The sequence below is a fragment of the Schistocerca americana genome, chromosome 11 (assembly GCF_021461395.2).
Source record: "Schistocerca americana isolate TAMUIC-IGC-003095 chromosome 11, iqSchAmer2.1, whole genome shotgun sequence".
In the NCBI taxonomy this organism is placed as follows: Eukaryota; Metazoa; Arthropoda; class Insecta; order Orthoptera; family Acrididae; genus Schistocerca; species Schistocerca americana.
Window position 1 is genome coordinate 99,319,019 of NC_060129.1, and position 72,089 is coordinate 99,391,107.

The 72,089-nt window shown below is 44.9% G+C and overlaps 1 protein-coding gene across 1 annotated transcript; it reads left to right on the plus strand.

The window, feature by feature from the left end:
• Positions 1-21,373: 21,373 nt before the first annotated feature.
• On the plus strand, positions 21,374-53,805 carry LOC124554004 (ankyrin repeat and protein kinase domain-containing protein 1-like). The gene is made up of 4 exons (XM_047128023.1): positions 21,374-21,445; positions 29,475-30,051; positions 39,938-40,012; positions 53,151-53,805. Exons 2-4 carry the CDS (start codon positions 29,486-29,488, stop codon positions 53,728-53,730), a joined length of 1,221 nt encoding a protein of 406 aa, XP_046983979.1. The 5' UTR covers positions 21,374-21,445; positions 29,475-29,485; the 3' UTR covers positions 53,731-53,805.
• Positions 53,806-72,089: the final 18,284 nt, after the last annotated feature.

Genomic DNA, 72,089 nt, shown 5'->3' on the forward strand with positions numbered 1-72,089 from the left:
TGGGGTAGTGAAACTCCACATCAAACATCGCAACGTGTTCATGATAGCCCTAAACTGAACGTTTTTTGTGCATTGAACAAGAACGAAGTGCACGCCCCTCTTTTTTTTCCGTGATAGAACCATCAACGGGATAGTGTACCTGGATATGTTACACTAATTTTTGATACCACAGAACGAAATGTTTACTTCACGTAAGATGGTGCACAACCTTACCAAATCGCTGACGTCCGGGATTTTCTCATTGACTGCTTTCCAGGTCAATGGTGGCCGCCACATTCCCCAGACCTGATACTGCTCTTTTTGGTGGTAAATCATAGAGTGTATCCTGTTTGTACCTCCTGTGTCCGCTTCTCTACCTAAGAGCAAGAATTTACGCCGCAACTGAGCAAGCTACGCCTGCAATGCTGCAGCGAGTTTAGGAATAAAATGACTTCCAGTGGGATGTGTGCAGGATAACCCACGGAAGCCACATACAACATCTTCAGTTTAAGATTTCAAAAAAACTTGATGTGTTTCCCTACAAAATAACACTAAACCCAGCTCTGTATCTCCTTTCAATAAATTTATATGAATTTTTAAAATTGTAAAGTCTTTTTTGAAACACCATGTAAGTAGGCTGTTTAGGTTTTTATGTTGGTAACGCCACGTAGCGCTCTGTATGGAAATCACTGGCTGTGCTGAGTGCAATCTGTGGCTGGTTGGACTCATTGTCGGAATAATCGCTTTGTAGTGTTGGGCAGTTGGCTGTGAACAGCGCGTAGCATTGCACAGTTGGAGGGGAGCCGCCAGCAGTTGTGGATGTGGGGAGAGAGATGGCAGAATTTTGAGAGCGGACGATCTGGACGTGTGTCCGTCAGAAAAAGGAAATTTGTAAGACTGGATCTCATGAACTGATATATATATATATATATATATATATATATATATATATATATATATATATATATATATATATAATGACTTTTGAACAGTATTAAGGTAAATACATTGTTTGTTCTGTATCACCATCTTTCATTTGCTAACTATGCCTATCAGTAGTTAGTGCCTTCAGTAGCTAGGATCTTTTATTTAGCTGAAAGTATTGGCGCGCGCTGTATTGCAGTAGTTTGAGTAACGAAGATTTTTGTAAGCAAAGTGATTCGTGAAAGGTATAGGTTATTGTCAGTCAGGGCCATTCTTTTGTAGGGCTTATTGAAAGCCAGATTGCGTTGCGCTAAATAAATAAATAAATTGAGTGTCAGTTTAGTCTCGATCAGAATAAGTAAAGAGAAAAATGTCTGAGCACGTTCAGTTTTGCTCAGCTGCTTGAAATAACGTAAGAGGTTTACCAGTACAGTAATTCATAATTTTTCTAGGGGGACGTTTCAAGCATGTCGATCCTTTAGTATTTGAAGGGTACTGGAGAATTTAAATAGTGTAATGGATAGGTTGAAGATGGATATATTGGGAATTGTTAAAACACAAAAACGTGCAGAACAGGAGTTTTGGACAGGTCACAACAAAGTTTTCAAGACAAAATCAGCGATGGGTAAAGGAGGAGTACGTCCACTAACGATTAAGAAAACAGAAATGCGTGTACGCTACTATGAACAGCATAATGAAAGCATTAACGTAGCAAAGACAGACACAATTTACACAGCATTATAACAGTACCATTTTATGTATGCCAACTAGCTCCACAGATGAAGACGAGATTGACAGAATGTATGATCAGACAAAGAGAGTTATGCAGATATTTAAATTGGATAAAAATGAAACTGTGATGACTGACTGGGATTCAATAGGAGCAAAAGGAAAAGAAAGAAATATAATAGGACATGACCGTAGGAAATGAATGAAAGAGGAAGCTGCCTGCTAGAGTTATTTAATCATTGCCAACACTTGCTTTACGAATCATTTAGCATTGTAAGGGGGCTGGGAACACTGGCAAGCTCGCTGACAATGTCACTGAACTCAGATGTAGCGATTGTGTCGGATTAGAACAAACGAGACAGCTAAATTTGAGAGTTTACCTATACTCTGCTTTAAGCAGTTTCTCCTCATCTTTAATTTACTGAAACTCCGTTGACATGATACAGCAGTCGCTGAAACTGTCACAAATAGTCTCAAAGCTATTTCGATGTTTGGCAACTGTCAACACATGGTTTGGAAAAAAAGAGACTTCAGAATTGGCGAATGGGAAGCTGTGTCACCTCTTTGCACTGGAATTTGAAAGCCCATATTTTGTTAACTGGCTCAGCTGTATCGATATTTTTGCTACATTTGGAACAAAACTCTAGTGCATGTTATTCAAAATACTTACTGGGTCGCTATCTGAGACGCTCAAAAACTGATAAGCTGTTTATAACTGAGGTTCCTTACCAACTAAAGGTATCTGTGGAGGCTCCCGCAACTTTAAAGCCGGCTGGAGTGGCCGTGCGGTTCTAGGCGCTACAGTCTGGAGCCGAGCGAACGCTACGGTCGTAGGCTCGAATCCTGCATCGGGCATGGATGTGTGTGATGTCCTTAGGTTAGTTAGGTTTAATTAGTTCTAAGTTCTAGGTGACTGATGACCTCAGAAGTTAGGTCGCATAGTGCTCAGAGCCATTTGAGCAATTTGATCCAACTTCAAATGTGTGAGACGACAGCAGTAAACAAAACATTTCAGGAAGCGCCCATTATCTTGGCCATCCAAGTATCTGAAGCACTTCTAAGAACTTCCCTCATGTCACATGATAACGAGTACAAATCAGCCACACCATGGATACCTGTCATAAGCTCTTTGCTTTTGAAATGTTTAGTACTAGGCTCATGTGTTCAGTTAATTACACTGAAAGAGCTGAATGAGGCGCAGTTTTAAAAGAAATGAAAATGAAACAAAAAAGGAGAATGTATATCATGGAATCAGAAAATACATTTAGTAAAGGTTTTAGTATTGGTATGAAGATATTAGGTTTCCTACACATACTTGGAAGAAACGGGAGAACGAGTAACAAGGAGACATGTGGGCACAGTGGGAGTTATGGTGGGGATCTCTTCACGAGAAGTGATAGCGTAAGAAAAGACACCGCCCGTTTACAGCTTTTGGCACCTGCAGCCGGTACATCATTACGGAGGTGTGAGGCGGGTGGTATCATTACAACCACGTCAAAGTGTCGGGCTGCTCAATTTTTATGTTGGAGAGGAATTGGTTCAAATGGCTCTGAGCACTATGGGACTTAACTTCTGAGGTCATCAGTCCCCTAGAACTTAGAACTACTTAAACCTAACTAACCTAAGGACATCACACACATCGATGCCCGACGCAGGTTTCGAACGTGCGACCGTAGCGGTCGCGTGGTTCCAGACTGTTGCGCCTAGAACCGCACGGCCACACCGGCCGGAGGAGAGGAATTCGCGTAATTATTAACTCTGAATAGCGAAAGATGTAAGTAAAATTACTTATTTAAATAAGAAAACTTAGTTTTGTCCCAAACTGCTCAGGTAGTTAACACTTACGTACTATAATGGAAAAGAAATGCGAATGGCGTACATTACACTGATAGTATCGCATCACAGATTTCATTTAGCTTTAAAAGCCATCATCCTTCACGAAATTTAGGGTAGACATTTCACAAATCAACCTGCCGCTTTGCTTTGATTTAATGTTAAACATATATAGTTTTTGATTTCGCTACGAAAAATATGCTGATTCGTAAAAGAAACTGGTGCAGGCATGCGTGTTCAAATACAGAGATATGTAAACGGGCAGAACACGGCGTTGCGGTCGGCAACGCCTGTATAAGACTTGTGTCTGGCGCAGTTGTTAGATCGGTTACTGCTGCTACAATGACAGACTATCAAGATTTTCACGAGTATACCGTGAATATCATGAACCCTGTAAAGCATCAAATCTCCGACATCGCTGAGGCCGGAAAAAGATTCTGCAGAACTGAAGAATCGTTCAACGTGACAGAAGTGCAACATTTCCGAAAATTGCTGCAGATTTCAACGCTGAGCCATCGACAAGTGTCAGAGTGCTTCTTGTCTGGTCACCTTCACCCATTCACGTCCATTGTGCCTGCTGGCGGTCTCGTGGAATTCCAGCAGGACAATGCGATAACCTCTCCCCGCCCCCCTCCACCCCCCCCCCACACACACTTACATACACACACACACACACACACACACACACACACACACACACACACACACACACATACGTCCAGAACTGCTACAGAGTGGCTCCAGGAACTCTCTTCTGAGCTTAAACACTTCCTCTGGCCACCAAACTCCCCAGACATGAACATTATTGAGCATATCTGGGATGCCTTGCAACGTGCTGTTCAATGTCGACCCCCTCGTACTCTTACGGATTTATGGACAGCCCTGCAGGACTCACGGTGTCAGTTCCCTCCAGCACTGCTTCAGTCATTAGTCGACTCCATGCCATGTCATGTTGCGGCACTTCTGCATTCTCGCGGGGTCCTACACGATATTAGGCACCGGTACCAGTTTCTTTGGTTCTTGAGTCTAGTATCAAAGTGACCACTGTCTTAGTTGCCGCTGAAGTAGAGGATGGTGAGGTTTCACTTCTGTGTAGCACTGTCTAAAGATTTTCAGTGTAGTAGTAGTGGTAGTAGTAATAGGCTTCTGACCTACTCGAAGCTCCCGGGCCGATGTCCCATGATTCCTCCAGATGCTCCTGCCTTGTGCTGCCTTTTGCCAGTTATTTATTCCCAATCTTTCGCGTATGCAGTCAATTTCATTGCGCCAAGCACTCTTGGGTCTCCCCCTTGGTCTTTTGCCATATGGCTTCTCCCTGAGTGTTCTTAACAGAATTTGGTCTTCTATCATTCTCATCAGATGTCCAGCCCACTGCAGTGTTCTAGCATTTATTAAACTTCCTACCATTGGTTGTAGTGATAGCTCATGCAACAAAAAAAAAACGGCTGAAATGGCTCTAAGCACTATGGGACTTAACATCTGAGGTCATCAGTCCCTAGAACTTACAACTACTTAAACCTAAATAACCTAAGGACATCACACACATCCATGCCCGAGGCAGGATTCGAACCTGCGACCGTAGCGGTCGCGTGGTTCCAGACTGAAGCACCTACAACCGCTCGGCCACCCCGGCCGGCATAGCTCATGCACTTCTATGTTGTATCTTCTCTTCCAGCATTGTCATTCACGGTCATAATGTGGACCAAAGATTTTTCTATAAACTTTATTGTCAAACATTTGTAAATGCTGGTGTTCTGTTTTCGTTATACTCCATGTTTCTGCACCATAGATTAGAACTACCGCAATGATTATATTATACAACTTTATTTTAATTTTCCTAGTCAGCAGTTTGGATCCTACAAGATTTTGTGTTGCATAATAGGCTCGGTTAGCATTTTTCAGTCTCACTTTTATTTTTACCTGTCTCTGATTTTGTTCGTCTATCACTGATCCCAGAAATCTGAACAGTTCAACACGCTCGAATTTGTGTTCACCAACTAATAAATGTATTTAGTGTGCTATGATAATACTAATTGTACTGGCGAAGCTTGAACACCTTTTCAATATTTGCGTCTCATTCAGTAAACAAATTCCAGCGCAAAGTTCTCTTGAACCTCACCATAATTACTTTCCAGCTTCAGGAGGATCTGCCTATGTGTCTGAGTGTAAGAAGTGTTCATACCAGCGGGCTCGACCTGAAAGTATTACGTGGCTCAAGCGCTACTTCCGAAATTTCACACGTGCAACTCCTTAACACGACTAATTGTCTGTTTGGAAACAGAACTGTAGATATCACACTCGCGTTAACGTTAAGGGATAAACGAGCAAGTAATTTATATGACTCGAAGATCCTTTACGACTGCGAGAGGCAGTTTGTTTCTGACTCGTGATATAGAAACTCTGACAGAACGTGGAACATTAGAGTCACAAAGGAGTTATTTACTTCTCATTTAGAATTGCGGAGAGTAGAATCTCAGTGGAACTGTAAATAGCTGCATTTTTGTCAGCTGCCATCTTGAATCCCGAATGCAATTTACACTACTGGCCATTAAAATAGCTACACCAAGAAGAAATTCCGATCACAAATGGGTATTCATTGGACAAATATATTGTGCTAGAACTGACATGTGATTACATTTTCACGATATTTGGGTGCATTGATCCTGAGAAATCAGTACCCAGAACAACCACCTCTGGCCGTAATAACGGCCTTGATACGCCTGGACATTGAGTCAAACAGACCTCGGATGGCGTGTACAGGTACAGCTGCCCATGCAGCATCAACGTGATACCACAGTTCATCAAGAGTAGTGACTGGCGTATTGTGATGAGCCAGTTACTCGGCCACCATTGACCGGACGTTTTCAATTGGTGAGAGATCTGGAGAATGTGCTGGCCAGGGCAGCAGTCCAACATCTTCTGTATCCAGAAAGGCCCGTACTGGACTTGCAACAAGCGGTCGTGCATTATGCTGCTGAAATGTAGGGTTTCGCAGGGATCGAATCAAGGGTAGAGCCACTGGTTGCAACACATCTGAAGTGTAACGTCCACTGTTCAAAGTGCCGTCAATGTGAACAAGAGGTGACAGACGTGTAACCAATGGCACCCGATACCATCACACCGGGTGATACGCCAGTATGGCGATGATGAATACAGGCTTGCAATGTGGGTTCACCGCGAAGCCGCCAAACACGGATGCGACCATCATGGTGCTGTAACCAGAACCAGGATTCATCCGAAAAAATGGCGTTTTGCCATTCGCGCACCCAGGTTCGTCGTTGAGTACACCATCGCAGGCACTCCTATCTGCGATGCAGCATCAAGGGTAAGCGCAGCCACGGTCTCCGAGCTGATAGTCCTTGCTGCTGCAAACGTCGTCGAACTGTTCGTGCACATGGTTGTTGTCTTGCAAACGTCCCCATCTGTTGACTCAGCACGATCCGTTACAGCCATGCGGATAAGATGCCTGTCATCTATGCTGTTAGTGATTCGAGCCCGTTGGGATCCAGCACGGCGTTCCGTATTACTATCCTGAACCCACCGATTCCATATTCTGCTAAAAGTCATTGGATCTCGACTAACGCGAGGAGCAATGTCGCGATTGAATAAACCACAATCGTGATAGGCTACAATCCGACTTTTATCAAGTCGGAAACGTGATGGTACGCATTTCTCCTCCTTACACGAGGCATCACAATAATGTTTCACCAGGCAACGCCGGTCAACTGCTGTTTGTGTATGAGAAATTGGTTGGAAACTTCCCTCATGTCAGCGTCAGCACGTTGTAGGTGTCGCCACCGGCGCCAACCCTGTGTGAATGCTCTGAAAAGCTAATCATTTGCATATCACAGCATCGTCCTCGTGTCGGTTAAATTTCGCGTCCGTAGCACGTCATTGCCGTGGTGTAGCAATTTTAATGGCCAGTAGTGTAGTGAATTGCTCTCACACAAGAGAAAGATCTATACTATGATGCAGCTAGGAAAATCGTTTGCGGCAAATTATAATTTCATGAATGGAAAAGCTGCGTTCAATTCTCTGGTTACTTTAACTTCTCCCTTTCTTGTGGCTCGGAACACTATGGTATGTCGTAACTCGTAGGCAGCTCTGTATCCTGGTAAATCAGTAGAGCCTGCACCATGGTCATTTATTCTGTATTTCAAGACATTAAATTCTGGATTTTAGCGAAGCTGATACACAACCTGCAGAGTGAGTACGTCATGGCACCCAAGACGGCTTGCCCAAGCGTACAATTGTGCCTCTGATTATTCCAAGAATTTTCAGAGACGACGGTCGCTGTAATTGTGCAGAGCCACAGAAATTTTATTCCATGTGGAGTAATTAAATTTGTACCTGAAACAGTGGGAGATAATAGTGTGAAAATACCGGGTGGTTATAATTAAACTTTCCCTGTTTAACACCTCATAATACTCAAACTCATTACCGTGCATGTACAAAACTTGGTAGCATTAATGTCCAGAGTATGGTGTGCGTGATTTCCAGGCGTCACAGCACCACCGTCCAGTTCCAACTGTTGCCACCAGGTGCCGTGATCAGTCACTGTGATTCATAGTCTTACACACCTGACCAGTTGCAGTGCACTTGTCCATATGTCAACAGGAGCTTGGACGAAAGGAGCAGCGCATTATTGGTGAAGCTCTGTTACCAAAACAACAGCAGCTGCACTTCCAGAATATCGCCGACTGAAAGGATTACGGAAGGGCCCTCTTCCTCCACGTGCTGTGTGGAGCACGATGCAGAAGTTGGAATCAAGTGGAGAACTGGGCGTCGCTCCAGTTAGAGGCCGACGACCGGTTGTACCACAGCTGGTTGATGGAATCGCTGTTGTTATGGCCGACAACGCTGCGTGCAATTCCCTTCTTCCAGTATGCATGATGCAAGATGCTTCGAACGGTTGTGAAACGGTTTCCGTACAAGATCTATGTAGCATATTGCATCACAGGAAGCATAACGACGTCTTGACTTTGCTGTCCACTTTCTAACAAAGATTGAAGTTCACCGAGAGATGGCCCTGGGCCACCCTGCGGACTGAGGAAGCTCATTTTTCTGTAATGGGTGAGCTGAACACACAGGGTTGCCGAGTGTGGGGATCTTCACCTCCAGTCACTGAGCACGAACTTCCTCTTTATGTCTAACGTGTCACCATATGGTGTGGCTTCAGGGCTACTTTCATCACTGGCCCATTCTATTTTGAACAGGTTGTCGCTCAAGGACCAAAGAAGTGCAACGTGACTGGCCGGCACTACTGTGATACGCTTCGCCAGCACCTCATAACTGCCCTACAGGAGAAAGATGCATTGAACACTTCAGTTTTCATGCAAGATGTGTTCCCACCACACATCACTCGTGAAGTTCAACTGCTTCTCCGAAACACATTTGGAAACGATCGATTTATCACCCGATCGTTTCCAAATGCCTGGATGGTAAGATCACCTGATGTCACTACCTTTGATTTCTGGTTGTGGGGCTACGTGAAAGACAGGGTTTACCAGGGGAACATTCACACATCTCGGAGGTTCGAGTCCTTCCTCGGGTATGGGTGTGTGTGTTGTCCTTAGCATCAGTTAGTCTAAGTTGGGTTAAGTAGTGTGAAAGACTAGAGACCGATGACCTCAGCAGTTTGGTCTTTTAGGAATTCACGCACAAACATTCACACATGTTGATCTGAAGCGCAGCATATCAAGAGAGTAGGCAGCATATCCACAGACATGCTTCGTTCCACTGGGCAGAATGCAATCCTGGGCTTTCACAATCTTCTGGACGCTGGTGGGCGCCATATTGAATCCCTTTTGTAGCAGTAACGGTACCAGTTGGTAATTCCGAGATGCACCGTAGCCGCACATTAAAAGTGTTTCAGTTGAATTGATTCAGTATTATTTCACTTCCCCATGTCCTTGACATTGATGCTGCCAAGTTTGATACTCGCACGGTAATTAGTTTCTATGTTATAACGTGTTAAATTGGGAAAGTTCAATTGCAACCATCCGGTACTGCGGAAGCGACATCACTCGCCCAAATGTTTCCATTCGAGTAACTAGATATTATTCAATTAGCTCTGAGCACTATGGGACTTAACTGCTGAGGTCATCAGTCCCCTAGAACTTAGAACTACTTAAACCTAACTAACCTAAGGACATCACACACATCCATGCCCGAGGCAGGATTCGAACCTGCGACCGTAGCGGTCGCGCGGTTCCAGACTGAAGCGCCTAGAACCGCTCGGCCCCTCCGGCCGGCAGATATTATTCAGTCATAATAATGTATTACTTCAACTTTCACAGTGGGAATATTCCAAGGATTCTGTTCACCACAAAAAATGAACTACTTCATACTACTCTAGAGCCGTAGCATTGCAATAACACAGCTATAAATTTTAGAAATGTCAAATTTAGAATATGAAAAGTTTTGCATTATACAGGATGATTCAAAGAGACTTCTACAGATTTACATGGCACGTGCAGCATACACCAAGGATCAGTAATTCCATACGAACCGGGGCCCGCAAAGACCATCCGGGGCTACTAAATGGCGTTGCAGTTATTCGGTCACATGCTACAAACTGACTCCCACTATAGGAGGTGCTCAAAGTTTTGCCCAGATGCATCGAGACACGCCTGACGTCGACGGTGCATTGAACGGCGCACCCTCTCGAAGATGCCTGGTGTTACTCAGACATCCTTCCGCCGCAACAATCCTGCCCACTAGGTCCTCCGGCGTTGTAACAGGTGCTTCGTACACCAGGTCTTTCAGATACCCCAACAGGAATATATCGACTTGGATCCGGTGATCGTGGTGGCCATGCGACTGGCTCCCCACGTCCCGTCCAGGGGCAGGGTAGGCTGTACTTGTTCACAGAAATGCAGGGGGGGCGGGGCGGGTCAGTCGTGCTGAAATCGAATGTGGCGACGAAGTGAGATGCGAACCATACTACATTTCACGCAGCTAGTCGTTTCTTCCATTGGCTTTTCCTCACACATCTACATTTACATAGGGACTCCGCAAGCACCCGTACGGTGCGTGGCGGAGGGTACCTGTACCACTACTAGTTATTTCCTGTCCTGTTCACTCGCAAATAGGACGAGAGCAAAACGACTGTCCCCCTCCGTATGAGCCCTAATATCTCGTACCTGATCTTCGTGATCCATACCACCAAAGTACGTTGGCGGCAGTCAATGTCAAATTACGGTTAGTTCAAATGGCTCTGAGCACTATGGGACTTAACATCTGTGGTCATCAGTCACCTAGAACTTAGAACTACTTAAACCTAACTAACCTAAGGACATCACACACATCCATGCCCGAGGCAGGATTCGAACCTGCGACCGTTGCAGTTCCACGGTTCCGGACTGCAGTGCCTAGAACCACACGGCCACCACGGCCGGTCAAATAACAGTTCTCTAAAATTTCTCGCCGTATCATTCCTTTGCTTTAGGGATGAGTTTATGTGGTGGCTTCCCCGCAGAGTCTCCAAAACACTTCCTTTTCACAGGTGCAACTGTATTTACAGATTTCTTACCTTTTGTATGTATTAGCTGTGTTTTGTAAGGGCTGATCGTCAGCTCACAGGCTCCTTGACTGGGTCTTGAAGGGTGGAAAACAGTGTACTACGAAAAAAAATTGTATCTCCGTTTGCTGTCTTTTTAAGTATTTTCTTAATTATTTTCAGTGTAACTCTCAATTTCTGGCTTAGGTACGCATTACAGGAGACATCGTTAATCTGCTCCCTGAGCCTTATTTAGTTGTACCGGTACAGTTAAACACAGCTCACTCGAGCAGCATTTCTGTTGCAATATTGTAATGCAAAATGATTACTGGGTTACTGACTTAGGATAAGAACACACTGGCGACTTCATCATTTTATTTCTGCAAATTATGTTGCTCTAATAATTATAATAATGGTGTGTGACGAGGGCCTCCCGGCTCACTTGAGCAGCATTTCTGTTGCAATATTGTAATGCAAAATGATTACTGGGTTACTGACTTAGGATAAGAACACACTGGCGACTTCATCATTTTATTTCTGCAAATTATGTTGCTCTAATAATTATAATAATGGCGTGTGACGAGGGCCTCCCGTCGGGTAGACCGCTCGCCTTGTGCAAGTCTTTCGATTTGACGCCACTTCGGCGACTTGAGCGTCGATGGGGGTGAAATGATGATGATGATTAAGACAACACAACACCCAGTCCCTGAGCGGATAAAATCTCCGACCCATCCGGGAATCGAACCTGGGCCCTTATGATTGACAGTCTGTCGCGCTGACCACTCAGCTACAGGGGGCGGACGCTCTGATTATTGTGAACACACTTTAAGGCTCATTATACGAGCATGTTTCTTGTGGTGGAGACTTTAACGGTACATTATACACGTCGTCTCTTTTCTGATTTCCTGCAAACGAACCGCAAAGATTAAAGATTCATGCCTGAAAACTAATGTTCTTTCGTGTATATTCGCCTATAGACAGAATATTGTGTTCCCGTATAACAGTAATTCTCTTCGCCATGTACACTATAAGTTAGGTGAAGGCTATAACAAAATCAAAGATGGCTTCAGACCACCACGTTCCCAGCGCCTAAAACTCATAGCTCACAACGCGGCTACAAGAAGCACGTAATTCACACTGAGCTCACAAAGTGTCAGGCAGTGCAAGAGGTACGGATTCCATTGTAGCGCAAAAAATAAGGAGCCGGTAAAATATAGGAAAATTTTCCTATTACGTACTGCAGCTCGTTATAGACTGTTCATTACGAGACAGTCATGTGGTATATCTTGTCAGCCATGTACACAACTAATAGAATTTTCGAACTATCAACCTATTATGTCATACTGACAGTGAAAACGCGATAGATACTAAAATTTCCTCATGTGTTCCAGAAGCAGATACAACTAAAAGTGAATAATGCCATCCAAACAGGACCAGTGGTACATCTACATCTACATTGTTACTCTGCAGTTCACATTAATTGCCTGGCAGAGGGTTCATCGAACCATTTTCATACTACTTCTCTACCATTCCACTCTCGAAAGGTGCATGGGAAAAGCATCGCCTAAATCTTTCCGTTCGAGCTCTGATTTCTCTTATTTTATTATGATGATCATTTCTCCCTATGTAGGTGGGCGTCAAGAAAATTTTTTCGCATTCGGGAGAGAAAGTCGGTGATTGAAATTTCGTCAATAGATCTCCCCGCATAGAAAACCGCCCTTGTTTCAGTGTCTGCCACCCCAACTCGCGTATCATATCAGTGACACACTTACCCATATTGCGCGATTCCACGAAAGGAGCTGCCCTTCTTAGAGCTTTTTCGATGTCCTACGTCCTACCTGCTAAGGACCCAATATTCCAGCACAGGACGGCCAACTGTAATGTAGACTGTCTCATTAATGGGTTTGTCGCATCTTCTAAGTGTTCTGCCAACAAAGCGCACTCTTTTTCTTCGCCTTCCCCACAATATTATCTATGTGGTCCTTCCAATTTAAGTTGCTCGTAATTGTAATTCCTAAGTATTTAGTCGCATAGACAGCCCTTAGATTTGCATGATATATCGTATACCCAAAATCTATCGGATTTCTTGTAGTACCCATGTGTATGACCTCGCACTTTTCTTTATTTAGTGCAAATTGCCACTTTTCGCACCGTACAGAAATTCTGTCTAGATCATTTTTTAATTGCAACTGATCGTTTGGTTTTACTAGATGGTAAATTACAGCGTCATCTGCAAGCAATGTAAGGCGGCTGCTCAGATTATCACCTAGATCATTTATGTAAATCAGGAACAGCAGAAGGCCTATGACACTACCTTCCGGAACGCCTGATATCACTTCTGTTATGTCCGATGAAATACTGTCTATCACTACGAACTGTGACTTCTGAGAAAAAATCACGAACCCAGTCACACTACTGAGACGATACTCCATATTCACGCAATTTGATTAAAAGGCGCTTGTGAGGAACGCTATTAAAAGCTTTCCGGAAATCCGGGAATATGGAATCGATCTGAGATACCTTGTCGACAGCACTCATTACTGTATGGAAATAAAGAGCTAGCTATGTTGTACAAGAACCATATTTTCTGAATTCGTGTTGGTTATGTATGAATAAGTCATTTTCTTCAAGGTGATTCATAATGTTAGAGTACAGTATATGCTCCAAAAGCATACTGCAAATTGAGGTCAGAGCTATGGGTCTGTAATCCAGTGGGTTAATCCTATTTCCTTTACTGAGTATTGCTGTGACCTGTCCTACTTTCCAGTTTTTAGGGACAGACTTTTCGTCAAGTGAGCAGTTGTATATGATCGATAAGAAAGGCGCTGCTGTGTCTGCATACTCTGAAAGGAACGTGATTGTTGTACCATCGGGACCGGAATACTTGCCGTACTTAAGTGATTTGAGTTGTTTCGCAACATCTAAGATACCTACTTTTATGTCACTCATGCTAACAGCTGTTCTGATTTCGAATTATGGAATATTTACATCGTCTTCTATCGTGAAGGAATTACGGAAAATTGTATTTAGTAACTCTGCTTTAGTGGCACCATCATCGGTAACATTTCCATCACTATCGCGCAGTGACGGTATTAACTGTTTTTTTGCCACTGGTGTACTTTACGAATCTCTTTGGGTTTTCTACAATACTTTGAGACAATGTTTCATTGTGGAAACTATTAAAAGCATCTCGCATTGACGTCCGCATTAAGTTTCGAGCTTCCGAGAAACTTAACAAGTCTTGCAGGTTTTGTGTTCTTCTGAATTAGGCATGCTTTTTTCGTTGCGTCTGCAACTGTGTTCTGACGTGTTTTGTGTACCATGGTGAATCAGTCCTGTCTCTACTAACTTATGCAGTATGAATCTATCTACTGCTGTCGATACTGTATCTTTGAATTTGAGCCATATCTGGTCTACACTTATATAATTAGCTTGGGAGGAATGGAGGAAGGCATCAAGCGAATTTTTATCTGCTGCTTTAAATAGATATATTTTTCGTTTATTTTTAGTGGTTTTGGTTGATATGGTTTTAAGCCTCGCTACAATGATCTTGTCTTCACTATTCCCTGTATCTGTCATGACGCTCTCTATTAGATCAGGATTATTTGTGGCTAAGAGGTCAAGTGTGAACTAATTGTACAAAGTAATTCTCAGAGAGAGCATTTAGTACAATTTCGGAAGATGTTTTCAGTCTACCACCGGCTTTGAACATGTATTTTCGCCGACAAATCTCCGGTAGATTGAAGGCTCCACCAATTATAACTGTATGAGTGGGGGGTACTTATTTGCAATGAGATTAAAGTTTTCTTTGAACCGTTCAGCTATTATATCATCTGATTCGGGGGTCGGTAGAAGGAGCCAGTTATTATTTTGGTACGGCTGCTGAATATAACATCTACCTATAGTAATTTGCAGGAACTATTTCAACTTCAAGATAAGATACTACCAACCCACACTAAGACACCACCACCTACTTTATTTAATCTATGCTTTCTGAACACGGTTTGCGTCCTTGTAAAAATTTCGGCAGAATTTATCTCAGCTTTAGCCAGCTTTCTGTTCCTATAATGATGTCAGCCTCACTGCTTTCTATCAGCGCTTGAAGCTCTCGTACTTTTCCAACACATCTACGACAGTTTACAACGACAATACCGACTGTTGCTTGGTCGATTCTCGTCGTTCCTTTGCCCTGTACCCTTTAAGACTGGAGCCCTTTTTATCTTTTCTATGTAACCTAAATAGCCGACCGACCGCCATGTTGTCCTCAGCCGGTACACGTCACTGTGTGAGGATATGTAGGACTATGTGGTCAGTACACCCTTCTGCCAGTTTTCGAGAGCAGAGCCGCTACTTCTGAGTCAAGTAGCTCCTCAACTGGCCTCACAAGGGTTGAGTGCAGCCTACTTGTCAACAGCGCTCGGGAGAGCAAACGGTCACTCATCCGAGTGCCAGCGAAGCTTGACAGCGCTTAAATTTGGTGATCTCAGGGGAACCATTGTTACTGCTGTGGCAAAGAAGGCACGACACAACACTAATACTCTGAACATGACAAACTGGTTAACATAGAGCGTGAGCTGCATTCTGAGACCGTGATGTCCATAGGGATGAGTAACTTTAGGACGTCTAGAAGAAAATGTAGAATAGCTCTAATCGCAACTTTCCTCTTGGTTTGATAACCGAAAGTTCATGTCGCAATATAATGTTAATGTCTACTATTAAGGAAAGAATCTTGTGTTACCTGATTACCAATTTCGGCCGCGCGACCGCTACGGTCGCAGGTTCGAATCCTGCCTCGGGCATGGATGTGTGTGACGTCCTTAGGTTTGTTAGGTTTAAGTAGTTCTAAGTTCTAGGGAACTGATGACTTCAAATGTTAAGTCTCATCGTGCTGAGAGCCATTTGAACTTACATTTGTGGGACGGGTTCTGGGAAGGCGTAGACCATATGATCAAGTCACAACACACGGCACTGCAATGCGACCCATTACGGAGGACAGCTCCAGTGTATGGGGACGTTACAGTTCAGGGACGCACAGCTATGATCCTGACAAATTTCTGTAGCTCATACAAATGTTTATAAGTTGTATTGACAATGTTTGGGAGGAAGGGGACGTTGCTCAAGCAAAACCCCGTCGGCTGTGTTTATGGAACCAGTGCACACATTGTGGGCTGTGCAGTGACTCTACTGCCTCCATCACGTTTCTCTCACAGGACCATCATGTTAGCTTAAGAGAGGTTAGACTGTGTACCTCTGTGCCCAAAATGTCTTCTCTCCCTTCACGTGAGTGGAACAGGATGAGAACTGGACAACACTGCTACAAAGCTCCATCCACCAGGCATCGATCTGCGGGTCGTGGATAGTAGATATAGATGAAGAAAGTAAGGTCGGATTAGGCACGAAATGGAAACCACTGTGAAAATCCGATGGTACTTCGTGCAGATGTTTTCGGCAGTGTCTGTAGTGTGCCTGTCGATCGCTTCACGTTGCTCTTTTCACTTCAGACCGCAGAGTGGTCACGCAGAAGCAATTGTGTCTCCAGCCAAGTATGAGGATCTGTTTAGAGATTTCGCCTGAAACTATGCAGCCTGCATAACATAAATGCCATGTGTTTCTTTCTTCAAGACAATTTTCAGCCGCATTCTGCAGGGGCAACGAAGACGCTCCTGCAGCCTTTTCGATGGGAAGTGTTTGATCACCTGGAGTACATCCCTTAATTGGCTCCCTCCGTCGCCGATCCCTGCTCAAATGAACAGCCAGCTACAAAGACAACATTTTGGCACAAGCAGTGTGTACCGTGAATTTACTTTCAAAATCTTTTCTTAATAACTTACTTTATTTACTAGCGATCCATCAAGAACATTAACACATTTAATCACACTATGTGAGCGTGGAACTAGTTGCCAGTAGGTAACTGATGAAAACAAATCAAATTTCTTTCAACAAATGGAAATTTTATTTCTAAAAGCCTTTTTTTAACAGATTTAATATTATAATCAGAAAGCAGCCTCTAAATATCAAGTTACAATTAAGTCAGAGGCAGGAAGAACGAATTCTTGGTTGTATGAGCTTTCAGGTTGAGAACCTTGCCACTCCCTTTTGACACGGCCGTACTCATGACACTCACAACAACCTTGAAAGACAGCGCTGGTGCAAATCTGCAACACACCAGATTACTTTAAACTAAAAATTTTAACAACTCACACAAACACATAAACTATGCACCCCGTAGGAAGCATGGAAATGGTACAAAACACTAACATTAAAAGATTTACTTGCCACCAAAGGTGCAACTTGATTTAAAAAGAAAAACTCTTACGGTAGAAGGGGGCAACTTTATATGCTAAAATGGCCATTTAAATAAAAACCAATGTAATGCAGTCTGACATAAAATATACAAGGTTGGCCAAACATGCTCTACGTTACACATATACTGCCTCTCAAGATGATAGGTAAGATAGAAATATATACCAGCAGTACGGCCGTTACACTTCAAGCAATAAATTCGTTAACACTGAATCCGACAAATCTGACAGAGGCAGCTATTAACGTACGGTAGACAGACAGAGAGACAGACACTTACTGCCTAACAAATGCGGACGAGAGACAGACGAGCAAGCTGTGGACGAGAGACTGACCAAGAAAACAAGTAGAATTTAACAAGTAAATGAAACAACATATCACGAATCACTTAACTTCTAAGAAACTGCGATGTCTGGCGAAGACCTGGCGCACACCCACAAAACGCTCTCCCGAACAGTCCGCTGCCAGCCGCTTCAACGGACACAGGAAGGCACGCCGATCTCTCGTCTCACGGCGTCGCAGCTCGCACCGGCCAGACCGACGTCGTGGGTTGACTCCTGTTGCTCTCGTGTCGGCCGCGAAGCCACTACCCCTCGCTATACGGCGCGGCCCACTGGACTCACGTGGCGACCTCACATGCTCCGACGCTCAAGAAGGACAAGTCATCTGGTGTCTCAGTGCGCGACCGACCAACCGATCGATCCAACCGCCAATGACCATTGCCTGAACAAACTCGAGCAGACTGGCGGCCTAACACATGCTGTCACTCCGGACGACAGACAGACACTGACTGCCCCAGACTGACCCGGCTGACCAGCTCACCGACTGGCGAGCTCATAGCGCCCCTTTAATGCACGTGAACCGGCAACCTTTCCCCTTTCCCACCACAGGGAGACACCGAAGCTGCGATTGCCACAGCGGCGCCACCGCCAGAAACGGATGGCGACTGCTTCACGCTACGCGCTGCGGCGTGCCCTCCAAAAGCAATTTTTACCACGGCTCACAGTTTAGAGAATTGGCGGGAAGCACAGGCGGCTGGTTTCCGTGACGATGGTACTCGAAAGTTTCTACAACGACGCGACAAATGTCTAAGTTGGAGCAGAGACTATTTAGAGAGGTAGCCGCGAGGCGTGGCTAACTGTAGTGAATAAAAAAATTTGGTTTTTCATTGTGGTTTTTATTTTGCGACTGGTCGGACCTTTCTTTCAAAACAGCCCTTATAATTTGCAATCAAAACTTTTTTATAGGTTCTCGCAAATTATTTCGATCATCGGTTCAACGTTGCAACATCATTCACTGAGAGAGAGGGAGAGAGTGACAAAAGGCAGAGGTGGGTGGGAGGGGGGGAAGAGAGAGAGACAAAGAGTGTTTGTAGAGTGGAGACAGCGAAATCTTTTCTAAGGGTTAAAAAGAGGTAGTTAAATAGCCTTGGTGGATAAGAACAGTACTAAGCAGAGTCCAAACCAGGCACTGGCGTCAGGAACATGGAACTGCAAGTCGCTGCACACATTACAAAGGTCAGTGAGCTAGGGATCCTACACCTGTGCCCACCCTCCACCACAGCCCCCTGAAATGGCTGCCTCCAGGAACGCTGAAGTGTCTGCAGTGGAGGCCATGTCTGGGTGACACCAGACTCTGCCAGTCCTGAGCTGTGCCTGCAGCGGGCGCCTCCAGAATAGTTGCGGCCACCATTTCTCCCTCCCTCCACAGAGTCTGTGGGGAAGGAGCCTACAACTGTGACACGAATATGGAATGGATGTATTCAGGATGTACGTACTCAATGCCACGCACAGTCTCAGCTGCTTCACGCCGTGAGCGTCCACGAGAAGAATAACTATTTCCTTGGCCATGAAGCATCGTACATCCATCTGACGCACTTTGACTTAAGATATCTGTTTGTCTGAAGCGAGAAAAACAATCACACAGGCAATGGGGCGACGTCTCCAGCATCAAGGAGCATCATCACAGCGACCATTTATTCTGATTTCCTGGACGCAAACTGACTGTTATATAGCCAATAAATGCACAGCACATAGGAATAGCATGACGACGTCTTTTCGGAAGGGTCTCTGTTATCTATACAGTATCAGGATGGACCTTCCTGTGCACACGCTAGCTAAGGAGACTAAATATTGCCAGAGCGCATTTGTCATCACTGTACAGACCCTGCACACTGCGTGACGGCGTGGGGTGCTGCTGGGCGCACAACACAACCTAGTCGCTTAGCCAGCTTTATGAACAGTATTCGGTATATTTATGATGTGGTGAGGCTAATAGCTGTGCCCTACTATAGAGGTCTACCCAATATTAACACTGCCTATCCACTCCTAACGGACCTTGTTACAGATGGTGTTTGACTGCTGGACAGCCAATAGTTTCTCCGCATCACACACCCATTAAAACATTTCATCAGTGGTAGCTTTGTGACAGCCACTCGGCACCTGCTAAGATTGAAGGAATGTAGCGTATAGTCCTAACAGCGGTGGCTGACATAACCTTATCTGTCACTCAAGTGCACTTGTTCGATACCCAACTGTCAGATGTGCAAGCACTGGGCTCTAAATGTTGCACCCCGTATGAGTCCAAACCAGCTTAAAATTTTATCATATCCTCTGCTTACTATAGTTATGTACATGCTCATCCTTTTCCTGTTTCGCTATCCTTCCTGGAGTTGCCACTTTATTAGCCAGCAGTGCCAAAAGATTTAACTGAGTTTGAAAATAATTACAAATTGAAACTTCCTGGTGTGCAGGACCAAGACTCGAACTCGGGACCTTTTCCTCTCGCGGGCAAGAGATATGGGGACGGGTCGTGAGTCGTGCTTGGGCAGCTCAGATGGTAGAGTGCTAGGCCGCGAAACGCAAAGTTCCAAAATTCGAGCCTCGGTCCTGAACGCAGTTTTAATATGCCAGGAAGTTTCATACCAGTGCATACTCCGCTACAGAGTGAAACTTTAACTCGGGAATTACAAATTATTTATGGAATATGTACCCTACTGAGTCCGCCTCACAGAGTATTCACTCGATCCAAACAGAACTCAGCAACAGACTTCTGAAATACAACCACACCCATTGTACAGATAATGAAGGAACGTACTGCTCGATGTTGTTTAAACTGAGGTCGATAACATATTTGCTCCAATCCAGTGCGAGCTCTCAATGAGATAGATAATGCATTCTAGCATTTCACATTCTTTGAAGTCCAATGTCTCTACAGGGTGAACGTTAACAAAACCGCCAGATTTCTGACCGGAAATGGAGCAAAGTACGTCTTATGAAAACGTGTCCAGAAATGGATGGTATGTGTGCAGCGACAACGATTCGTCCTGAAACAAAGTACAGAGCTGCATCGCAACCACATCGCAACAAATTGTTCAGAGTGGCCCCCACGGTACTGCAGGTGACATGGATAGTAACGGCTGTCACACAGGATACACATAATCGTGCTTTCGCTTACACCACAATGGCGGGCCACTTGTCCTGTAGAAACCGATCCTCCAAGTCTGGTGAACGCACAGTCCGCCGCCTGCGTCCGCCTGAAAGGCGATACGATTGGTGTCTGTGGGGCTACTTCTTTCGACAAGCCCTGCTGCCTCTCGACCGCTTCCATCTGCTTGCCCGTACACAAACGCCATCTCGGCTTGTTCTCGAAAAGAATACCGTGCATTCTGCTGTTTACTGTACGCTGCGCCAATCACACAGTCTGCCACACACAGGGAACACACGGCGCGTGGTCAGAGGAACTGCCGTCAGAGCCATCTACCGTGGCAACGGTAGATTTCCGAACACATGTTCGTAGACCCCTTCTCCCTCCATTTACAGTCAGAAATCTATCCCGGCGGTTTGTCGGTTTTATTAACTTTCACCCAGTACTTTATCTCGTAGACAGATTGGATCAGCCAGCTCACATAGTGCACTCGTGACTTGACATTCTCACACCCGATAATTGGCACTCGAGATAAGCGCTAAGCTGATAAGCGCTACCTGAGTATGGTCACGCGATGACCGTGTGGAAGATAATGGTGACGTCACGCGGCCGCACCGGCCGCCGTCAGGTATATGATAGGTACGACAGGCCGCGCGTCTTCCTATAATGCCATCCAGTGGCTGCCGGGGCGTGTACTGTGCTGCGTGTGGCCAAACAGATCACTTCCCGACGTCTCTCCTTCCTGGCTCCAAGGTGAGTAAGGGCTCTGCAGGAACTGCTTGTCCTCTTTACTCTTACAGTTTCTTGATTTTTTGAGAAGGCGCTATATTACTCTGTCAGTTTACAGTTTGTCTTCCAGATAAGGTCTCAGTTTAGTTTGAATCTAGTAGTTCTGTAGTTGTGAAAGGAACACAGTCTAAACCGTGAAAAGGGTAAATCTTGGCACCGGACTGGTACTGCGAGGAGTCGATAGGCACCGTGTCCAGGTTTCCCACCATCCTTATGCTTTCCTGACCTGCGTCCACAGTATTACTGTTTTTGTATTCGAACACTTCTCTCCTTAAGCTAAAAAGCGTCACTCTTATGAACTGACGTAAGTTTAGGACAAGTATCAGGAAATAGAAAGTTATCCAGATTCAGAGCTTCATGATCTTGGGTGCAATTTTGTATGTTCTTTCAGTAAAAGACTTTTCTTAATTTCAGTAGCACACTGATTTGCACGCAAATGTCATCCAGAAAAGCAAGTGTGGCACAACTTGTTGAAAATCCTCATGCAGATATATAGAGACCCAGTTCTGCGTGCCATGTTATGTAGTGTGTCTTACACACATTGTTTAAACAGGACTGTATGGCAGAAAAACTTACACTACCGAATAGTGAAAAAGTGACAGCTGAATGCTAGCACAACTCAATATATTTCCAAGGAACTCTATTAGTATATCTCGTAAAGGGACAGAAGGTGTTGGTCTAACCACAAATCTAAATGGAACCATTGATTGTACAAGCATACAAAGAAAAGAATCACCTTTATTGCAAGGAGAGGATCGACTTTCTGAAATCGTCTACACATCACCATATGGGTAAAGATCCTTGATATCACACCCTGCAGCTATTCAGCTCGATAGGCCCTCGTTTATAAGCAATCGACGAAAAAAGACTTCGAATTTAATGTGACAGTTAATAGCAGTAATAAAGTAGCGTTTCTTCTAGACTGCTTGTGTGGTATAACTGATAAAGTAAAGCCCTCATGTGTAGAAAATTTGAAGTTCAAATCTCGTTAGGTGCTTTAAATTTTGTCTCTTTTTAAATCTTTGAACATTATTTTTATTCAACTAATTTATGAGAATGCAATTATTTAATTTCTTTTTCTTCACTACATTTTAATCATTGTATGATTTTTTTTCATTTGTTCTCATTTTTTCTTTGCATCATTCTTTTTCCGCTCGCAATTTGTGTGAATGTGAATATAATAATATTTATTTACCATAAGATGTAAGTATTAGAAAATGCGAATATATCGCTTCTATAACAAAAAAGATGAAATATTCTATATGCATTCATTGTGAAAAGCTGTCAAAAGTCTATTTTTCGTTAGAAGATGTGTATTGTTTTGTGGTAATCATCATACAAACATTTAAAAGAAACCTAAATTCCTACTGCACCACGGACAAAATAACGCATATGAAGATTTAAACGGAAGAAAAGAGTATGAGTAAAACGAAATTCAAGCAAAATGAGCAATGAAACTAATGTATGCAATAACATGGAAGAAAAAATACGATGATAAAAGGAAATAAATTAAATCTAAATTAAACAAGATAGGATGGAAAATGAGACCAAATGAAGTAGCTAATATTATGATTAAGACGATATAACAAAGGAACAGAAATAAAGAAGTTACATTGAAACCGGTTAACTGAATGAAAATAATGATCAGCATCATTTAGATAAAAACTTAAAAACACAAAAATTAAAGTACCTGACGAGATTAGAACTCTCAAACTTCTGCACGTAAAAACCTCCCCTATCTTGTCTTTTTTTTTCATTTTGTTCGTAATTGTCAGTTTCTTTTGGTATGGATGAGTGTAACTTAACACTCGTTCGTAATTGATTCCTTTACTCAATTTCTTTTTTATAACAGAGGGTAGTCAGACTTCTAAAGAAATATCCATTACATCACACAATCATTCAATGGGATAGTGCATTTTTAAAGCTATTGAGTCATGCAAGATTCTAATATTTTTTCACCAATTATTTACAAATGGCGGCCCACCAGGATAAATAACTGGAGAGTGTGATACCTGGGATCTTAACCTATATCACCATACAGACGGTTTCAAAACCTCGATCTAACTGAGAGGGGAACTCCCCTTGTCAGTACTGCAACTTTTTCTTGGGCAGTTCTGCTGCATATTTCTTCTTTGCTTCTCCCACCTCCAACCATCTTGTTTCCTAAGTGAGTGAGTCAACGTCATGCACCAGCTGCTCACATACATGTACTCCAACATTGGTTTTTGTCTTATGTCACTAACCATAACTTTTCATGTAGTCTCAATTTTGTGTATATTTTACTCTTTCCCCATAACTTGCCCAGTTTTAAAAAACATGAATGAAGGATCAGGTAAAACGCGCTGTGTGATCAGTGTATCCATTCGTTTCACTTATATTATCTCACGTAACTCTATTCTCTCACTTTTTAAGTAAACCTCGTTTGTATAGATAAAAAACAATTTCTGGTACTGCCCGTTCTTGCCAGACTCTTTTCCAAGTATATCTCTTAACCTGTGTGGAGCACCTAACAGTAACATTTCTCTCGGTTTTATAGAGCTTCCAAATACGGTACCAGCCTCTGTAGTATATTCCGAGTTTCTTGACTACCTCAAACTTCAGTTTGTCATTAGACATACTAAACACATCCTATATATGTGGTACACCTACAAAAGCTATATTCCTTTCCATTCTTTGCTCTGTAACTAATTTTAGAACCAACATTCTAAGAACCTGGCATTAATTGTTTGAAGATCATGGTGATTATTACTTTATGATACACTCACAACTAGGCTACGCATTTCTTAAATTTGCATTTTGAAAAAGTCTTTTTTATCGCTGGGCATTGTAAATTTTCTGTCCAAATTCATGGTCAATTGTCCGTTGGACCGTGTAATGTGACCACCACCAACACTATGTGATCAAATGTATCCGGACTGCTGGCTGAAAATTACTTACAAGTTCGTGGCGCCCTCCATCGGTAGTGCTGGAATTCAGTATGGTGTTAGCCCACCTTTAACCTTGATGACAGGTGCCACTCTTGCAGGCATACGTTCAATCAGGTTCTCGAAGGTTCCTTGGGGAGTGGCTGCCCATTCTTCACGGAGTGCTTCACGGAGGAGGGGTGTCGATGTCGGTCGGTGAGGCCTGGCACAAAGTCGGCGTTCCAAAACATCCCAAAGGTGTTCTATAGGATCCAGGTCAGGACGCTGTGCAGGCATGTCCATTACAGGGATGTTGTTATAGTGTAACCACTCTGTCAAAAGCCGTGTGTTATGAATAGGTGCTCGATTGTGTTGAAAGATGCAATCACCCGTCCCTGAATTGCTCTTAAACAGTGGGAAGCAAGAAGGTGTTTGAAACATTATTGTAGGCCTGTACTGTGATAGTGCCACGCAAAACAACAAGGGGTACAAGCCCCCTCGATGGAAAGCACAACCACACCATAACATCACCACTGCCGAATTTTACTGCTGACATTACACACGCTGGCCGATGGCATTCACTGGGCGTTCGTCATACCCACACCATGCCATCGGATCGCCATATTGTGTACCGTGGTTCGTCGGTCCACACAACGTTTTTCCACTGTTCAATCGTCCAATGTTCACGCTCCTTAACCAAGCGAGGTGTCATTTGGCATATACTGGCGCGATATGTGGATTATGAACAGCCGCTCGACGATGATATAAGTTCTTACCTCCTGCCTAACTGTCATAGTACTTGCAATGGACCGTGATGCAGTTTAGAATTCTCGTGTGATGGTCTGGATAGATGTCTGCCTATTACACATTACGACCCTCTTCAACTGTCGGTGGTGTTTATGAGACGTATGACACAAGTGACACCCAATTGCCTGACAACGTTTGAAATCCATGAGCTCTGCGGAGCGCCCTATTCCGTTCTCTCAAGGTGCCTTGGCAGAATGTGGCCGCACAATGCACCTAATATGACAACGTATGTTTGTATGAGTGTCTGGATACTTCTGATAACATAGTGTACAGTGTACAGTATACAGTGAACACACACAGAAGGCTGGCAGCAGCGTTAGTTGTGGAGGGTTTATAGGGAGTGTGTAGAAGGCGAGGAAAACAACAGTCGTTGCTGATATAATGAGGAAAAAGTGATGTAGCTGTCGTCCAAAAGGGCATGATCACTCGCTTTCAGGCCAAGGGTGGAAGTATATCCGAAACGGCCGTCTAGGTTAAAGTGTATTGTGCGTGGCGGAATGGCTCTATCCAAAAGAGACGCCAAGGCAACTGTAGTGCACCAAGGGATCTAGATGATAGGGATACGTGATGGTAGCAGAGATGTGTATGGACGAATACACATGTGACTGTTGAGCAACTGACTTCTCATGAGAACCAAGGGGCTACCAACAGTGTCTCCTCATAGACCGTTCAGCGAACGCTGCTGGGTACGGGCCTCCGCAGCAGGTACCTGGTTCACTGCTGTTCATCGGCGACGAAGGCTGGAATCTGGACGCCAATACTGCAACTGAACGCCCACTGAGTAGCGACAGGTGGCATTTTGAGGTGAATTACTTTATATCCTCGAACAGGTTGAAACGTCTGCAATCAAACACCCTGTAACACTTGTCAGGAAGGTCCGGGCCAGAGTAGTGGGCGTTGTGGTCACGAGGAATGTTTTCAAGGCAATCCGTGAACTGAACGATCTTGTCGTTCTGGAAGGAACAATAGATCAACACAAGTATGTGTCTACCCTTTGGGACCTTGTCCACCCCTACATGCAGTATCTTGTTCTCGGCACAATAGCTTTTATTGGCAGATCAACGCAACGCATCACACAGTTTGCTCGTAACAGGATGAGTTTCTTACTCCCCTGGTCACGAAACTCCCTGGATTTAAACTCAATCGAGAAGCCGTGGGGCCATCTCGATCTTGACGTTGATACCTTCCAGGATGTTATTACCTTCCAGGACGTTGATACCTTCCAGGACGTTGATACCTTCCAGGACGCTGATACCTTCCAGGACGTTGACACCTTCCAGAACCTTGCTGATTCCCTTCCTGCATGTCTCGCAGTGGTCTGCAGTGCCAAAGCTAGTTATTGACGCTTTCGGTAGGTGGTCACGCTACTCTGACTGGACAGTGTAAGTTGCACATTAGTAGATAACCGGATTTCCGTTCCTCCTGCTTTTATGAATTTGTCAGTAATATTGTCTATTACCAAGTCTCTGTTTTTCCTCAGGTTTTTCAGGGCAAGTTCAAATTCCAGTTTTAAAATTAATGCACCAACGAGTCGTATGGTTTCATACCTGTAATTGCAACAAATGAAATGTGATTCAAATTCCCATTTAAAGGATACCCCCACGCTTCTAATGCAGTGATTAAAGATACTGAGTATCAGCTCCAACTGAGATTTTCTTCAGTCAGAGTTTGACGTTGTAACTCAGGACTTGTAGCAATAGGAATTATCTCATTACGACTACCAGCTGTCACTTTGTGGTGGTTCGACAACAATTAAAGAGCAATATCACATATGTTAGTAAAGGGCGGGACACCTTCTCTATGACTGTATCATGTATACCGCCCTTTGTATGGTTCTGGTGTCATCTTGTGACAGGAGTATTGAGAATATGCTGCGGTCTGGTTATGTATGCTACGCCAACATAAAGTTTACCACAAATGCACCCTAGCCTTTACTAGCACATCGTTGATCCCCAGCGTCAACTAACTGTTGCATGGTTACATGCAGGACTAGCGCTTAAGACCAGAGTAATACAGATTTCAGTGTTGGGACATCGTTATTTTTTTAAATAACTGGAGAAATCAGGAGGATAACTAGTTGAATAAAGTCCTAGTGTAGTTCTTCCTCGCCTTGTCAGTATTGTGCTAGATCTCGACTTCGAAAGTTTTCTTGTCTGTAACTGTAGAAAGGGATTAAGGAAATGAGATCTGGAGCCGTTCCAGGGCTTGTTCAGACGAAATACATTGAAACAAAGAGGAATTTCTTTAACCGGTACAGGATGTGTCGGTAACTATTGCCACCAAGAACAACTCCAAAGGTATGTTAGGAACGGATAACTTTGTGTGACAAAAGTTGCATGGGACAACAGGGGTCATAATATGACGTCGGTTTTTTGTTGCTTGGTGGGGTCGCTTCAGACATATGAAGCTCAACTTCGTTTTTTTTTTTTTTTTTAAGTGCGATGCTACAGTTTGGTACTTATTTTCTGATAGCAGCTATCGAAACGAATCTAATGATGTTTAACAGTAAGGTCTTTGAAGGTCAACGAAGGTCACAAAGGTAGCATGAACGTCCATTTACAGAAGCTGTTCGCAGTGATGACCATTGGTATCAACGAAGTGCTGCAATCTTCTTATGACAGAGTGAGTGGTATTCCTTATCACTTCAGCACTTATCGAAGCACATGCTCTGACAATTCTCTCTTGCATATCTTCATGTGTAGTTGGAATATTTCTTTATACACAGTGTTTTTTAGGAATCCTCACAAGAAAAAATCCAGAGGCGTCAAGTCTGGCGAACGAATGCGTCCAATCCAACGATTGGGGAGATGTCTCTGCACCGCATTTCTAGCCATCAGCGAAAATTGTGCTGGACACCCATCGTGTTGCTTTCACCTTCTGTTCGTTATTCCTAAAGCTATTTCTTCCAACAACAGACCTAATGTTTCTTGCAGGAATGTGGTGTACTTCCTACCATTATGATTATCTTCGATCAAATAGGGGCCTATAATTCTGCCATCCAGAAGCCCACACCATACATTCAATGAGCATGGTTTTTGGTGTACAACTTGCCACAGCCAACGTGGATTTTCAGTTGCCCAGTAATGCATATTATGCAAATTAACATTTCCGTAGTTCATGAATGTAGCCTCGTCAGTAAATAAAATGAAATTAATAAATGTATCATCCCTCTTAATCTGAAGTTGAGCCCATCGCCAGAATTCAGTGCAACGCATACGACCTGTACCAGATAAATCTTGGCGGAGACTGATATGGTAAGGATAATATTTATGGAACTGCAGAACACGAGCAACACTACTCTGTCTCATGGCAGATACTCTCGCGATTTGACACGAGGTAACACAAGGATCTCGAACCACAGTGGCAAGAGTGCCTATTTCCGTTTCCTCGTTAGTAACTTTCCTCTGTCGGATGTGTTTCCGACGCATTAAAGATGCAGTTCTCAATTTATCATACACATATTTAAATGTATAACGTGTAGAGTGAATACCTTCAGGATATCTTTCAGCTTATAAGTCTCTAGCTGTCACTGAATTTCGATGGCATTGTCCGTAAATGAGAAGCATATCGACTTGTTCTTCAGAGGAATACATCATTCACATTCGCTTGATTCGGCGGTACTAGTCTTACCGTTTCTATTAGTATTGTATTGCGAAACAGTCGAAATGTTTACATGTCAATGGCACGTTAGATGGATACACCATAGTCGGCGAATATTTACTATTTTCACAATATCCGAGAGAGAATTGTCAGAGCACGTGCTTCAGTAAGTGCTAATGTGATAAGGAATACCACTCAATTAAGAAGATCTGTATTGATACCACTGGTCATCACTTCGAACACTTTCTGTAAATGCCACCTTTTTCAGCTTTGTTGACATTCAAAGACCTTACTGTTACAAATCATTGATCTCGATATCTGGTATCAGAAAATAAGTACCAAACTATAGCATCCTGCTTCAAAAAACATTGTTGACCATCAAATCACTGACACGATCCCATCTAGCAGAAAAAGACCCCTGTCATCCCATGCAGCTTTTGACCCTCAAACTTTTCAGCTCCTGTCATACTGTCGCAATTATTGTAGGTGGCAATCGTTAGTGAGTGACCCTGCAGATTTACAGTTACTCATCATTTTGCCAGAGACGTGATATATTGTTGCAGTTGATGTGTAAGAGAGAGTATTTACCAACTTCTGCTTTGTACAGATATGCGTGTGGCTCATGTAGATGTAGAGAGGGTGGTGTGTAACGGAAAGGGCTGGCCAGTGATACTGTGTTTCAGAATCATCCACAATGGAAGCAGTTAAGGACATTAAGGAGACAGTGGCCGTGGACCTGGGTGCCCTGCTGGACGCGGGCGATGGTGCCATAGTCACTTTGGTGGCGGGCGGCACGCGGCTGGTGGCTCACAGGGCCGTCCTCACAGCGAGGAGCCCCGTCTTCGCCGCCATGTTTGGCCACGACACGCTGGAGGCCAGCAGCGGCCAGGTGGCCATCCCTGACGTGGAGGGCCCCATTCTGCGCCAGCTGCTGGCCTACCTCTATACCCGGCAGGCCCCCCAGCTGCCAGGCATGGCCGCCCAAATGCTGGCCGCCGCTGACAAATACGGATTGCCGGACCTGAAAGCTGACTGTGAGCGGCACGTGGCAGCGCAGCTAGATGTGGAGACGGCAGCGGCCACCGCAGTGCTGGCGGTGAGGCACTCATGCCCCGATCTGGCTGCGACCGCAGTCGCCTTCATAAGGGCCCACGACTACCTGGTGATGGCGACGCAGGGCTGGGCAGACGCAGTGGTGAATCAGCCCAAAGACGTGCTCGAAGTGAGTCGTCTGCTTGCACAGCCACCACACAGTACCAGGTAAGCACTAGACATGCCAGCTGCCAGTGTCTCTTAATAATGTGTGTGTGTGTGTGTGTGTGTATGTGTGTGTGTGATGCCAAGCATATAATGTCTACAGTGTTCCCTTACATGTGTTTCTGCTCCAAAATAATCAATATCAATGGCCTTGCTGATAGCTGTCAATAGTATCAACATAACAGCTTTATTCAGTATCTAAATTTAATGACACTATGTAATCAAAAGTATCTGGACATCCCAAAAAACATACGTTTTTCATATTATGTGCTTCGTGCTGCCACCCACTGCCAGCTACTACATATCAACGACCTCAGATACTGTGAGAGAGCAGAATGGGGCGCTCCGCAGAACTGTGTGTGAAATCTTATGAGACTTAGCTGACAAGGTCATCAGTCCCTAAGCTTACACACTACTTAACCTAAATTATCCCAAGGACAAACACACACACACACACACCCATGCCCGAGGGACGACTCTAACCTTCGCCAGGACCAGCCGCACAGTCCTTGACTGCAGCGCCCTAGGCCGCTCGGCTGATCCCACCCGGCTCCGCAGAACTCAAAACTTCGAATGCAATCAGGCGATGGTGTGTCACTTGTGTCATACGTCTGTACGTGACATTTCCACACTCCGAAACATCCCTCGGTCCACTGTTTCCACTGTGATATTGAAGTGGAAACGTGACAGGACACGTAGAGCACAAAAGCGTACAGGCCGACCACGTCTGTTGACTGACAGAGAACGCCGACAGTTGAAGAGGGTCATAATGCCTAATAGGCAGACAACTATCCAGACCATCACACAGGAATTCCAAACTGCATCAGGATCCACTGCAAGTACTGTGACATTTAGGTGGGAGGTGAGAAAACTTGGATTTCATGGTTGAGCGGCTGCTCATAAGCCACACATCACGCCTCTAAATGCCGAACGGCGCATCCCTTGGTGTAAGGAGCATAAACATTCGACGATTGAACCGTGGAAAAACGTTGTGTGGAGTGAAGAATCACGGTACACAGTGTGGCGATCCGATTGCAGGGTGTGTGTAGGGCGACTGCCTGGTCAACGTCATCTTCCAGCATGTGTAGTGCCAAAAGTAAAATTCCGACGTGGTGGTGTTGTGGTGTGGTCGTGTTTTTCATGGAGGGGACTTGCACAGCTAGTTGTTTTGCGTGGCACAATCACAGCATACCCTACATTGATGTTTTAAGAGCCTTCGTGCTTCCCATTGTTGAAGAGCAATTGTGGGATGGCGGTTGCATCTTTCAATATGATCGAGCACCTGTTCATAATGCAAGGCCTCTAGTGGACTGGTTACACGACAATAACATCCCTGTAATGGGCTGGCCTGCACAGAGTCCTGACCTGAATCCTATAGAACCCCTTTGGGATGTTTTGGAACTCCGACTTCATGCCAGGCCTCACTGACCGACATCGACACCCCTCCTCAGTGCATCACTCCATGAACAATGGGGTGCCATTCCCCAAGAAACCTTCCAGCACCTGATTGAACTTATGCCTGCTAGTGTGGAAGCTGTGATCAAGGCTAAGGTTAGGCCAACACCATACTGAATTCCAGCATTACCGACGGAGGGCGCCACGAATTTGTAAGTCATTTTCAGCCAGGTGTCTGGATACTTTTGATCACATAGTGTATATTGTAAACGGTCCTATCACACTTCCCTGTGGTACTCCGGGTATTACCTTTACATCGGTCGGATTTGTTCCCTTAAGAGCGACGTGTCGTCACTGTCAGGGCAGCCCTGAGGAAGGCCACTTGCAATTGTGGCCGAAACCTCGAACAATATTGTATATTGACAATTCAGTCAACAGCGCCGAAAAATTTTATTGGAAGACTCAGTGGCGTATAATGTTTGCAGCCTGGGCAAGAGAGTGTGCATTCCTTACTCTGTGTGCTGTGCAGGCCACTTTAGGCTTCTTGATGTGCAGTACTCTTCATTGCTGTTTGCTATCTCTACTACTGCTGGCAGTGTGGTAGTTACAAACAGCGACATGCTGTCTTTTCAAGATATCCTACTGCAAACACATTACCTTTAAATCTATCTGTGTTATTCACAAGTAAAGTTTGGAAATGTTATTCACAACTGAAGTACCGATATAGTGCCACAACTGATATAGTACCAAACACACACACACACACACACACACACACACACACACACACACACACACACACACGCACATGGTGTTATCCATGGTACAACAGTAATTTACTAAAACATGTTAATACCGGCAGTAACTGTCTGTGCATATGCTCCATCACAAAACGTATCGCTAGAGATTCTTGCAGTGCGAGCCACTAGTGGCCCAGCGCGACATCAGGAAAGAACACACAAAATTTTGAAATGGAGGGAAGAGCTGACAGATCTCATATCGCTGGCAACTCATTTGTTTACTTCTCAGAAACGGTTTTTGGACGCCCTAATAGTGAATTTTAAAATGTGCCAGAAGAGAGAATAAGTAATTAAAAAACTGTCTGCGACGTGCTTAGCATCGTAAAGATTGTAACTGTCTCGGTGTGTATCGAAAGCCACAAATGTACCGCATCATGCCTCAGTAAATAACGTTCCGAAATCCACTGTAGTTGTAGCCCTTGGGTGGACTGACCGAGACATGTCACTGACAGTTCCGGTCTCTCTTTATCTCCTCCATTTCTGAAAAACATCGGTTTGGTTCACTCCATGACGCTTGGACACTTCCTTGTTGAGAGCCCTTCCTGCCGAAAAGTAAGAATGTGTACGCAATTGAACCACGGTATTGACCGTCTAGGCATGGTTGCCGTGTACCTCCTTCCCGATGGAATGACTGGAACTGATCGGCTGCCGCACCCCCTCCGTCTAAATAGGCGATGCTCATGTATGGTTGTTTACATCTTTGGGGGAGGGAGGGGGTGGGGGGGGGGGGTTCAGTGACATCTCTGAACAGTCCAAGGGACTGTGTCTGTGATACAATATCCATAGTCAACGCCTAACTTCCAAAGTTCTGGGAACCAGGTTGACGCATCTGTTCATGGATGTCATTCAGTATTTGAAGAGACTAATTGATCTGGAGAAAATACACTCCTGGAAATTGAAATAAGAACACCGTGAATTCATTGTCCCAGGAAGGGGAAACTTTATTGACACATTCCTGGGGTCAGATACATCACATGATCACACTGACAGAACTACAGGCACATAGACACGGGCAACAGAGCATGCACAATGTCGGCACTAGTACAGTGTATATCCACCTTTCGCAGCAATGCAGGCTGCTATTCTCCCATGGAGACGATCGTAGGGATGCTGGATGTAGTCCTGTGGAACGGCTTGCCATGCCATTTCCACCTGGCGCCTCAGTTGGACCAGCGTTCGTGCTGGACGTGCAGACCGCGTGAGACGACGCTTCATCCAGTCCCAAACATGCTCAATGGGGGACAGATCCGGAGATCTTGCTGGCCAGGATAGTTGACTTACACCTTCTAGAGCACGTTGGGTGGCACGGGATACATGCGGACGTGCATTGTCCTGTTGGAACAGCAAGTTCCCTTGCCGGTCTAGGAATGGTAGAACGATGGGTTCGATGACGGTTTGGATGTACCGTGCACTATTCAGTGTCCCCTCGACGATCACCAGTGGTGTACGGCCAGTGTAGGAGATCGCTCCCCACACCATGATGCCGGGTGTTGGCCCTGTGTGCCTCGGTCGTATGCAGTCCTGATTGTGGCGCTCACCTGCACGGCGCCAAACACGCATACGACCATCATTGGCACCCAGGCAGAAGCGACTCTCATCGCTGAAGACGACACGTCTCCATTCGTCCCTCCATTCACGCCTGTCGCGACACCACTGGAGGCGGGCTGCACGATGTTGGGGCGTGAGCGGAAGACGGCCTAACGGTGTGCGGGACCGTAGCCCAGCTTCATGGAGACGGTTGCGAATGGTCCTCGCCGATACCCCAGGAGCAACAGTGTCCCTAATTTGCTGGGAAGTGGCGGTGCGGTCCCCTACGGCACTGTGTAGGATCCTACGGTCTTGGCGTGCATCCGTGCGTCGCTGCGGTCCGGTCCCAGGTCGACGGGCACGTGCACCTTCCGCCGACCACTGGCGACAACATCGATGTACTGTGGAGACCTCACGCCCCACGTGTTGAGCAATTCGGCGGTACGTCCACCCGGCCTCCCGCATGCCCACTATACGCCCTCGCTCAAAGCCCGTCAACTGCACATACGGTTCACGTCCACGCCGTCGCGGCATGCTACCAGTGTTAAAGACTGCGATGGAGCTCCGTATGCCACGGCAAACTGGCTGACACTGACGGCGGCGGTGCACAAATGCTGCGCAGCTAGCGCCATTCGACGGCCAACACCGCGGTTCCTGGTGTGTCCGCTGTGCCGTGCGTGTGATCATTGCTTGTACAGCCCTCTCGCAGTGTCCGGAGCAAGTATGGTGGGTCTGACACACCGGTGTCATTGTGTTCTTTTTTCCATTTCCAGGAGTGTAGGTTTATATTTACATAACAATATTTTTTCTTCTTTTCAACATAACCCCCTTGAACATTTATGAACTTGTTCCAACAGACAACAAGCTTTTTTATTGTGGCTGCAAAGAACTCTTTATCTTGATGTTTGAATCAATTTCTCACAAACTTTTCCACGTCCTTGTTGTACCAGAACCTCATCCCACGTAATGCCTCCTTCAGTGCACTAAACAAATGTAAATCACTAGGTGCTAAATTAGGACTGTAAGGGGTATGAGGCAGTACTTTCAAGCCCATTTAGTTGAGCAATACGAGGACGTGAAATTTTTTGCTGGAGAATCACACCTCTCCTCGAAGATCCTCGATGTCCCTTAACCTTGTTTAAAAGCAATCCCAGTAGTAGGCCTGTTGGATGTTCATTGTAAGGTACTCTTCGAGATAATCACAAAAAAACTAGACCTTGACCACCCTAAAACACCAGTCAACATGACTTTTCCTGCAGATGCTTGGGTTTTGAATTATTTCTTGACAGGTGAGTTGGTGTACTTCCACTCTGTGCTTTGGTCTTCTTGATTCTGGCTCATAACAGTGAACCCAAGTTTCATCACAAGTTAAAATTTTGTTGAGGAAGTGCTCACTTTCTCTTTCATAACGTTCCTTCCGCTCTGTTCACACTCTCAACCTCGTTTCCTTGTGTAGACGCGTCAACCACCCTTGGGATCCATCTTGCACATACTTTGCAGTACTTCAGCTTATTAGAGATAATGTTATGAACTGTACCAGTACTAACATGAGCCTTATCAACTATCATTTCCACAGTCACGCGGCGGTCGGCACGAATAATGTCATCAATTCGACTTTGAAGTGAGGGAGTTGAAACGGCAACTGGTCGGCCAGAACGGTGTTCGTCGGTCACTGAATCACGACCGTTTTTGGACTGCAATACCCACTTGTAAAAATTTGCACGATTCATATGACCTTCAGCGTAAACTTTAGACATTCTACAGTATATTTTCAGGGATTTCTTGCCTTCAGTAAGTAATAAACAAATAACAGAACGTTCAGCTGATGTGGATTTTCAAGCGGACTCTCCACCTTGAAATGTATTTTTGTGATTATGAACAAAACAATGTTGATACATCAGCTGATCAGGGCTCATCCCAGTGATGTGAACTTAAAGCCATAGAAGTACCAAACTTTCCCTACTAACAATTCTTTCCCCAGACTAATTTGTGTCTTTAATAATTGAATCACCCTCGTAGCCATGCGGTCTTGGCGCCTTGTAACGGTCCATGCAACTCCCCGTCGTAGGTGCGAGTCCTCCCTCGGGCATGGCTGTGTGTGTTGTTGTAATGTAAAAATATAAAAACAGTGATATATAAAAAATATACGACAGTCTGCCAATGTAATCGTATTCTTAATCACTCAATAGTAGCGGTTGAAAACACTTTTCTGAAAATGACCTAACCTTTAAGTTAGTCCAACACTGATCAGTAATTAATAAACTAGCTCAATTCTTAGGGAAGCTACGTAAACGTCAACAATTGCTTGTCTTTCACTTCTTTACCATGCACCACAGATATTATTCCGGACTCGTGAGAAGTTGTAAGCCTATTGCAGCAGAGAATATTTCACAAGTGTTCGATGTAAACTACTGTAGTACGTAACTTAATATTGTGATTTCGTCTCGATTCCCCAATACAAGATAACAAGAGTAGCATCTACAAATGAAATCCTATAATGGAACTGGTATCCTGTGACCAGAGCTTTTCTGCCCGGGATGTTATCTCCTTATATAAAGAACACCTGTAAGTAAAATTGCTAAATTATTATCAGCGGCCGCCGGGCTCGTAGGATCTGAAAGAAAGTTAATTATCCTTACCGACGGCACGTCTCGTAGATGAGCTAAAAGAAAAATGTTAAAGAGTTTCTAAGATGGCGCCTAACAACGAAAATTCTTTGTTAAGGCCCGTATCTACATAGGACAATCCAGGTGTCTGATTACAAGTTGATTGACTGCATACACAAATTCTTTCAAAAAATAACCATTATATTTTTTCTGGTTTTAAGTACAACTTACATATTAGCTGGTACAGCAAGATGAGCTTTACACAAGCTCTCTTAGGTCCGAATCCAAGCGGATAAGACAAGCGACTGACAAAGGAAGGATAGTTCATGCATAGAAGCGCAAGAGTCCATGGAATAACACGTCCATTGTAGTTCTATCTCTTCTTCCTTGGCGTATCTTGTCGGTTTTTTATAAAATTTATCGTGATGTTTAGTTTACATTTTTTTTAAACCCTAGAACACCCAGGAGAAACAGTACATTGTCCATAGTGTAAGTTAGTTTAAGATTAAGTCGTGTGTAGGCTAAGGGACCGATGACCTCTGCAGTGTGATCCCATAAGACCTTACCAAAGATTTTCAAATTTGACCCTCGTGTCTAGCCAGTTTAGATGTGCAGTTTCATTTTCAGGCAGCTCAATGTTTATGATGTCTTACCTCCTGAAGTAAGTACCGTACACTGACATAAATTGGCAGATACACTCAGTGATACTTGTAGCTACTGCCTACAAGATGTGTAGTGAATAGAGTCAACAGAAAAGAACTAATAAATTAAAACTTCATGTATTACATGGCAGCTTCTTACGCGTCATAGTATTTGACGCCATGCCTCCTGAACGATATCTCGTAAAATGATACAGTTTTGCTATTACAACCTGTGGTTTATGTGGCTGCCGTCTGTGAAATGTGTTGTGAACAAAGTTCACAGTAAAGAAGTAATAAAATAGAACGCCCTGCATGATGTGGCCGTTTTTCACAAATATCAGTGTTTATGGTGTCACAAGTCCTGAACTGTGTGTCGTACAATGCTATAATTTTGCTGATCAATTCAGTTGAATATGTGATCGCTGTCAACTAAATGTGTAGCGAATTAAGTCGGTAGTACTGAAATAATAAATTAAAAAGCCAGTTTTGTTGCATGAGAAGCGAAAACGTTGCGAATGATAAACTTCCTTCCTTTTATAATTTTTTTAGGGATCAACAGCGAGAGAAAGTTTATTAAGTGTTTGATAGTAATTAAAAAGTTTGATACAGGTCACTAATTGCTCTTGGTCTGATATATTGTATGAATACAGTATGGACACTCTCGCGTCGTGGGACACACTGTATTTCACCCTTACACCAACCTCTCTGATAGGTACATATGTATACAAGGTCGTCTATGTGTTAATTATCTCCATACCAAGTTTCTTCCAAATCCGTCCAGCTGTTTCAGCGTGAAGCAGCAACAAACAGACTAAATTATACATACTCAAAAACTATCGCAAGTATAATATGTATAAGATAATCACGCACCAACGCGAGCACTCTTCAGTGGTTACCACTTAGCATCCACAAATTGGCCAATTTATTCTCTCTGGAAAATGATGAAGCTGACTTGCACAGCTTTCTGCGTAGAGTCAGCCTTTACGGAAATGCCCACTGCGTTATGTAAACTCATTGTCATTATTTTCATCCATGCGGACTACTTCACTCTTCAGGAAATTTCGTGATCACAGTCTGATACATAACAATTAGAATGCGTACAACAATTAAACGTAATTTGTAATTTCACTGGAGTCACAACATCAAAAGTCGGGTATAAATGTACTTGCATATTGTCTCTGCTAGCTTTACTGGTTTCTCTCACACCATCAGTCGGGTAATACTCAACATTCGCCTGTTCAGTGAAAGGCCCATTGCCAGTGTGAAGCAAATTTATTTACTGGGTAAAGTTTCAATTTCTGTGAGATATATAGAAAAGTCCATGGAAAACGAAAAACTATTTACGTGTTTGGGGTAAACCGTTTTATTTTTCGACATAGTCTCCTTTTAGGCTTATACACTTCGTCCAACGCTGTTCTAATTTGTTGATCCATTCCGAATAATAGGAATTGTCCAAGTCTGTAAGATAGCTATTAGTTGCTGCAGTCACCTCCTCGTTTGAATAAAATCTTTGTCCAGCCAGCTATTTCTTCAAATTGGGGAACAAGTAGTAGTGCGAGCCAAGTCTGGAGAATAGGGGGAATGTGAAAGACTTGGAATCCTATTTCCAATAATTTCGTGACCACAACTTCTGAGATGTGTGCTAGTGCATTGTCGTGATGGAAAAAGTTTTTTTTGTGGTCCAATTGCCGGCATTTTTCTTGCAGCTCGGTTGTCAAACAGTCCAATAACGATGAATAATATGCACCTGTAATAGTTTTACCCTTTTTCAGATAGTCTATAAGCATTATCCCGTTCGAATCCTAAAAGACAGTCTCCATAACCTTTCCGGCCGAACGAATGGTTTTCGCCTTTTTTGGTGCAGATGATCCCTTGGTAACCCATTGTTCAGATTGTTGTTTGGTCTCAGGAGTGCAGCAATGTATCCATGTTTCATCCACAGTGACGAAGCGACGCTTAAGTCCTGCAGATTCTTCCTGAACAGCTACAAATCATCCTTGCAACACTTCACACGATTCCGTTTTTTGTCAAGCGTGAGCAATAGCGGAACCCATCTTGCGGATAGCTTTCTCATGTCCAAATGTTTATGTAAAATATTATGTACCCGTTCATTCGAGATGCCCACACCATTAGCAATCTCACTCACCTTAACTGTTCTGTCATCCATCACCATATCATGGATTTTATCATAGATTTCTGGAGTCATAACCTCCACAGGGCGTCCAGAACATTCAGCATCACTTGTGGTCCTATGGCCACTTCGAAAATTTTGAAACCATTTACAAACTGTTCTAATCGAAGGTGCAGAGTCAGCGCAATGTTCATCAAGCTTCTCTTTAGTCTCCTGAGGCGTTTTGCCTTTCATAAAGTAATGTTTAATCACCACTCGAATTTCTTTTTTGTCCATTTTTTGACAATTACTCGACTTAAAGAAGATTCACAAGAATGCCAAACATATAGACAAATATGGCTGAAGCTTCGTGGTCGATGTTTCCAAAGATGCTACTAACTTAACATGACCTCGATACGCGCCGGTGGTGCCATCTCTCGAACTTTTACAAATTCTGTGTGCTTTCTTTCTCTGTATTTCCTTCCCCACTCTCTGCAACAGCTGCTGCCCCTACTTCGCAATGGTGTTTCTACAGCTCAGTCCCTAACTCACGAGCTACAAACACCGTCGCATGATGACGGTATTATGCTATTTAATCTGCTGTTCTATCGTTATCACTCTAGCATAATTGTTGGCTCTTTTGTAGATTGAGTTCTGCTTTATTTTGTATAAATCGTTTTTTGGTATAGTAAACTATCGCTACAGGAGACTTGGGAGAAGCTGTGTGTTTGTGTGTGTGAAATCAATAGCTCACTGATACCTCTCTAACATTGTCAGACTTACTACTGCCATTGGCCGTGTTTGTTTCAGACCTGCCACACCTACACCGACCACGGCTGCCTGCCACACTCCTCCACCAGAAGCCGACGCAGTCTCTTCCATGGGGTGAGTTCTACCACTGCACATTCACAGTAGCACTTACAGAAGCGTTAATCAAGTATTGTGGATCAAAAGCGAATGTCATCTCAATGCACATTTTGATAAAGCAGAGGTTCTAGTTGTCATGAAAAGTTATTCCATTTATAAACATTGATGTTCGAATAAACACTTATACTGCCTCCTCCTCCACCACCTCCTCCTCCTGGTTCACAGTGTGAATTATACTGAAAAGTCAAAGAAACTGGCACACCTGCCTAATATCGTGTAGGGCCCCCGCAAGCACGCAAAAGTGGCGCAACATGACGTGGCATGGACTCGACAAATGTCTGAAATCCTGCTGGAGGGAACCAACACCATCAGTCCTGCAGGGTTGAGACCTTTTCTGAACAGGACGTGGCAAGCCATCCCAGATATGCTCAATAATGTCCATGTCTGGAGAGTTTTGTGGCCAGCGGAAATGTTTAAACTTGGAAGAGTGTTCCTGGAGAAACTCTGTAGCAATTCTGGACGTGTGGGGTGTCGCATTGTCCTGCTGGAATTGCCCAAGTCCGTCGGAATGCACAGTGGACAGGCATGGATGCAGGTGATCAGACAAGATGCTTACGCATGTGTCAGCTGCCAGAGTAATATCTAGTAGTATCAGGTGTCACATATCACTCCAACTGCTCACGCCCCACACCATTACAAAAGAGCCTCCAACAGCTTGATCAGTCCACTGCTGACGTGCAGGGTACATGGATTCATGAGGTTTGTCTCTATACCGATACTCGTCCGATCAGGCAACATGTTTCCAGTCTTAAACAGTGTAATGTCGGTGTTACCAGGCCCAAGCGAGGCACAAAACTTTGTGTCATGCAGTCATCAAGGGTACAGGAGTGGGCCTTCGGGCCGAAAGCCCATATCGCTGATGCTTCGATGAATGGTTCGCTTGCTGACACTGGTTGATGGCCCAGCACTGAAATCTGAAGTAGTTTGCACTTCTGCCACGGTGAACGATTCTCTTCAGCCGTCGTCGGTCTCGTTCTTGCGGGATCTTTTTCTGGCCGTAGCGATGTCGGAGATTTGATGTTTTACCGAATTCCTGATATTCACGGTACACTCGTAAAATGGTCGTACGGGAAAGTCCCCACTTCATCGCTACCTTGGAGATGCTGTGTCCCATCGCTCGTGAGCCGACTACAACAGCATGTTCAACCTCATTTAAATCTTGATAACCTCCCATTGTAGCAGCAGTAAGCGATTTGACAACTATGTCAGACACTTGTCTTATATAGTGCCGCATTCCGCTTGTGTACATACCTCTGTATTTGAATACTCATTTCTACACCAGTTTATTTGGCGCTTCAGCACAAATTCAGTTCATAATGGAAGTTTTTCACTCACTGCAGTTATACGGTAAAGGTGCTATAAAAGAAAATGCTTTTCCAAAGACAGAAAATCTATTGTGTTTCACTGAAGGTTTTCTATCTTCCATATCAATCCTTTAGGTAATGGGTGTGAAATAGGTTCCCAAAGGATTGAAAATCGTCAAAATTTTGATTTTATATGAATAAATAAAACCTGTGGTTGTCCTGAAACAGAAAAGATTAGGTAATGGCAAGCAGGAGAAGACAAACGAAATAATTTGTAGCAGCAGAATAAAGAATGGCATATTTTGGGTGTGTGTTCACAGATCATGTGAATTTTTTGCATATTTTTCTTTAAATGACTTTTTCCAGCGCTTCCATATCTGGTGAGCATTGACTAAATTTTTAAGTTGTTCCATACTGGGAATCTAAACTGTATTTCTTGCTTATGACGAGCAGTCTTCTTAACCATTAGGCTGCCTCACCAGATGACAGGAGCAAGTCCAGACTTCCATTATCACGTGTAATTCAACCCTAGCTTTCTAAACACCGGAATCAGAGTGTATGGGATTGGCAACGCTGGAAGGACAGAGTCTGTGAACGATGGTGTCCTACTCTGCTACATGAGCTGTACGTAAGGATCGCTGCTGGTAGTGTTTGGAAATTATTTGTGCGAACATCAACCTCAAAGAAAGCGAGTCAGATCTGTATGTGTTATCAGAAGGCGCAAGGGCTGAGGCGGCTGGTCGCAAAATTCGAGCAGTCCTGTTGCTGGCGTGGTTGAGTGGAGACGTGTGCGCTAGTGACAGCTCGCCGGTTGTAAACAAAGGCCTCCAGCTGAGAGAGTTTTGGAAGAGTCGTTAGTAATTTTAGTCAATATTCACAGTTTCTGCTTGAATCTATCGTGAAGTTCACTTCTTCTTTCGTAAATGAATGATGATAGTGAACTATGACATTTGGGTCTATCTAGAAACGCTACTGCTATCTGATAATGGGTTGATAAGGTCGCGATGTGACTTCATTGCCAATGCAGTTCATGTTGAAGTCAAATAAAATGAAGTATGTATCTGTACCTTAATAATACACAAGCCCAGACCTAGCATCTGAGAACATTCTACCTGCCTCTTGTAATTAATCTGAGCAGAACATACCAAGCTGTTGCATGACATGGCAATCAATAACCATTCAAGAGGAAACATGAGACCAATGCAAGTATTCTAATGATGGTAATGACGCAAGAAATGTTTGAGTGGCAGTAAGAAAGCGTAGTTCCCTGGCATTCGGAGTGATTCAAGGATTTCAAGCGTTGATTACCCAGGATAGTCACATATAGAATGCACGGCCTACAGGTCCAATGTACACCATATGTAGACAGCAGAAGTTCCCCCATCGTGTCTCAAAAGCATGAAGACACAGAACACTTATACTGAAATTATATCAGCAACAGGAGTCTGACTTGTATCTTCGAAATTTGCCGCACGCAAGTAACGTGTATCATTTTGCACAAGACGAGGTGCACGCTAACCAAGGAGAGAAAATATTGAGGAAGTAATCTCTTCCTCAAAATGAGCGTACCGAAGATCAGATTACAAGAAATGGGAGACCTCTCAACGTAAGACGACACAGTACCATGCGACTTCGAAACACTATCAGTAATGTGAAATACAGATTACATGGTGTTCAGAAGAAAAGACTTAAAATTATATGTATCATGGTCCGCCCGGTTGGCCGTGCGGTCTAACGCACGGCTTTCCGCGCGGGAAGGAGCGCCTGGTTCCCAGCACGAATCCGCCCGGCGGACTTGTGTCGAGGTCCGGTGAACCGGCCAGCCTGTGGATCGTTTTTAGGCGGTTTTCCATCTGCCTCGGCGAATGCGGGCTGGTTCCCCTCATTCTGCCTCAGTTACACTATGTCGGCGATTGCGGCCAAAACAAGTTCTTCACGTACACGTACACCACCATTACTCTACCGCGCAAACATAGGGGTTACACTCGTCTGGTGTGAGACGTTCCCTGGGGGGTCCACCGGGGGCCGAACCACACAGTAACCCTGGGCTCAGTGTGGGGCGGCGGAGGGGTGAAGTGGACTGCGGTAGTCGTCGTGGGGTTGTGGACCACTGCGGATGGGGCGGGGACGGATCCTCTCCGTCGTTTCTACGCCCCTAGTTAACATACAATACAATACATACAATATATAACACTCTAAAATCGGAATTAGTATAATGTCGATGGAGTAGCGGAAACAAGACATAGCAACTGAAGAGCTTTGCAGTACAAAAAGACCAATATAAAGAGTGTAGAAGACTTGCTGAAAGCAACCAAAATTTGTTTCTAAAACCAGAAAAGACGATAACGGAACAATCGTATGAGGAAACACAGAAAAACAAAACGAAATAGGATAAAAGTCTAACAAGGGACCTAAAAACTTTGTGGTCAAGAGATTATGAAAATCAGGTTGGGAAACGGCATCTGTGTTCAGAAACTGTTTATGGGTACAGTTTTAATAGAAACAATGATGTACAGGGCGAAGAAGATAGACTTAACTCTTTGGTAGATAATAGACAGTTGAGCAGACAAATAAAAGAAGCTACATAAAACTAAAAACAATTGCTCTAAATATAAACTACGGCAGTCATAGGTTAAAATACAAACTCTGAAAGGCAGTACTGCGTCACCTGTGCATAGACATCAAAATTTGTATCGACGCCACACTACGAAAAAGATACTATGCTAGGAGCATACTGCAGCTGAATATACACGTCGTTCACGAGCGAAAAGCAAGAGAAGTATTGCGCAAATGATGACAACATGCGTAACACAGCAAGCACGTTGTGGCAGAAGGGGCAATACATGCCTCCACTGAACACATCAACACTGAACACATCAACACTGAAAATAACACACAAATTTTTGATGATTACACAGACAAAAAACACAATAATCAATATAACACAACTAAAGTTCACAAGCAAGGCCAGGGACTGTGGGGACGAATTACAGCGCAGATGAAACATCAAGTTCACACACTACGTGGGAGAGTAAAAGGGCAAAGCACATGCAATAGAACAATTAATAGGCGAGGACGGAAAGCTATGGGAGCCAAAGGAAGAAATTACACTACACATTTATAGACGTTCTGCCAACCTGTGTGGGAGTCCAGAGGCAAATAGAAGACCAGGGGGCTATCGTTAAAGGGGAAATTACTGCAGAAGGTGACAACAACTAAGCAGTCCCTTTGACCAAAGAAGAAATATGTGAAATGATGAAATCATCTCCAAAACTAAAGCAGTGACCAGTGACGGAATTTCTGAACAGTTCTTGGCAATGTGTGACAGAGAGTTTTCTTGTAAATATCAACAAATAATTCATGTAAATATGAAGAAATAAATAAAGTATTTTAATATGACTGCTGGTGATGGCTTATCAATCATATCGAAAAGCACCTGATGAACGTGCTTTTCAACTGTCAGACAGCTTAAGACGTAGAGGAACCAAGGCAATAAGATCACATTGGCCTAAATGAGCATGGAACCGAATTTCTGTGAACTATTCCACACCTGGCGCATGTTGCACGTAGGTTGTTTCTCAGCTGTTCCACACTAACGATCTCTCTAGGATTTCACAACACCCGTAACTCAATTATCGAGATATGAATATTAAAGAAAAAGGACAGGCTGCGGTATTAAATATCACAGCACATGTGGCCGGATCTGACTCAGTGGACAACGCTATTTGTAAGTTCGTTTCATCTGGGAGGCTACTGGGAAGACTTAATAACGCTTTCAAGATACTGCTCACACCACCTTGTCTCCTGAGCCAATTGTTCACCTACTCTCACTTAACTAAAAGGTTGAGGGTCAGGTAAATTGAGTACAACCAGAAGCACCAATGGTCGCGGAGACTCGACTACACACTTTTTACTTCACAATGGAATATCTTAAAAAAGTTAATCACTGATAAGGCAAAAAAAATTACATGAGATGAGCTTCATGAAATAAGTCATAAGACATCCATTTTAAACCTAAATCATGTCTTCCACAAGCAGTGCAGTTTTCAGATCGGCCGTACGCAGCTAACAAACACCACAGCTTTTCGAGTTGTTTTGAACACTCTGGTGAGCTAAGGTGCAGTGGGGAGCGTCCGCCACCCAGTACTGGCGTCAACCCACTGCCGAGGGTATGAAATCCTCAAGTAGCATCCAGCAAGTCGTCTAAAAGCTCAGCAGTGATATAGTTTGAGGAAAAGGGTGAAAAGAGAGAGTAAAAAATATGACAGATAACAGGAAATGAAACAGGTCAGTTATAAGGGAATCAAAATTATTTAATCTCACTTTTATAAGCCTAATTACATCATAGGAATGCTGTCAGATGCAGGACATGGTGATTAATTCCGCTACTATATTAGTTTGTCAAGGGCGACTTTCGCGATCCACAGGGACTGCTTGATCCATGTTTCCGTTGCGGAAATACTGCAAGAACTCCATGTTCCATATGGAGGTGTGAAGTGACATCAGCAGCTTCCTGAGTCCGCAGCTCGTGGTCGCGCGGTAGCGTTCTCGCTTCCCACGCCCGGGTTCCCGGGTTCGATTCATGGCGGGGTCAGGGATTTTCTCTGCCTTGTGATGACTGGGTGTTGTGTGATGTCCTTAGGTTAGTTAGGTTTAAGTAGTTCTAAGTTCTAGGGGACTGATGACCATAGATGTTAAGTCCCATAGTGCTCAGAGCCATTTTTTGAAGCAGCTTCCTGAAACTACATCGTACGAGCCGCAGTACGTCCCTCTCTGGCACATTCAAAACTTTCCTGGGTGTAAGAAGAATAAAGTAAATGGACGCTATTATGTCGTAAGTGCGAGCACTGAATAGTTTCCAAGAGAGTGAAAGTCAAAGTTTCGACGCTATCGCATCAACTTGCACACATCGCTTCATACCAAGCAGCTTGGTAGCATAGGAACTAACACCACACGTTCGAATGTTTGCGCTCCATGTTAAACTGCATTGGGCTGATGTAATTTTTCTCTTTCGTTCTCAATGACGTATGTGACATCAATTAGCCCAGTATTTTTCTGACATAAAGAAATACAGCCCATTCGCTTCCCTATATTTTGACGCGGCAAGAATACCGAGAATATTTTATACATCACCATACACAGTTTTCATTCTACTATGGATTTCAGTTGGAGGGACGTTTTCTGCTGTAAGAAGCTCGATTAGAACACGCTGTCTCTCACGTACCGGCAAGGTGTCATCAAACAACGCCGTTGCAATTTGGAGCCCTGTAGCGTCTGAGGGTTGCAGCTTGCATAAGCGAAGCACGAAAGTCGAGTCAGTAATATGGATAACATGTAATACCTTAACCGATATTGAGAACAGAACTAAAAATTCGGAGGCATTATTTTTCAGCACGCCCTCGTAACAGCCGAAACAACGAGACCGAAAAGTGCACGAGTGGTGCTAATAACAGAATATACTCTATGTGATCAAAAGTATCCGTACACCTGGCTGAAAATGACCTAAACGTTCGTGGCGTCATACATGAGTAATGCTGGAATTCAGTATGATGTTGGCCCACCCTTAGCCTTGATGACATCTTCAACTCCCGCAGGCATACGTTCAATCAGGTGCTGGAAGGTTCCTTGGGGAATGGAAGCCCACTCATCACGGAGTGCTGCACTGACAAGTATCGATGTCGGTCGGTGAGGCGTGGCGCGAAGTCGGCGTTCCAAAACATCCCAAAGGTGTTCCATGGGATCCAGGTCAGGACTTTGTGCTGGTCAGCCCATTACACGGATGTTATTGTTGTGTAACCACTCCGCTACAAGCCGTGCATTATGAACAGGTGCTCGATCACGCTGAAAGATGCAGTCGCCATGCCCGAACAAGGGGTGCAAGCCCCCTCCATGAAAAACACGACCACATCATAACACCACAGCCTCAAAATTTTATGGTTGGCATTATACACGCTGGCAGATGACGTTGACCGGGCATTTGCCATACCCACACCCTGCCATCGGATCGCCACATTGTGTACTGTCATTCGTCACTCCACACAATGTTTTTCCACTGTTCAATCGTCCAATGTTTACGCTGCTTACACCAGGCGAGGTGTTGCTTGGCATTTACTGGCGTAATGCCTGGCTTACGAGCAGCCGCTCATTCGTTAAATCCCGCCTGACTGTCGCAATAGTACTTGCAGTGGATCCTGATGCAGTTTGGAGTTCCTGCGTGACGGTCTGGATAGATGTCTACCTATTACACATTACGATCCTCTTCAACTGTCAGCAGTCTCTGTCAGTCAACAGACGAGGTCTGCCTGTACGCTTTTGTGCTGTACGTGATTTTTCAAGTTTCCACTGGATCTAAGAATGTTTAGGAGTGTGGAAACCTCGTGTACAGACGTATGACGCAAGTGACACCCAATCACCTGACCACGTTCGAAGTCTGTGAGTGCAGCGGAGCGCCCCATTCGGCTCTCTCACGATGTCTAATGACTACCGAGGTCGCTGATATGGAGTACCTGGCAGTAGGCGGCAACACGATGCAGCTAATATGCAAAACGTATGTTTTTGGGGGTGTCTGGATACTTTTGATCACACAGTGTAGATAGTAACTAGGCCACCCAGAACATCTGCTGGATTTCAACAAGGGGGGGGGGGGGAGGGGGCTCTTACACTCGAACAGATGATGAGGCAACAGGCTTGTAATTAAAGTGCAAATTCCAAAAAACGCACAGTAGTAATGAGAGCACCTGGTAGACTAAATGTCCTTGACAGTCATTCGCCCTATTCAGTTTTCATCTGGTTAACATTACAGCACTAGCAGTAAAGGCGAAAATCTGTACAGGAACTGTACAGCGGCTTGGTTACTCTACGCTTAAGTACCCACTTCCACAACTGAGGGTTTGACTGGCTTTTGTAGGATATCTTGAGAACGCAGAAATGACTTTGGCCATTCTCCGTGTTCTCAGCGTTTTTTAAACTAAGCATCACCGTTGCTAGTACTTCGTGTCAGAATACAGGTCCGTGTGAACCGTTGCAAACAACGCAGACAAAACAAGTCTTCAATAGGGCAACGCCTACTGCAGCAGCGTTGGGGCCAAAGCGGCTTCCATGTTGTTGACCAGTGTATAACCGCCCAGAATTGATATTTTGTGCCGCCTAATTCGATAACATAGAGCAAGGAGCGTTTTACACGGTTGTCAGTACAGAATTGTCCGGTTGGAGGACATGAAATGCACAATTTTCAGAGAAAACAGTGATGTTAGCACCTCCATGTGTACCTAATACTTGTAGGCAAAGAGAGAGAGTACTCGTATTTGGCTTTATCAGATGTAATATTTGACTTTCCAGAATGCTTTAACGAAGTTTCCTTAACTGTCTTTAGTTGCTACGCAATTTGCTGCATTTTAGTCCTGAGCAAAGGAACGAAATACACTCCTGGAAATTGAAATAAGAACACCGTGAATTCATTGTCCCAGGAAGGGGAAACTTTATTGACACATTCCTGGGGTCAGATACATCACATGACCACACTGACAGAACCACAGGCACATAGACACAGGCAACAGAGCACGCACAATGTCGGCACTAGTACAGTGTATATCCACCTTTCGCAGCAATGCAGGCTGCTATTCTCCCATGGAGACGATCGTAGAGATGCTGGATGTAGTCCTGTGGAACGGCTTGCCATGCCATTTCCACCTGGCGCCTCAGTTGGACCAGCGTTCGTGCTGGACGTGTGAGACGACACTTCATCCAGTCCCAAACATGCTCAATGGGGGACAGATCCGGAGATCTTGCTGGCCAGGGTAGTTGACTTACACCTTCTAGAGCATGTTGGGTGGCACGGGATACATGCAGACGTGCATTGTCCTGTTGGAACAGCAAGTTCCCTTGCCGGTCTAGGAATGGTAGAACGATGGGTTCGATGACGGTTTGGATGTACCGTGCACTATTCAGTGTCCCCTCGACGATCACCAGTGGTGTACGGCCAGTTTAGGAGATCGCTCCCCACACCATGATGCCGGGTGTTGGCCCTGTGTGCCTCGGTCGTATGCAGTCCTGATTGTGGCGCTCACCGGCACGGCGCCAAACACGCATACGACCATCATTGGCACCCAGGCAGAAGCGACTCTCATCGCTGAAGACGACACGTCTCCATTCGTCCCTCCATTCACGCCTGTCGCGACACCACTGGAGGCGGGCTGCACGATGTTGGGGCGTGAGCGGAAGACGGCCTAACGGTGTGCGGGACCGTAGCCCAGCTTCATGGAGACGGTTGCGAATGGTCCTCGCCGATACCCCAGGAGCAACAGTGTCCCTAATTTGCTGGGAAGTGGCGGTGCGGTCCCCTACGGCACTGCATAGGATCCTACGGTCTTGGCGTGCATCCGTGCGTCGCTGCGGTCTGGTCCCAGGTCAACGGGCACGTGCACCTTCCGCCGACCACTGGCGACAACATCGATGTACTGTGGAGACCTCACGCCCCACGTGTTTAGCAATTCGGCGGTACATCCACCCGGCCTCCCGCATGCCCACTATACGCCCTCGCTCAAAGTCCGTCAACTGCACATACGGTTCACGTCCACGCTGTCGCGGCATGCTACCAGTGTTAAAGACTGCGATGGAGCTCCGTATGCTGACTGGCTGACACTGACGGCGGCGGTGCACAAATGCTGCGCAGCTAGCGCCATTCGACGGCCAACACCGCGGTTCCTGGTGTGTCCGCTGTGCCGTGCATGTGATAATTGCTTGTACAGCCCTCTCGCAGTGTCCGGAGCAAGTATGGTGGGTGTGACACACCAGTGTCAATGTGTTCTTTTTTCCATTTCCAGGAGTGTGTTTGGTTTTAACTTCAATCCATGCTCGACATTTTGGCGAAAATTAATGTTTAAAGTCGGTGGTATCCCTATAGCGTCTCGTGAAATCGTACCGAATGCTATTGAACAATTTGTTGACCAGCCCACTAAAAGTGTTAACGGTTGCGACCTGTTAGCAATACTTAATCCTGACTAAGTACAGAGTGTCATGACCCATACACGGATTAGTGACCACAAAGTCATTGTACTGTGGCTGAGTACCATCATATCAACATTCACCAAAAGTTACGCAAAATACATCCGTTTATGAAAGCAGGTAAAAATTCGTTTGTCGCCTTCGTAAATGGCAGTCTCCCCTCCTACCTAAGTGTATATCAGATGTGGCTTGAAATTGTATCAACAGCAATTGTGAGGCCGGCAGGCCGGGTGGACGTACCGCCGAATTGCTCAACACGTGGGGCGTGAGGTCTCCACAGTACATCGATGTTGTCGCCAGTGGTCGACGGAAGGTGCACGTGCCCGTCGACCTGGGACCGGACCGCAGCGACGCACGGATGCACGCCAAGACCGTAGGATCCTACGCAGTGCCGTAGGGGACCCCACCGCCACTTCCCAGCAAATTTGGGACACTGTTGCTCCTGGGGTATCGGCGAGGACCATTCGCAACCGTCTCCATGAAGCTGGGCTACGGTCCCGCACACCGTTAGGCCGTCTTCCGCTCACGCCCCAACATCGTGCAGCCCGCCTCCAGTGGTGTCGCGACAGGCGTGAATGGAGGGACGAATGGAGACGTGTCGTCTTCAGCGATGAGAGTCGCTTCTGCCTGGGTGCCAATGATGGTCGTATGTGTGTTTGGCGCCGTGCCGGTGAGCGCCACAATCAGGACTGCATACGACCGAGGCACACAGGGCCAACACCCGGCATCATGGTGTGGGGAGCGATCTCCTACACTGGCCGTACACCACTGGTGATCGTCGAGGGGACAATGAATAGTGCACGGTACATCCAAACCGTCATCGAACCCATCGTTCTACCATTTCTAGACCGGCAAGGGAACTTGCTGTTCCAACAGGACAATGGACGTCCGCATGTATCCCGTGCCACCCAACGTGCTCTAGAAGGTGTATGTCAACTACCCTGGCCAGCAAGATCTCCGGATCTGTCCCCCATTGAGCATGTTTGGGACTGGATGAAGCGTCGTCTCACGCGGTCTGCATGTCCAGCACGAACGCTGGTCCAACTGAGGCGCCAGGTGGAAATGGCATGGCAAGCCGTTCCACAGGACTACATCCAGCATTTCTACGATCGTCTCCATGGGAGAATAGCAGCCTGCATTGCTGCGAAAGGTGGATATACACTGTACTAGTGCCGACATTGTGCATGCTCTGTTGCCTGTGTCTATGTGCCTGTGGTTCTGTTAGTGTGATCATGTGATGTATCTAACCCCAGGAATGTGTCAATAAAGTTTCCCCTTCCTGGGACAATGAATTCACGGTGTTCCTATTTCAATTTCCAGGAGTGTATAATTCTATGAGTGGGGCACCTATTTGAGATGAGACGCAAGTTTTCTTTGAACTTTTCGGAAAGTGTGACATATGAGTCGCGGGTCAGTTAAAGAAACCGCTTATTAATTTATTCCAGTAGTGAAGAGTAACCTGTACTTATACTGACTCACAGGAATTGGCTCTGTCAGTGTAAATTCAACGTAAAGTACTTCTGTCCACAATAAAGTCTGCACTGAGTAACTATATTTAATCTCTCCTTTCTGAATATAGTTAGACCCTTTGCATGCACTTCACATGCATCACAGCCACAATAATGTAAGTGAAAAATGTGTGTGTGTGTGTGTACACTTTTTTCTCAAAAAAATGGTTCAAATGGCTCTGAGCACTATGGGACTTAACTTCTTAGGATATCAGTCCCCTAGAACATAGAACTACTGAAACCTAACTAACCTAAGGACATCACACACATCCATGCCCGAGGCAGGATTCGAACCAGCGACCGTAGCGGTCGCGCGGTTCCAGATTGTACCGCCAGGAGACACTCGGCCACTCCGGCTGGCCACGTTTTTCTCATGCAAGCAAATTTATCCCTGCAAATATGGCCACGTGCACATGAAGACAAGTGTGATTTTGTGTAGGGTGAAGGAGTTGGTGGTGGTGATGGTGGTAGTGGGAAATTCCCATGGGACAAAACTGCTTAAGTCATCGGTCCATAAACTTACACAGTACTTATTGTAAGCAGCTTACGCTAAGCTTATCACACACGTCCATGCCCAAGGGACAATTCGGACCTCCAATGCAGAGAGCTGTATGAACCATAGCAAGGCGCCTAAGACCAACTGGCTACCCTGTGCACTGCAAGCAGTTGAGTTAGTATCATACCTATATCTAAAAGCTGTGGACTAAATGGTTGTTGTTGTTGGTTGTTTTTGGGGAAGGAGACCAGACAGCGAGGTCATCGGTCTCATTGGATTGGGGTATGACGGAGAAGGAAGGCGGCCGTGCCCTTTGAGAGGAACCATCCCGGCATTTGCCTGGAGCGATTTAGGGAAATCACAGAAAACCTAAATCAGGATGGCTGGATGCGGGATTGAACCGTCGGCCTTCTGAATGCGAGTCCAGTGTCTAACCACTGCGCCACCTCGTTCGGTTGAACTGAATGGTTTTCTGGTAAACACTTGGTTTCTGTCTTAGATGGGTCTGAAATTTTTTGCTGTTGTGACGGGGGATTTTCTGCAAAGATATGGTGTTGTGATTAGTTTTGTTTGTCACATTTGCAAGTGTCAGAAAGGCTTGCTGTACATAAAGCCTAGTATTAGCTGCATGAAGCGTCTCTGTAGGCAGAGGGCAATGACTAGATACCAATATCACCGAAAGGTCGAAAGAAATCACCTCTGCATCTCAGTATACTTAGAGATTGCCATAGTTGTGCTTCCAATATACTTGTAATAAAGTGTGAGAATTTCTGTGATTTGTGCAGGAATCTTTCTGCAGAGGAGAAGAGCAGGAGGCTGATCCAGGTGGCTGAGGAAGGAGCAGTGGAGGAGTTGATGGCGCTACTCGCGGTGGGAGCGGATGTGTTGGCGAGGGGTGGAGAGGGGGAGACGTGCCTGCACCGGGCAGCGCGGAGGGGACAGGTGGAGGCGGCGAGGCGTCTCCTCGAGAATGGGGCAGAGGTGGACAGCAGGAACTCCAGGCAGAGCACGCCACTGCACTTGGCTGCAGAGAGCGGCCACGCGGCTGTCGTGCGGCTGCTGTTGTCTTCTGCTGCCGACCCTAACGCCAGGAACCAGTATGAGAAGACGCCGCTGCACTATGCGGCACAGTACGGTCACACAGACGTGGTGCGGCTGCTCCTGACCTCCTCACCCTACCACAATGCCAGGAATCAAAATGGGTGGACACCGCTGCACCTCGCAGCTTACAGTGGCCACACTGCGGCGGCGATTGTGTTGCTGGAGGCTGGGGCTGACAGGGGCGCTAGAAATAACAGTGGGAACACACCGCTGGACATCGCCAGGCAGAACGACCGCCAGCAGCTGTTAGACTTGCTAAGATGAAGCTAGCTGTCCATGAAACATCTGTAGACTAAAACGAAAAGAATGTCTCTAAATGATTTACTCGTATTTCTTTTTAAATAAAAGATAATGAAAGCTTTTTTCAGCAGTTATGGTTCCTATCTGTATCTATCTAGTTTACATAACTACTCAGAAAAATAAAACCAATAGAACATATCTATAAATTAATGAGTGGTCCCTTGAACCCCACAAACCAACAAATCTAGGTATGTGTATACACTACTGGCCATTAAAATTGATACACCAAGAAGAAATCCAGATGATAAACGGGTATTCATTGGGCAAATATATTATACTAGAACTGACATGTGATTACATTTTCACGCAATTCAGGTGCATAAATCCTGAGAAATCAGTACCCAGAACAACCACCTCTCCCCGTAATAACGACCTTGATATGCCTGGACATTGAGTTAAACAGAGCTCGGATGGCGTGTACAGGTAAGCTGCCCATGCAGCTTCAACACGACACCACAGTTCATCAAGACTAGTGACTGGCGTATTGTGACGTGCCAGTTACTCGGCCACCATGGACCAGACGTTTCCAAATGGTGAGAGATCTGGAGAATATGCTGTCCAGGGTAGCAGTCTAACATTTTTTGTATCCAGAAAGGCACGTACAGGACCTGCAACATGCGGTCGTGCATTATCCTGCTGAAATGCACGGTTTCGCAGGGATCGAATGAGGGGTAGAGCCACGTGTCGTAACATATCCACTGTTCAAAGTGCCGACAATCTGAACAAGAAGTAACCGAGACATGTAACCAATGGCACCCGTACCATCACACCGGGTCATACGCCAGTATGGCGATGACGAATACAGGCTTCCAATGTGCGTTCACCGTGATGTCCCCAAACATGGATGCGACCATAGTGATGCTGTACACAGAACCTGGATTCATCCGAAAAAATGGCGTTTTGCCATTCGTGCACCCAGGTTCGTCGCTGAGTACACCATCACTGCCGCTCCTGTCTGTCATGAAGCGCCAAGGGTAACCACAGCCACGGTCTCCGAGCTGATAGTTCGTGCTGCTGCAAACGTCGTCGAACTGTTCGCACAGATGGTTGTTGTCTTGCAAACCTCCCTTTATCAAAGTCGGAAACGTGATGGTACACGTTTCTCCTCCTTACACGAGGCATCACAACAACGTTTCACCAGGCATCGCCGGTCAACCACTGTTTGTGTATGAGAAATTGGTTGGAAACTTTCCTTATGTCAGCATGTTCCGTGTGTCACCACCGGCGCCAACCTTGTGTGAATGCTCTGGAAAGTTAATCATTTGCATATCACAGAATCTTCTTCCTGTCGGTTAAATTTCGCGCCTGTAGCACGTCATGTTCGTGGTTTAGTAATTGTAATGGCCAGTAGTATATCTAGTGCACAGAACTACTCAAGTTACATCACAGAAATAACAGCAATAAAACACGTCTATAAATAGGTGTAAGTAACAAGAGAGGTGTCTTGTTTAGGTATTGAGCTGCTGATAAGATTCATTCTTTCCACTACCACTTTTTGTGGACTGACCAGCATTAAGTTCATAAAAACGTTCACTCCATCATGTAATTTGTATTTGTATTATGACTTGACAACTGTAAAATGTAACCTTTCACAGCCACAAATGTCACAACTAAAATATTCCGGGCTATTATGCCGTGATCGCATGGATTTCACTTTAAAACCCGACGTCTCGTCCTCATCTGCGAAGGACATTTTCAAAGGGGGTGATTGCTTTTGTTGAATGCCCAGTTCACACCCTGGATGGCTACTGACTACAGCAAAATTCCGCTCCCGCGCAGCGGCGTGACATCATACGTTTTGAATATGCGAGTGCAATTACCCGCTGCCGACTGCCGTCGTCCGAAGGAGGAGGATAGCAGAAGATTAAATTTTCTTGATGCACTAGTTTTAAAGAAAGGCGATGGTAACCTGGACCACATGGTTTTTTTTTTTTTTTTTTTTTTTAAATCTTCTTTATTAAATCCATTACATGATACATGATAACCCACTACCTGACTACATTAGTGGGTCCTAATAATGATACATAGAAAATGCAGCTATTAATTCTACACTACAGGTATCTTTTATTATTGTTATTATTACTTACTCTAATCTTACCGCTATGAGGCTCTAACTACTTAATCTACGAGGAAACTACGTACTACCTGCAGCGATTACAAGTGTGCCAGTGCTACTATAAACCTACTGGTTGTTGGCCTGGCTCACTGAGCTAATCCCAGTGGGCATGCCCCTGGCACTGGGCTGGCCCTTAACTTGGTGTCGCTGCAGTCTATTCTACGGTATTATTCTATCTTCTACATCTACTCTAATTATATTAGTCATGATCGGTGTGCGTTTAATCCGGTATTTTTGTGCCCCCCTCCCTCCTAATCCAGGACAAGGCGGATTCCAGCCGTGAAGCGGCTGGCCAGTCCTTACCCAGCGGTACAGGAAGGGTACACTAGTCAAAGTCGGTGAAAGTTTTGGTTTCTAGTGGCGATTGTCCCTTAAAAAGTTCTTAATTATCATTTTTGATATCTCATTTGTGAGTTTGTTTAAGGTATCAAAGGTGTTGTCATGTCTTAATAAGTGGTACGTGTTGTTGTTTGGTAGTTGTTGTCTTAGCTCTTGGGCTACATCATCGAAGAGGTGGCACTCATACACCACATGCTCTGGGGTGCCTTGCACTGCACCACAGTCACATGCTGGTGTAGCCTGCTTCCCAAACCTACATAGGTATGTTGGGTATGGTCCATGTCCAGTAAGAAAGTGCAGCATTCCTCTCGTAGGCGTGAAAAACGTAAGTTTTAATCTTTCTTCTATATCCGGTAGCAACTCGTATGTTCTGCGACCTGTATCCTCGTTGTTCCATTGTTCTTGCCACAGTTCTATCCCTCTCTTTTTGATGGTATATTTGTCCCCTGCGTACACCCCAAGTATCTCCCTAATTTTGTCCCTGTTATCCTTCTTTACCCAGTACCAGGCAGCCTGTTCACGAATTTTTATGTCAAATGGGCAGATTCCCATTAGCACTAACAGCGCTCCCCCAGGTGTTGTCCTATAGGCTCCTGCTGAACGTAAAAGCATGTTTCGCTGCACTCTTCTTACGGCCATGGCAGGCATGACCCTCGTGAGTCTGTGTGCCCAGACTCCTGATCCGTATCCTACTATTGAGGTTAGTATGCTATTGTGGTCTAACTTGATTAGATTAGGTGGAAGGTGAAACCGCTTGTGTCCAATTCCGATGAGATTGTTTAATAAAACCAGGGATTTCTGAGATACGGTGTCTATATGTGATGCAAAGTTCCACCTCTCGTCGATGATTACACCCAGGTATCGGGCCTCGCGGCGCCGAAGGACTGGTATGCCATTTATTCTTACCGTGGGTTTCTGGCCAATTGGCCTTTGAGGAGTAGGTATGTGGATTTGTTGGGTGCAATCGTCATCTTACTTTTATGGCACCATGATGTGAGAATAGTTATGGCTCTATCCACTTTCGGCTCTAAATCCTCGCGGCTTCTGCCGCCGACCAGCAGGAGGAGGTCGTCAGCATATGCTATGACCTCTAGCACATCGTCACAGTTCTTTAGATCTTCAAGTAATGGCTCCATATTAATGTCCCAAAAGAGAGGTCCTAGGACAGAGCCTTGAGGACATCCTTTGGTAACAGTCTTCCTGACTGTGCCGCTAGGGGCCGATAGCCAGACCTCCCTGTCTGCACAATAGCTCCTCAGACAGCCATATAGCGGCCCTGGTCAGTTCTTCTCCCACAAGCAGGAAAAGAGTGAGGGCCACCACAGGTTGTCGAAGGCGCCACTGATGTCTACCATGATGCCGACGACATACTTGTGCGGGGTGGAGCCACAGACCTCGGCAGCCAGGGCGATTGCGTCAGATGTAGAACGCCCAGACCGAAAGCCGAATTGCCTGTCACTCATCCTGCACAGCATGCGGTGTGCTGTCAGTCTGTCTGCCAGTAGCCTCTCAAAAAGTTTGCCCAGTACATCTAACAAGCAGATAGGTCTGTATGATTTAATTTCTGTGGGATCTTTGTCTGGACTCTTTCTAATGATAATTATGTTAGCTTTTTTCCATATTTCTGGGAATTTCCCGAGTTTCAGACACTCGTTGTATAACTTAGTGAGAGGAGCTACGAGCTGAGGGGCAAGGAATTGCACCACTTCTGCAGTGATGCCGTCTGGGCCAGGAGCTTTCCCCCTTTTGAGGGCCTTGATGTGGGCAGCAACCTCCTCCTCAGAGAAGGGGTAGATTCTGATGTTATTGTTGTAGTCCCTTTGATCTTCTGTTCTTATTCTTTTTTGTTCTTCTGTCTCATTTTCCTCCACATCGTCAGGCAACAGGACCCGAAGTAGGGCCTCAGCAGTTTCCTGCCACGTGCCCGTCATTCGGTCCCCGTCCCTGATGGTGGATAACACCATAGGTGATCTTAACTTCTCTCGAACCAGTTTGTACGGGACTCCCCATGGGTCTGTAGCCAATTGGCTTTTTACGTAATTTTCCCAACTTCTGAGTCTGACTGCCCTTAACTCCTGTTGGAATTGTTCCTTGCTCTCTCGATAGATCTGCAACCATCTTTGCTTTTCTCTCCGGACGACACTCCGCTGGTAGTACCTCCTTGCCCTCCTTACAGCCTGTCGCATCTGTCCCAATTCGTTCGACCATGGTGTGGGGGTGGCCGCTACGGCTCTCCTCCTGGTTGGTACAGCAGCTCGCACCGCCCTGGTGATCGCCTGTACTAGTCCTTTGGCGCATTCTTCCACGTTTTCGTCACCCTCCAGCAATGTCGGAACGTTGCACTCCCTCGCGAGACGGTCCCAGTTAGTCTTGTTGTAGATAAGCTGCAGCTCCCACCCCATGTCCCAGTGGCACTCCCTTTCCCCAATGAGGAATGTAATTAGGTTGTGATCACTGGTGGTTGCTTTGTCCCACACTTTCCAGTTGTCAACCTTTGTAGCCAGGTTTGGTGTCACTAAAGTGACGTCAATATTTGTGCCTTCTCCCCCTCCGCCAATATAGGTGGGGGGGTTCCCTTGTTGGTTGGCAACCACCAGTTGCAGTGCCTTGATAGTTTCCTCAGCTTTTAACCCCCGATCGTCGTGCGTGCCACTGAACCACAGGGGGGACTTTGCGTTTATGTCTGCCGTTACGAGCATTCTGCGTCCCCGCAATGCAGTGGCAACTTGTGTAAGTAACTCTAAAAACTCGTCTATTCCTCTACCATATTGAAAGTATATATTGCAGATGTAAATCACTCCTGTGGGTGTTTGAAGTTCCACGACATTGCAGTGTTCGCCTGAGAATTGCGCAAGGACTGTGGCTCTAATTGATCTATTAATAATTACAACTGCAGCTTTAGGCTCTATATTAGAGTGTATAATTTGCCAATTGGCAGCCGTGAATGGGATCCGTCCCGCGTGGGAGTACGGTTCCTGTAAACAGAGTACATCTAGACTCTTCTCCTCCACCACCCTCCGCAGTTCCTGCAAGACTAGTTTACTATTGTGAGTGTTTATTTGACCCACGTTTAGTTGGCTCACGTGGGTGGTAGGTATGAATGTGTGATTCTGGCCAGTTTTTAGACCAGTCGTGGGCTACTCTGCCATTTGTTATCACTGATTGACAATATAGTTCATCCAAGTCAAACTTCTCATTTCTTCTTTCGAAGACCTTTTTAACCAGTTCTCGCAGGGCTCCGAATTCGGTGGGGAGATTCATTGTCTTGAGGTGGATTCTGTCTACCGCCTCCATTACTGGAAAGGTGACATCTCTACCATACTCGTGGCCGACACGTACCACGTGTCTCAGTGCAGTTGTGAGGATTGCCGGGTCCTCTAGTCTTGATAGCTGCAGAGCATGCTCCAGGTTGGGGTATATTCGTTGGGGATCAATTCCCAGTACATCCCGGGATGGTGAGTCAGAGGATGGGTTTGAGCTACTCACTTCATTATACTGGACATTTTTGGTGGTTACTACTTCTTCACTGTGTAATTGTGAACTCCCAAGTACAGGATGCCTGTGTGGTCGAGAATGCTCTTGTTTCGACCCAGGTCCCTAGCAAGAAGGAGAGGGAACGTCTTCTTCACATGGGTCAGTCTGTACGCAAACATCTTTCATTATTATCACCAAGGATCGTGGTTGCGTGATTTTTTGTAAGAATTCTTTGAATTTGTTTGCCCTCAGAGCGTCCCTCAGCCTCTTGCTTGGGGATTTCCTTTTAGGTTTCCTGAGTTCAGGTGTAGCCTCAGCCATAATCAATTCGAGAGATTAGTCTCTGCTCTAGCATCCTGTACGTCGGGCAGTTCCTCCCAGTGGTATTGCATGGTTTCCTTCCCCTTTTGGTACAAGGAATGCAGGTTGCGTTTTTATTGCAGTTTTTTCTTGTATGGTCCTCAGCCCCACACCTGGAGCAGGGCGGCTTCCTTTCACAATGCTTATGGACGTGGTCTAACTCACCACAACTGTGGCATCGGGGGACTACTAGATAGTCCCTAACATTAATTGCGTGAAATCCAATATAGATTCTCCCCATAGCGGTAAGTTTTCTCCACATCTTGCCGGAGACCTCGGCCACGTGATGGACAACATCGCGTTCCCGAGGTCCCGTTTTGAAACCCAACTTAAATTCGTTTCTGAATGTTTCCCATTCTATATCTTCAAAATTTTGATTATACATCGTTTCATAGATATCGGTTTCAGTTAATGCCACAGGTACGTCATACAGTATTACCAGAGGATTTCTTTTCTTGGGAGGTTCACATTTAATGGCCTTATTGAGTTTGGAATTATTTAGTATTTTGTCCCTGTCTTCTTCTGTTGCGAGATCTACAACAACTACATTTTTTGTGGCTTTAACTTTGTTTATTTTTATTTTGTCCCTTGCTGGATCAATTGTTGTTGTAAAGAGCTCCTGTACCTTTTTAATTGTCTGACCAGGCAGGGGTCTTAAAAAGACTGCCGTGTCTGGCCTTTTTGAGATCTTCGCAATTGTTTCTTTAGTTGTTTGGGCTTTTGTGGCGGGTTGCGCCACCACTCCGGCCCATGTCTTGGCTGGCTGTTGTCTTAATCTAGCATTTTCCTTCTCCAGCTCTTCAAGACGTCCCTCAAGCTTGGCGTTTGCGATAGCCCAGGCAGCGAGCTCGTTCTTTATTGCTGTAACTGCAGCCTGGCTTATTTTTCCGTTCTTGATGCTGGAGTCTAATATTTGACTAATACGACAATGTCTGTCATAAACATTTTCATCTTCGTGTCCCACTTCCTCCTGCGAGGTAGGGACAGTAGACATACTTGCCCTCGAAATAGCACTCGAATCACTCGTTTCCTGTTCAGCCATGATGATAACGAGTGAAAAAATTTTGGGAGCCCGTCTCTTTCCCTGGACCGGCTCCTCTGGCATGGGGGGGGGGGGGGGACTACTGCAGCTCGCCCACCAACCTCGCCCCTAGGTCAAGGGCACTCCAGAGCTGCCAGGTTCAGCACACCGTCGCCAGCGCACTGGTCCCCATCGACGGCCACGTCGTCGACGATTTCACACGACGCTCCTCGGCAACTGCACCCCGCACTCCGGAGAGGTGGATGCACCCCTCGCCCTTCGCCGCCTACTTGCCCGAGTTTCCACCAGGAGGCCATGGACCCACTCCTACTCAGGTGGTGGGTCGGTCCCCCAGTCGTTCAGCGGTCTGGGCCCATCTAACCTAGCCCAGGCGATGTCACCACCTCCTGGGTTTGGCAGAACTCGCCCCGGTTACCCAGGGGCGCGGCGAAGCACCCTTGCTGACTCGCGCCGTGATCCCACGCCGACAAACGAGGTCGCCGGCATGCAGAGCACCTGCTGGTCTGTGCCCTGCGAACAGAAAGGGACTGAGGTTCGGTCCCTCGACACAGCTCCCCCTGTGCCACGCACCCTTCGCTTTCGCATCGGGTTGGGTCGCAGCTCTCCCTTTTGTCGCAAGGCAGAATGCCAAGCTTAACGTCCGGCACCACGGGAAGGCGGAAAGAGCCACTTGGGAAGGAGAGGCTATGAGAGACGCTTCACTTCCCCTGTGAGGACTGCCGCGGCACACCCGACTGGAAAGCGATACGGCCCAGTGCGAGCTTCCGTGCCCTACGGCGCGCCGGCAACGGGCGGGCCCGCCCCGAAACGCGCCGTCAAACGACTGACCTCACGCCAGACGGACCACATGGTTTACTGAAAACCTACGTACCAAACCGTTACCTACACCGGGATTCGAACAACCGCCCACAGCAAAAGCGAGGTATCAGAAAAACGTTGGCGGATAGAGCAATAAAAATCTGTGAACCAGAGCTGCTTCATGCATAATTAAAGCATCTGATCAACACATTGCTGATGGTTGTTCGTTCGCTGAGGTGAAAAGAGTTCAAAAATGGTTCAAATGGCTCTGAGTACTATGGGACTTAACATCTGAGGTCATCAGTCCCCTGGAACTTAGAACTACTTAAACCCAACTAACCTAAGGACATCACACACATCCATGCCCGAGGCAGGATTCGAACCTGTGACCGGAGCGGTCGCGCGGTTCCAGACTGAAGCGCCTAGAACCGCTCGGCCACATGGGCCGGCTGCGAAAAGAGTGTTAAGACCACTGCGTACAAATTATTGCGATGCTCTACCGCCAGTCAAATCGCAAGTTTTCCTACCATTTATTAAGGACGTGGCTGACAGCATAGGAACTGTCCTGAAAAAGCAGATCATGGCAGTAATCTACACATCTACACGGAAGATTCAAAATCACGTAAAATTGGTCAACGATGGTCGTCAACCTCTGGAAAAAGTTGGAATTTATAAGACTCCATGTAGTTGTGGGAAGATATACGTGGGTAGCACAAAAAGAACTGTAAAAGAACATGTAGAAGAGCACTGGGGTCATTGCAGGCGAGGGGACATTGGTATATCAACTGATGCGAGACGTGCTTTGCATCGAGCAGACCACCACATTCATTTTGATAGGACTCACATACTGGCAGCCACACGCGGACATCACGAAAGGCCATATGGAGAGGCCATGGAGATTGCAAAACACACCAGGAACTTCAGTAGGATGGAGTGGGGCGTGACATTGAATGACACTCGGATTCTGATGCTGAAGAAGAAGTGTACCAGTCTTCTTCCACCACGGGATGGTTGCAACAGCGGACGACGGCATTCAACAATGGCGAATTGTGCTCGCGTATTCAAAACGTGACGCTACGCCAGTACGTGGAAGCGGAATCTTGCTGTAGTCAGTAGGGAGCCAGGGTGTGAACCGGACATTCAACAAAGATACGATCCAGCTTGAAAGTGTCCTGACGTTTCGTCCCCATCCCCGGACTAAACGTCAGGTTTTAAAGTGAAATCCATTTGACCACGTCCTAATAGCCCAGAACATTTTACTAACTGTAATGTGATAACTGCCTAGTTCATGGTTTTATCATCTGACATTAATAATTTTATATTTGGCCTAACATGATGCTGTGAATACTTCTATGAAGTTGATGATGGTCAGTCGACGGAAACTGGTTGTGTTTATGAAGAATTTTGTTTGCAGGTCAGGGCTGTAACATGACATTTGTCATATATTTAAGAGCTGTGGGGAACCACATCCACGAAACATACTAAGCAACAGGAGGCAAACTTCCTTTCTTCAAAACTCAACAAAAATTTAAAAATACTTCATTACTAATAAATATCTATTTTACACATTGTACAATTACTGAAAAATACTTGGTAGGAGCATGTATGATGAAATGAGGAACTACTGCAAATATCACCCTACCTAGATTACTACCATAGAGGATGTATAGTTACAAAGCGTCTCCAGTTCAATTCCAAGATTGAATTTACTTCTGTGTCTGCCATGCATGTAGTCCAGAAATTTGTGTCTCTACTTATAACGTGACATCATTAGTAAAATTCTCACCAAATTAGTTCTAATTCCAGACTAAGTTAACTGGTGTGTGTAGATTACAGACGGAATAATAGCTACTGTGTTTCATTACAGTGAAGCACAGGTAGCAATATTCAAACTGTGTTATAGGTCTATCATCTGAAATCGTTTTATCACTTTAAAGAACCTCTAGGCACGCATTTTTCACACCGCTGTAATGCTGCAGTTAAGAGACACATTACAACATATAGAATAAGAATATTATCATGTCATCAGATTACAATGACCAAAAGTAATAGATGTTGCAGAAGAGAGATTGTCAAAACAAACACATAATTCATAACACTGAACACAAAATTTGATATACAGTATCATTATAAATAAAGTTAAACTTTCAAACTGCTGTAGAAATAACACCACTGGTCATAATGACATCAAACGTCAACGGAATATTATCGGAGAACGGGGAAAACGTACGGCAGAAGAATAATAAATAGTTACAAAATGTAGCAATAGATGGCGGCGTAAGCACCATATTTCAATAGTAGTCGACTACAAATTACAAATGAATCATACAACAATTCCGAACGTGCCACTCAGTGTGCATGGGTGTAATACTGTTAGTTACGTAAGACCATCCACCATGCCAGGGTCATATCACACCGGATGGGAAAAATCTGTTTGTAATTGTCCTGAGGCCAAAAACCGCAAAAAAGCATTAATCAGAATCGAATCTGGTTATTAATTTCAGCGTGACTGGCGCAAAACATGTTCAATATGCAGTCCACCATTTTCTTCAACAAGTTCAAATCGAGGAACAGCATGTTCCACAACTAATCGAATTGTTTCTGGGGTCACGTTCAGAATGTGTTGCGCAATGCTTGCCTTCAATGCTGCTAAGTTTGCAATCGTAGCACTGAACAAAACATCTTTTAGATAGCCCCACAGCCAGAAGTATGGAAATGGCGACTGATAAATCTAGCATTCCCGAAATGGCGCTTCAGCAGCTGCTCAACTGGATTTGCAATATGCGGATGTGCGCCATCTTGCAAAAAAATTGATCCACACATCCATGCTGTTGGAGAGCTGGAATGACGCGGTTGCGCGAAATACACTCATAGCATTTACCAGTGACGGTACAGGTAACAGGACCGGAAGCACCTGCCTCTTCGAAAAAATATGGCCCTATGATAAACGATGCCGTAAACCCGCACCAAACAGTGACCTTTTCAGGATGAAGTGGTACTGGTTGATTTGCTTGTCGATTTTCCGTTGCCCATATTCGACAATTCTGTGTATTGGCGTATCCTGTCAGATGGAAGTGGGCTTTGTCTGTCTACTAAATCTTCCGGTTATTCTCCAGTTCCATGCGTGCATGAAATTCTGAAGCATAGGTCTCTCTTGCTGGCAGGTCAACAGGAAGCAACTCGTGCACATGGGTAATTTTGAATGGACAGCAAATAAGGATGTTTCGTAGGATTGTACGCACCTTGCTCACGGATATGTCCAATGTGCGGACTATTCTCCATGCAATACATGTTTGCACACCACCTCTGCTGTGGCATTGCTGTGGCCACTGATTCCACTGACGTGTAATTAATTGGTTTCCTCCTTCTGGCAGGCTGTACACCAATAGAACCCGTCTTCCCGAATTTCCGCATGATTTTCTCCAGACCCATGACAGTCATCGGACCAACGGCTGTTTTCAAACCTTTCAATGTTCAGAACTTCTGCAGAGCGACGTGTGCACGCCATCATTTTTGTAATACAGCTTTTTGAGCGCGATCACGCATTCAGATAGTCATGGCGAACATTGCAAATGCGAAAAGGGGAAACGCCTTCTACCCGGCGTGTTTATACCAACTTCAGTGGGTCGTGTGTATGACAGGTGTTTTCATTTCTATGTTCTGAAACATTCAGTGCCATCTATTGACCAATTTTCATATTGTTTTTTCCGCCATACGTTTTCCCCCTTCTCCTACAATATCCCGTTGCAGTGCCATCTATTGACCAATTTTCATACTGTTTTTCCAGCCATACGTTTTCCCCCTTCTACTATAATATCCTGTTGCAATTTGACATCATTCTGACCAGTGGTGTTGTTTCTAAAGCAGTTTGAAAGTTTAATTGTAATCACCCTCTGCATCAGGGAGGACTGTGCAGTTGGGGTAACTGAAGTAATAAAGGAATTGGAAATAAAATTCCCTACTTTAGCGCATAAGTGGCCACGGCCCTGCCGCCGAGGATACACCGGTTCCCGTGAGACGCCGAAGATAAGCACTGTTGGGCGCGGTCGGCACTATGATGGGTGACCATCCAGGCCGCCATGTGCTGTAGCCATTTTTCGGGGTGCACTCAGCCTCGTGAGGAGCATTTGAGGAGCTACTCGACCGATTACTAGCGGCTTCGGTCAAGAACACCATCATAACGACAGGGAGAGCAGTGTGCTGACCCCACGCCCCTCCTATCCGCATCCTCCACTGAAGATGGATGGTCCAATTAGGCCACTCGTGGCCTGACGACGGAATACTTTGGCACATAAATCAAGTAAAGAATTCTAATTAAGTTTGTGTTAAGTAGTTCATGAAAGTTAGTTTCTCTGTGTTTCATATAATGTTAAAGTGCAATGATTCTTCTCAGTTTTTGTAAAAGTTAAGGTAACCGGTATCAATGCAAGCAATATCAACTGTAGACAACATCTTTCGTACTTCAGTACTTGATACACATGTACCAATAGAGTCCTTCACTCTAGGAGTCATCACGTACATATTCAAACTTTGTTGAGAAGTTTTCATTTAAAAGAATTTTCAAAGTTTTCTGGTGCAGGCGGCGTACATTTTGTATTTTTAATATGTAATTGGATATGCTGCTGGAATAGCAAATATAAATTCTGCATGCATGAATGCATTCATCGAATCAGTGTCTCCAAATGAATCACCTCATCCTTGCCAACCAGTAGGAATTTCGAAACCTTTCTTCATGCGAAATCTACCTCCTGCGTTTCTCGCAGGACATCCTGAAAGCAATGCATTAAGATAGACAGACACAGTACCTCACATTTTTAAAAAAGCATTCGAGTATTACAACAACACCCATTAGTGAATGATCGTGTGGAGGTACCACATGAAACGCAAAAATATGCTATACTATGATTTCAGTATGAACGAGTCACAGCTGAATACATTTAGTAATCTTATGTTTGCTCTTAAAGTCGTGTGTCATATATTTACATTAATGGCATGCACCACACATTTTAATTAAGACTAATGCAGTATGATGGCTTAAGACATTTTAACCCTTCATCCGTGAAGATTGCCAAGACTGAAACCGGTATATGATTGGGTGTAAAATAAAAGCAGCTGATGGTTCAAATATACACAGCTGAAATCTTTCGACTTGTACAAGTACCTGGGCACAGTAGTTCGTAAGGCTATGAACATAACGATCACATAGGCTCATTCATGGGTAAGACAACCTTGGTCGATCGGCAGGATACTGAGAAAATGCAGCTAATCTAAAACGGCGTTTGTCTCCAAATCATTTTTAGAATCTTTACTTGAACATTCCTGCAGTTGCCGGCCGCGGTGGTCTAGCGGTTCTAGGCGCTCAGTCCGGAGCCGCGCGACTGCTACGGTCGCAGGTTCGAATCCTGCCTCGGGCATGGATGTGTGTGATGTCCTTAGGTTAGTTAGGTTTAAGTAGTTCTAGGTTCTAGGGGACTGATGACCATAGATGTTAAGTCCCATAGTGCTCAGAGCCATTACTGCAGTTATAATAGCTGATATTAACAAGAGATATAAAATGTATGCAAAAAGAGCAGCACAAATGGTCACAGATTTTTTTTTTTTTTTTACCCTTGAGACAGAATTACAGTAAAGGTGGAAAACAGGAGCTGGGAGCTTGCAATTGTCTCATTAAAGCACACTGAGAAGCTTCAAAACAGAGTATTACTTGAGAAACATAGTATATTACAACTCATTGTATAAGGGACGGAGAAGACAAAATCAAACTAATTACAGCACATATGGAGGCAACCGAGCAGCCATTCCTCCTGCACTCCATACGCGAGAGCATGTGATGGAAGCATCCTCTGTCATGCACTTCAGTGGTTTGCAGACTATTGACATTAAAGTAGAAATGTTTCGAAATCCACTTGAGCAATGTACAGTAAATTGTGAGCGTACTCCATACCAATATGAACTCATTCCTGTCACGACTGAGGCGCACAAATTATTCGTCTGTACAACCTCCTTATGCACTATATCTCCCTTACTTTTTCCCAGGGGTCTGTACAGTGATAAAGGAAGCAGTCAGCAGAAGTCACATGTTTTACTTTGATGTCGGTTTTATATTTTTCCTCAACATGGTTTTGTGGACAAGCTGACTTAAAAAAAAAAAATAAAAAAAAAAAAATAGTTCCATTAAGATCCTTATCATCCCAGTTAAACTTTCCTAGAGAGAATACCGACCGCTTAAGGTCAAACTGTCTTAGAGCCCGTTTCTTGTCTGCTGTCAGGCCTATGTGATGTTTCAAACGTTGTAGCGTTGCCCTAGAACACATTGTAGTAATCTATTCTATGTGAATTACTAAACAAATGCATTACACTTTCTAAGAATGCTACCAAAAAATGTAACCGTCCTGTGCCATGTAAAAGCCCACCACGTAGGTAATTGGTAGTCTGACAGTAACTCGCATAACCACCGTATTGTCATTTTATTCATCATTGTAGATATATTATTAAAGTTTGGAAGTGGAAATCATCTGTAGTTATTACAGCAGCTGTACAATATTTTTCGTGCAAAGCATTGTGGCATATGGGCAGAAGTGGCGAAACTCACGAAGAAAGGGCCGAGTCAGTGGAAATAACGTGTCGAAGATGATGATGTTGAAGTTAGAATAGAGCATGAGGTATGAAACGAAAACATAAAACGAATGATGGAAACAGCTTTTACATTAGTACACTGGATATAAAGAAGAACGTCGAGTCAGATTGGCAAGTGAGATGTGTGTTATGGTAACCTGTGGCATGGAAAAATGTGGCACAGTAATCTCGCTTAAGTTTCCTTTACTTATGTTTGCTTACATCTGTATGTTGAACAGATACGCCGACTAGTCTAGGAAGACTAACATTGCAATTCATTCCCAAGAAAATCTATTGAATTATTCATGCCCGAAAACTGCTGTAAGTTTGTTGTACACATCACATCTAGGTTCAGTAGCTCTTTAAAAAAACTGTTCTCTCTTATTTTTCCATAAAGTCACAAATACTGCCACCAGTTTTGAACTAAGCAATGGGCTCAGTATTTGGTATAAATGTTACTTATACAGTAAAAAATACTGCAAGCAGCCACAAGTGTTTGTCCTGATATTAGTTTCGGGTCTGAGCTCATTGTGAGAAGGTAGCATTGATTTCTTGGCAAGTTTTACATTTGTCTCCTACAATATAACAAAGTTTTAGTGGTAACGTGGTTTACAAAACTTTTGTAATTATGTGTACGCTCTATACATTGTACTTACCGCAAGAAAAGCTCTACTTTGTATATTATAAGAGAGAGGTCTGATCCTCTTTTTCGTTCCATGCTAATCCATCAGATTAACTAAATACAACGTGTTGGATACATTTGATTACGTTTTCTGATGATTTGATGTGGCAAATCATTTAATACGTCCTACTGTTAACATACATTTACATAATACAGATCATTTAAAGCTATACATTCATTTATTTGGGTTTGAAGGATGATGATAATGGTGAATGGTGAATACTCTGTCAATTCATTCTCTCTGCGAATAAACTTCACAATAAAATTAAAAACCAATTCAGTAACAAAGATAGTTTTATGTCCACATAAAACAGTACATCCACACAAATAGCTCCTAGAAACTCCATGAAATATGTCTGCATCCCAATCACTGCTAAGGTGTCATATCAGGCTGCAAACTTAGTACATGCTAAAAATGTGGAAACTAGTTTTAACACAAATAATAAAATGAAAGATACAACTGTTCATAACTTAAATTTAGAGAATGAAGTACATTCCAGATCTGGCATCCATAACCTAAAGTGTTCAGTGTGGCCCAAATTTTACATAAGCCAATCTTTTAGGGGTTTTAACGATAACGTCGAAAACACACGAATGGTCGTAGGCGCAACAAGATAAATAAATCAATATTCGCTGCTCACTTGGTCCAATATGGAAACACAAAGACAAGCCTCAAAGAAAACTTGGAAATATTACATTCTGAGAAAAAAAGAGTAGAAATGAATGTGTTAGAAGAATTAGAAGTATACAGCAATATTCACAGTAAAGCTGAATGCATGCTAAGCGATGAAGTACAGTTTAGAAAACAAATGTACCACCTAAATTCTATAGAACACCTAAAATGAAAGAAATAATAGGAAACTGACAGAGAGCATATTCTTCGGTGGCCATTACCAGCTTCTTTCAAACCTAAATAATTAAATATATAGCTTTCCAATAATCTGTACTTCATAGAAGTACCTCTGCAATAGCTCCAAAAGTATGTCGGTAAGCCTACATACACTACTGGCCATTAAAATTGCTACACCACGAAGATGAAGTGCTACAGACGCGAAATTTAACCGACAGGAAGAAGTAGTGGTGATATGCAAGCGATTAGCTTTTCAGAGCATTCACACAAGGTTGGCGCCGGTGGCGACACCTACAACGTGCTGAAATGAGCCAGGACGGAGTGGCCGAGCGGTTCTAGAAGCTACAGTCTGGAGTCGCGCGACCGAAACGGTCGCAGGTTCGAATCCTGCCTCGGGCATGGATGTGTGTGGTGTCTTTAGGTTAGTTAGGTTTAGGTAGTTCTAAGTTCTAGGGGACTGATGACCTCAGCAGTTAAGTCCCATAGTGCTCAGAGCCATTTGAACCATTTTTTTTTGCTGACATGAGGAAAGTTTCCAACCGATTTCTCATACGCAAACAGCAGTTGACTAGCGTTGCCTGGTGAAACGTTGTTGTGATGCTTCGTGTAAGGAGGAGAAATGCGTACCATCACGTTTCTGACTTTGATAAAGGTCGGATTGTAGCCTATCGTGATTGCGGTTTATCGTATTGCAACATTGCTGCTCGAGTTGGTCGAGATCCAATGACTGTTAGCAGAATATGGAATCAGTGGATTCAGGAGGGCAATACGGAACGCCGTGCTGGATCCCAACGGCCTCGTATCACTAGCAGTCGAGATGACAGGCATCATCTGCATGGCTGTAACGGATCGTGCAGCCACGTCTCGATCCCTGAGTCAACAAATGGGGACGTTTGCAACACAACAACCATCTAGACGAACAGTTCGACGTTGTTTGCAGCAGCATGGACTATCAGCTCGGAGACCGTGTCTGCGGTTACCCTTGATGCTGCATCACAGACAGGAGCGCCTGCGATGGTGTACTCGACGACGGACCTGGATGCACGAATGGCAAACCGCCTTTTTTTCGGATGAATGCAGGTTCTGTTTACAGGATCATGATGGTAGCATCCGTGTTTGGTGGCATCGGGGTGAAGGCACATTGGAAGCGTGTGTTCGTCATCGCCATACTGGCGTATCACCTGGCGTAATGGTATGGGGCGCCATTGGTTACACACCTCGGTGACCTCTTGTTCGCATTGACTGTACTTTGACCAGTGGACGTTACATTTCAGATGTGTTACTATCCGTGGCTCTACCCCTCATTCGATACCTGCGAAACCCTACATTTCAGCAAAATAATGCACGACCGCATGTTGCAGGTGCTGTACGGACCTTTCTGAATACAGAAAATGTTCGACTGCTGCCCTGGCCAGCACATTCTCCAGACCTCTCACCAAATGAAAACGTCTGGTCAATGGTGGCCGAGCAACTGGCTCGTCACAATACGCCAGTCACTACTCTTGATGAACTGTGGTATCGTGTTGAAGCGGCATGGGCAGCTGTACCTGTACACGCCATCCAAGCTCTGTTAATGCCCAGGCGTATCAAGGTCGTTATTAGAGGGAGAGGTGGTTGTTCTGGGTACTGATTTCTCAGGATCTATGCACCCAAATTGGGTGAAAATATAATGACATGTCAGTTCTAGTATAATATATTTGTCCAAAGAATACATTACTTGTTGGTGTAGCAATTTTAATGGCCAGTAGTGTATATTACGTTCTGTGCACATTAAATCAACAGCTGAAGCAAACAACTGTATCCGCTATCTTGTACTTAGTTTAGCTCGTGGACTTACTTGGAGTGAAAAAGATAATCAATCCTGTCTGCTATAGTATGTAAAGGAGAGCTCTTCGTGGAGTAAGCACAAAGCACAGAGCGTACATACACAGTAAAATTTTCTGTGACATACATAATCACTAAAGCTTTGTTATATTTTAGGACCCAAATGAAGAACTTTGTTTAAACCAAGTAATCACTAAAACATTGTTGTAATTTCCGACACAAA

Excerpts from the sequence above, each read along its gene's own strand:
- LOC124554004 (XM_047128023.1), top strand. The coding sequence starts at position 29,486 with ATGGAAGCAGTTAAGGACATTAAGGAGACAGTGGCCGTGGACCTGGGT. Across the intron at positions 30,052-39,937 it reads CAGCCACCACACAGTACCAG|ACCTGCCACACCTACACCGA; the intron begins GTAAGCACTAGA and ends TGTTTGTTTCAG. Across the intron at positions 40,013-53,150 it reads GACGCAGTCTCTTCCATGGG|GAATCTTTCTGCAGAGGAGA; the intron begins GTGAGTTCTACC and ends TGATTTGTGCAG.